This window comes from Pinus tabuliformis, chromosome X, assembly GCF_031772625.1.
Source record: "Pinus tabuliformis cultivar Carrire ecotype Pingquan chromosome X, CPIR1, whole genome shotgun sequence".
In the NCBI taxonomy this organism is placed as follows: Eukaryota; Viridiplantae; Streptophyta; class Pinopsida; order Pinales; family Pinaceae; genus Pinus; species Pinus tabuliformis.
The window spans coordinates 830,251,801-830,323,889 of record NC_142308.1 but is presented as its reverse complement, the minus strand read 5'-3'; positions in this window follow the sequence as shown (position 1 = coordinate 830,323,889).

The following is a 72,089-nucleotide window of genomic DNA, read 5'->3' as shown; positions in this document are numbered from 1 at the left end:
TTAGTTCCTCAAACAGTTTGGAACTAATTTAACTGAACATAACCCAGTAAACTAAGTGATCTAATTACAACTCACAATTTAAACTCATACTAGACCCCTAAAACTTAGGGAGAACATATACATGACTACAGAAAGAATTCCAACTCGAAATTCCCAAGCTAATTAGACTAATTAAACTTAATTAACTATTTACAAGTTGCTATGAGAATATAATTCAATTTTAATTCTCAGTTTAATTCAAGGACAAATTAAACTGGAATTTCTTGTTGCCATTTCTCAACACTCCCTCTCAAAAAGAAAGGGATTATTAGTTACCCCAATCCTATCTCTGTGAAACTCGAATTTACATCTTGACAATGGATTTTTGAAAATGTCATCATCTTGCTCCTCCATGGGAATGTACTCTAACAACATAATCCACCTCAGTACACAATCTCTGAGATGACGATATCAGATATCAATATGCTTGGACCGATCATGAAAAATTGGATTTTCAGAGAGTTTGATACAACTCTGATTATCGCAGTAAATCATAGCTGGATCCATATGTTGACCAAACAAACCAAACAAGATCTTCCTCATCTAGATGGCCTCACATACTACCTAACTCGCAGCCATGTACTCTGCCTCTGCCGAACTGAGTGCAACCGATCTTTGTTTCCTGATGTACCAAGAGATTGCCGCTGACCCAATACTGAAGATCCCCCCTAATGTGCTCTTCCCGTTGGATGGACTCCCTGACTAATCTGCATCAATGAAGCCTTGAAGCTTCACTCCATCTATCTGTTTGTACCATAATCCATACTAAGAAGTTCCCTTGAGGTATCTCAACACATGCTTTTCTGCCTTCCAATACAACTTGGTAGGCCTAACCATCGCTTGACTAAGTTGGTTAACTTCATAGGACATATCTAGTCATGTGTTCACCAAGTACATTAGTGAACCCACAAGCTACCTATAAACACTAGTTTCCACTACTTCCCCTAAAGTAGTATCCTCCTTCCTCCAATTACCTACTAGAGGCATCTCCATGGGTTTTCTTCTCTCCATGCGGAATCTCCTGAGTATCTCGTTGGCATAATTTCCCTGAGACACAAACAACTCCCCATATCTCTTCCATACCTCCATGCTAAGAAATTAATGCATGAGCCCCATGTCCTTCATCTCAAACTCTCTTGCAAGGTCCTCCTTGCAAGACTTGATCAGCTGATCTTCACCTGTCAATACGAGATCATCAACATAAAGTATAATGATCAACAATTTACCTTCCACAATTATGTGGTACAAGTTCACATCCACTTCACTCTTCGTGAAACCCAACTTGATGAAGTAGCTCTATATCCTAGTGTACCAAGCACGGGTGTTATAGACATTTTTGTGCCTTACAGCTCTAAGCATGAAATGTCCATAATCCAAGGGATCCTAAGTCCCTAAAAGTGTTGTTCCTAACCCTAGAGGAACAAGGTCAACCAATTACAGCTTCTCCCAGAAGTTCTCCACCAGAAACTGCTCAGAATCAGTCAAATCAGGATCATTTCAGCTGCTCCACTAGCTAGCTGCGTTGCATAGCACCCCAGTAAACTAGCTAGGTGCGTTGCAACGCACCTAAATGCACTACCAGGGTGCGCTGAGCTGGAAATGACAAATGGCAGTGTCATTCCGCGAGGTGGACAGACAATGGAAGCTTCCAGAATCTTCCCCAATGACACTTGCCTCACTGAGTTCGACCAAGGATGAGTAAGAGGCTCTCAGTCTCCAAGTGGAAGCAAGAACTGACAGAGAGAAGCCACAAGTCAAATCATAAGCTGACTCATCCTCTTTGCATACATCTATATATGGATCCCTCATCCCAGAGATCCAGAGGCTGGAATTTTGTACTTTGCCGAGAATTGCTGTTGGTTTTGAGATAGAGATCAGTGCATTGGGTGATTTATGCTTTGTTGGAGGTGAAGAGGGGATTCCTTTACTGGGGGGTTGATGCTGGATCAGGAATCATTGGTTGTAACTCCTCCTGGACCTTCTTGTGATATCAATAAAACTATTTGAGTTTCTCCTACATGCTTGTGTATCAATGATGTTTTTGTTATATTTGCATGTTTAGTTTAAATCTGATCCTAAGCTATTTATGAATGTAAATCCATGTCTTTGTGTAGTTTTCCTCTTTTGTGATCTTGCAGGAACTTGGTGAAGCTGGGCAAGTAAGGGAGCAGGTAGCTGGAAGCTGTCAAAGAGGAGAGAGATTGGATCAAAGGACTAGCGCAAGACACAGGTTGGTTCATCCTATTCCTCTTCGTTTATAGTTCATAAAGAAGAATACGAAAGTAGTTTTCCTTGTTTGTTGCTAAGGTACTGTCACACCTTAGTGGGATAGGGGCATTCTAAGTAGACACTTTTCCCGTCAACAACAGGGTGCTTGCTTTAGCCCATACAATGCTCTCTTGAGCCGACACACATGCGACTCACAGTCAAAGGTCTCAAAACCTTCAAGCTGCTCTATGTACACCTCTTCCTCATTCATGCCATTAAGGAAGGTTGTATTTACATCCATCTGATATATCTTCCAACCCATTTGTGCTGATAGTGCCAATATAGATCTAATCAACGATTACCTTGCAACACGAGCAAAGATCTCATCATAGTCAATCCCCTCCACCTAGGAAAATCCACAGGCAAAAAATCTAGCCTTATGGTTCTCCATACTACCATCTGTAGATTTCTTTACCTTGCAAATCCAACGGGAGCTCACCATTGACTTGTCCTCCAGTCTCGGGACTACATCCAAAACACTGTTATGAACTATGGAGTCATACTCCTCCACCATGGCATGAACCCAAACTGGGTGTTGCACTCCTTCCTTAAAGGAATATGGCTCTGTCACAACACATTCGACCATAAGAGACATGTATCTAGTGTACCTCTCAGGTGACCTTCTCTACCTGTGCTGAGAAGTGGGTGTTCCCACATTCTCTCATGTAACATCCAACAATCTGTTAGCCTCTATGGTGCACTTTCTTACCTCTTTGGAAGATTCTACCTGAGTGGAATTCTCCACTCTCGGATCCTCTACATGTGGCTGCTCCACATCAATCTGAGGCTACTCAACCTTAGAAGCTAAAATCTCCTCATCCACATGTAGCTCAAGCTCCCTCTCAAGGGAAACTCACACGGCCTTCTCCTCATCGAATTTGACATCCCTGCGAACCACTGTCATCCTGTTGGTTGTCAAGTACGTGTGATAGTTGTGAGTTGTATTAATGTACCCCACAAATATACCGAACTCTGCTCTCGGCTCAAGATTCTTCCATGCATCTTTGGTCACATGGAAATATGATGATGACCCAAAAAAGTGACCAACATCTAGCTTCTTGCCAGAATAAGCATCCTCTGGTGTCTTCATCTCAAGTATCCAATGTGGGCTACAGTTCTGAACATAAACCATTGTGTTGCATGCCTCAACCCGCAAGTGTAGTGGTAGGCCTTGATCATGCAATATCGCCCTCGTTGCCCCTACTATGCTTTTGTTCTTCCCCTCAGCCACCCCATTATGCTGAGGGCTATGGGGTGCTGTCATCTCCCATTTAATCCCTTCCACTGCAAAAATGTTCTTAAAATCGTTTGAGACATACTCACCACCGTTATCACTGTGTAGAGACTTAACCTCCTTGCTCGATTCTTTCTCCACCAATGCTTTAAACTCACAAAACTTTGTGAAGGTTTGATCCCTTTTCTGCATGAAAAAATCCAACATTTTCAAGAAAAGTCATAAGGAAATATAACATAATAACTATGTCTGGCTATGGACTCTGTCGAGAATGGTCCACACACATCTAAATGGACTCGCTCTATAATAGCTTCTGCTTGACTGTCTCTATCGTGAAAGGAATACTTGGTGTATTTTCCCAAAGTACACCCCTTGCATAGATCAACTTGCTGAAGCGTACCTTTGGGAAGATCGATAGAGATCTGCTGCAATATATTAAAAGCCCCATGATGCAAGTGGATCAATTGCTTGTGCCACACGTCTTGGCTCTGTAGCCTTTCTTCTTTTGTGCTCAAAACAGCACACTCCTCTGCCTCTATCTTATAGAGATTCTTCACCTAAATCCATATCTTCTTTACTTGACCCGTGGCTAAGTGTCGAAGGAATGCCTTTCCTTTCAAGAATATCACATCATAGCCTCTATCCTCAAGCATGGAAACAAATACCAAGTTCTTCTTTTGCCCAGACACATACATAGCATTCTTCAAGGTGAGTGGAGCCCCATGCTCCCTCTGAAAAGTAATCGTGCCCAATCTAGTAACACTATAATTCCCATCTTCACCCATCTCAAAATGCATATGGAGATCTTTCTCCTCGAGGTCACTGAATAACTCTTTGTTGCTAGTCATGTGGAATAAGGCTCCACTATATAAGCACCATACACTTCCCATCATTGATGACACCAGGCATGTTGTGAGGGAAAAGTCCAATTAGAATTGAGAGGCCAAAGCCTCACCCGCCGCTCCTCCTAAGGACTTCTTCTTAGACTTCTTGAGTGGAAAATTTGTAGCAAAATGGACCAACTCATGAAAATGAAAGCACTTAACTTTTGTCATGTCTTTCTTCTTACCTCCATGGCAAGAATCCAATTTGGAATGGGAAGCTTTCCCTTTCCCCTTCTTCACCTTAATCTCTAAGGCACAATTCTCTTCATCACTAGTCTTTGATGAAGAGCCATCCCTGGTGTTCCTCCTGATCTCCTCATGCATCAAATCCGACCACAATTGTTCCCAATCTGGTAGCTTCTCTCGACCATTAACATAGTCTTGATACATATGCCAAATATTTGAGAGTCCTAGAAGAGCAAGACTCACCTATCATCCTCGGAAACTGTGATTCCAACACTTCCATGTTCATCATGACATTGAGTGAACTTGGTCAAGTATTTTTGAATCGTCTCGCCTTTCTCCATTTTGATTTTTCGAAGTTTGTCCTTCAGTGCCAATTTTCATTGGTCACTACCTATGATACCATTCTATCAATGTTTTCCACATAGCATATGGAGTTTCCTTGCCATGGAGACTCAAGACAATGTGGTCTCAAACTCCCTCAAGGATTATCCACCTCGCCTTCGCCACACACTTCTTCCATTCGGCCAAATTTTGTGCATCCAATGTTGCTGGCTTAGGAATTTCTTGATCAATGAATTCCTTCAATCCATTATCCTCTAGCACAACCTCCATTCTATCCCTCCATTCTATAAAATTTGAGTTGCCTTCTAAGGCATACTCGAGCCACAAACCATAGAATTCCATTTGTCGATCTTGAGGTATGTATTGCAAATTCGAATTTCACCTCTAACCCAAAGCTCAAAAATTCGAAATCCCCTCTAGTAAATTGTTCTTAGCTCTGATACCATGTAGAAATCTTATAGATTCATAAGCTCATGCAATGTACTAAAGCACAAGACAAGAATATACTTCTACTTTCAACCAGCGGAAGCCAATAGATTAATGAAAAAAATATGAACAAGAAGAAGATAAATCAATGGCACATAACACAAGATGTATATGGGGAAAGACATTGCTCAAAACCCCGCTATCTGTATTTCATATATCAGAAATATGAGTGAAGATACAAAGCTTGTTCTTGCTAGAACAATTCCGCACAAGTCTACTCAACTCTCTCAGCTCACAAGTTAGCTCAAGCCAAATCCTTAGGCTATTCAGTAACTCTCCAAGCCCCTAATATCTTGCGTAATTCCTAGGATGAATAGCCTATATTTAAAGGGAAATCATGCTTCCAAAATTTCACAATCCAAACATAGGCCCTTCTTTGATTGCATGCATGATATTTACAACTTAGTAAATCATACAATTGATAGTACACTGTCCCTGCACTCTAGTATCAACTAGGTCTTTCTCAGAATCAACATGCATGAGTTTATGATGAGGGAATCTTCAGTTAACTAGAGTGAAACTTGTGGATGCACTAGTGCACCAAATGACTGTTAATTCTATATTAGTTCCTCAAACAGTTTGGAACTAATTTAACTTAACATAACTCAGTAAACTGAGTGATCTAATTACAACTCAGAATTTAAACTCATACTAGACCCCCAAAACTTAGGGAGAACATATACATGACTATAGAAAGACTTCCAACTCAAAATTCCTAAGCTAATTAAGTTAATTAAACTTAATAAACTATTTACCGGTTTCCATGAGAGTAGAATTCGATTTTAATTCTCAGTTTAATTCAAGGACAAAATAAATTGGAATTTCTTGTTGCCATTTCTCAACATTTTAAGATAAAATTACAGACAGTCAATATATTCTATTAATTCTTGAATGATTACACACATATTTATACAATCAGTAGTCTTAAGATAGGAATGCTATCTTAGACGTACAGTAGTGTGGTTGAGAGATTCTCTCAACCACACACTAAACTAGGAGAAACTAAATTCCTATTACATAGGAACAAACTCCTCAAATAGAAAAGTACAACCATAGACAAGTAGGAATTAATTATTTCCAACTCCCCCCCTTAATGACTACTTGTCATGATAGTCAAATCCACCACCATCAGGCGAATTGCATGTACAAAACCTCCAAAAACACAATCTGCCGCCCTCGGACAGATCCACAACTTTTCCGATCCCACGGATCCCCTTGAAGGTGAATTGGCGCGATCCTGAATGAAAAACCCGCACCCATTGGCGCGATTAATGGCCTAACAGTCGCGCCAGTTGGCCTTCCTGGCATTGCTGTTAGCGCGAAAAAAATGCCAATCCCCTTCTACTCAGAAAAAAGAAAAACATCTGAGTCCGAGCCAGGTGTTCTGCAGTCCACCTGCTCCTACGAGCACAAAGCTCCCGTGTACACACAGCCACAAAGGCACCTCAAGCCACATAGGCGATTCAGCCACAAAGGCACTTCAGTCACAAAGACTATATAGATGGTTTCTAGCTCACCACCAACCATTTAGCCACAAAGGCAAGCTGGCCACAAAGGCACTTCAGTCACAAAGACTATATAGATGGTTTCTGGCTCACCACTAACCCTCACATTCAGTGACAAAAGATGGTTTCAGGCTCACCAACAACCCTCACATTTAGTGACAAAAGATGGTTTCAGGCTCACCACCAACCCTCACATTCAGTGACAAAAGATGGTTTCAGGCTGACCATAAACCATTACAAAGTGGTTTTAAGATCACCACGAACTTTCGAATGCCCTTAAAAATCTTACATCTGATTCTACATTTTGGAGTTTCTGAGTACATACAATGAGTATTACAATAACATGCTAAGAAGTCTATTCCACAAACCACACTAAGTCAAACAAACATCTACTTTGTTGTCCACCATAAACATTGTTGCTGCTCCTTCATCTATGAGGGGTCCACTGATAAAGAAACCAGAACATAGGCACTCACAGCCACACGAAGAGAACGCAATTTTCCCTTCAAAAACAATAATCCAGGACTCCATGGTCCTATTCTCCGTCGCATTATCACACAAATGCGATCATTATGCAGCTCCAACCACTATTGTTTGATGCCATTTTCATTGTCATGTCATCATCGTATCTGGTAGTAGAACATTCCTGCAAATAAATTTGTCTATTGTTGGGATGGCAAATTCCAACATAGATTTATACTCGTGACAATAGTTTGCCAAGCTAACTGTCACAATAAGTAAATTAAGTTTTTCCAACCAGATTTACTTTACTCACATGACCATTCAGCAAACAAACCACGCAGCGGTATACTGTGGATTATGCCAGTAAGGCAATCCTTGTTTCCAAGACCCTCGGCTTCCATTCCCAGCGCCACTGTTCGCGCTTTCCAGAGATGAGCGGTCACAGCTTCAAATCTGAGGCACTGCTCCAGCTTCTCCTCCACCTTTCTCAATGAGCTTCGAAAGTCTCATTGCAGCTCCGCTCTTCACACCTCTTGGCGGACAAACTAAACACTACCAAATGATCAATTTCTCCTCCATCCTTCTTCGCTTGGTTAGGCGAAGAGATCGAGGGAAGGAAAAGGGCAATGGTTGGACAGGCACGGACATCCAGAGAACAAACAAAGGTACCGCCAATGATCTCACTTCACGCCCTGCTGCATCTTCAGCATCCTCTTCCTGTACCTCATCACAGCTGCTCTCTGCTCCTTCTGATGGAAAACCGCACACCCGGGCATCAAATCTGGACAACGTTCAAATGACTTTCTTGCACGGCTTCTTCTTGCAGAGCTTTACCGGGGCCCTTGCTCGGGAATGTCCTGAGAGATGAACATCGATCCGAAAAAGACCTGCAAGAAAGAATAGTGTGCATAAAACCGCCACCGCTGGCATGGGAACCTTGGTATGAAGGCCCCACTTCCCTCTTGCTTTAGTCCTCATTTCTAGAGGATTACTACTGCTGCAAATTACCTCCAAATGTCGACCAGGATCACCAGGATGCATGCAGAGAAAGAGTTTCGTTTGATTTAAAATTATTTGCAGCCAAAAACGTGCATTTTGCCGCATTCAAAATATGCTTCAAATGGAAGAAATGTTCAGATTGTCAGTCAATCCATGGAAAAGTGTTGTCACACCCTGGCGTGTGGAATGTGAAACAGGAATATATTATCTTCGAAATCTTCGGTGGGATGTTGAGCTTTTGCTTTTTACTTATTTGATCAAGTAATGCATCCAAACTAGAAGTCGATGCTGCTTGCATTTTTGTTCTTTCCTGTGCAATCTGAGCTTCAGTAGAATTGGGATCTACAAACTTTCTTAGCTTCACTTCTTCCCCAACAAAATTACGCATTTCATTGACCTCTATCTTTCCGCCTTTATTTAATGCAGTAGCATCTTTCACTGCCGCCAAAGCTGCAGCCGCAATTCTTTTGGCCTCTTCACTAGCTTCAATACTTTTTGTGCCAACTTCTCATTGCCTATTTGGTGCCAATGCCATTCCTAAAAGCTATAAGGCAACGGAGGACAAGCCAAAGCCCAAAAAATGTGTACCTGATTCGATGATAAGTCTTGGCATAGCACCGAAGAAACCTTCAATGGTGAATTGGCGTTGGGACTCTTAGAGGATCCATTAGAATTCAACTGCTCCCAGACAGCATTTATGCGAGCCTTTCGTGCATTTTCTTTAAGTTCTGACAATGGATCGACAGGTTCCTCCTTCTCACAAGCAGCTTCTGCAAATAAAACCTCGTTTTTTTCTCTTTTTTCATTTCCTTCTGAAAGATGCCCTAACCCAGGCCGAAGCATGTCTGGTTTCAATATGAAGTCTTTGAATCCTGAGCCATCAATGTCGTTGTACCCTTTCTTGAATGTATCAGCGGCACCCTTCGAAGCAACATGGTCAGGGGCAGTTCCCTCCTCTTCATAGTTAGGAAGCTCCGCTTGATAAGTGGCGTTCTCCCTCATTTCAACCATCTTCAGTCTTTAATTTCCTCATGAAGCATGAGAATAGCGGATCTGCGCAATGGTGAGAAGAAACCCTGGGCTGCGATTCAATCGACAGCCACTTCCCGCTCCGTCTCAGTCGACTTCTCTAAATTTGGTTTGCTTTGCTTTTGAGCCATAACAAACTGTTGATGCCTGTCGCTTGCATCTACATCTCTCCCCAGGTAACTTGACTTTACAGCCCTTCCAAACTCATCCAGCTGCCATTTGGCAGTGCCAAGGGCGGTCTGTAGCTCTCATCTCAGAATATCAACTGAATTGTCCAAATTCTCACCGTAACTTGGATCTGTGTCTATTGCATTCTGAGCAGACACCCAACTTCTGTATGCGGATTCCTACCTGTCAGCGGAGTCTTGCACATCCTCGTCAGCTGAGAAAAAAGGATCGGCTTCCCACCGACCAAAATTCGCCGTCATATTTAAACAATTCAGCCAATTAAACGTTTCAAAAATCCCAAATAGAGAAATTTGATGAATACCAATCCTCTGCCTATGATATCCACACAGATCTGTCTGTGAATACACGATTGCAGAATGGCAAATGCGTCACGCCTCATGCAGATCCACCACAGGCAGATCACCAGATCCACTACATCGTTCCACAGCTCCTCTTCAGGTATTCATTTCAGTCTCTGCAACTCCTCCACAGATCCGGCAACAGATCCCGCATTCAACTTGATCATCATAACGACTTCCGTCATAATCAATTTTTCAACCACTGAATCTGGAACGATCACCAACAGCTCATCCAACTTTTGCAAATGCTCGTTGCTGAAGCGAGGAACACCAATCTGCCCAACAGTAGTAGGCCCAAACTAATTTCCAACGTGAATGACATCCTCCACCGACCATCCACGCATTAGCTCGGCAGAGAATCTCGTCAGAAGGCTATCTCCGACGCCCGTATGGTTGACTTCCATCAAACGCGGAAACATTTCTCAATTCCACGTCCATCTCTGACTTAAACTTCTTGTTTGCAGGATAAAAATCGGACTGCCGCCGAGAAATGGCCCGACGTGTGACGCAGGACCAGCGATGTTTTCCACGCAGGGCCACCACTCCAAAAACATAGCAACAACGTTCACAGATCTTCTCAATTATTTCCCTCAACCCAGGAAGGGCCAAGCCCAAGAGGGCCAGGCCCTCACGGGCTCTGATACCAAGATAAAATTACAGACAGTCAATATATTCTATTAATTCTTGAATGATTACACACATATTTATACAATCAGTAGTCTTAAGATAGGAATGCTATCTTAGACGTACAGTAGTGTGGTTGAGAGATTCTCTCAACCACACACTAAACTAGGAGAAACTAAATTCCTATTACATAGGAACAAACTCCTCAAATAGAAAAGTACAACCATAGACAAGTAGGAATTAATTATTTCCAACTTTTTACCCAAAGAGAATTTTGTCCTTTGAGATAACCTAAGGTCAATTGGCTATGCCAAAGCATCTAAAATATTTTGTTTGATTTTAATGGTTGGATTTCCAATGAATTTCTTTTTAACAGGTGATTTAAACTTAGAAAGATCTTTAATAAAACAAAAGGTTGTTCTTTAAATACATATGGTTATTTGATTTTAAATGTGATGGATAAGAAGAATATATAGAAATATAAATGATTTAATATTCAAATAGAGTATTTCACCATTTACAAGCAAAAATTAAGAAAACTGTGTTTTCCTAATTAACAAGATATAATTAAATCATTTAAGAAATCTTGTGCAATTTAAATCCAAAGAGGAATTTACAAGAACAGAAAGTCCTATAAATTAATCTCTTAATTAAACTACAACTTCACAACGGATTCAAAATGAAACTGAAATTTAGTTAAATTTTCAATTGGATGACTGTAAATGAAATAAATTATATGAGGAATACATAATGAAAACCATAAGAAAATAACTCATAGAGAGACAAGCCATATGAAGTAAATCCAAAATCTTTTAGTACAAATTTGTCTAGTAACTAGCTTAAGGGTGCAACCCTGAATACTTCGATTGAATGAAGTATTTAAACAAAAATACAAAATATTACAATCAATGCTTGAGTTACGAGGCATGCTATTATTACTTAGAATTTAATAGAAAGAGAAGCAATTTAGTCCAAAAGAATGAACTGTTTTGATGGAAAACTATTGTTGAGTGGCCACTATTCTGGTGTTGTGCTGGCTAAGATGATCTGTCCTCTAATCTTGATATTCGCGCAAGTTTTCCCACCATTCTTAATTTGGAATGGATATTTTAGTTACTCTATGGTAGATCTGATCTACCTTAGTATACTTGGAAAAAGTTGGTTTTACAGTAAAAATATGTTTGATCTCATTCTGAATAAAACATATGTTATTGATGGCATCGTAGAATGCCCTACCTGTCATGGAACCTTTGATGTTGGAGGACTTGGTCATGTCCTTGGAAATGTCATGTAGCTTCTTCAAGTAATCCTCCTTGGTCATTAGCTTATCATTGATGACAAACAACGAAGGTAGACCCTTCTTGTTTAAGGCATCAATTCTTGTGAAAAAATTGTTAACTGCAATTTCTAGAGTGTGACACTTCTCAGATAACTGTACTACCAAGTTATTTTTAGTTAGTACTTTATTTACCTCTAGAATGGTTTCAGTCTTGTCATCCACTCTTAGATCATCCAACTCATACTTGTTCTTAGAATTGAGAAACCTTATTATGCTGTTGGTTGTAGAAGACATCTCTTGCAGTTGAGCGTTTATATTGGAAATTTTCTGGTCTGCCTTTTCCATTAACTCCTTTTGCTAAAAAGTGATTTGGATACATAGCCAGATTTCATCAATCTCCTCTATGATGTTGTTCCAGATAATCTCTTTGACACTACCAAGAGTGTAGCCAACGGAAGACTCAGTGGCTGGCTTCTTCCATGCCTCAACTTGATTCTAAGCTCTATGAAGCTTTGCTGCATGAAAAATGTCACACCTTTTGATGATCCTATAGTAGTTTTACTTAATCGTGTAGTTTCCTAATCTCTTCAGTTTGTAGGGACATATTTTGAACCACACTAGCTAACTGGTCTATAGCCTCTCCTGTACTGGTGGTAGCTGATATTGCAGTTGGAATGACTGTGATAGGAAGTGTTTCTAAAGGAGTAGTCTGTTTAGCTACCTTATCCTTTTCCTTGATTAATTTCTCCATCTCCGTCTCGATTTGTTTCAATTGAGCAGTCTGTTCTATGAAGAGTTTCATCATGTCTGCCTTTTCACTTTCTGTTTCTACAATATCTTTGGCTAGAGGATCTTCAGTAGTTGGGAGTTAAAACTATTTCCTTAGCGCTACTATATCCAAATTCTTCTTTTTGATCACCTCTTTTGCAACATTGATGTTTGAAGGATCATAACCAAGTTTAATTAACAAATTTTCCAAGGTTTTAATCTTGGTATATTTGGTAAGAGCTCAAACTTTGTCCATCTTTAGTTGTGACTGGACATTTTCTAGTGTTACCTGCAACTTGGACAAGGTCATAGCTATGCTAGTTACAATAGAGAAAATCATTTCTCTAGTCTGTTTATGCATCTCCATTTGGTCAATGGGATGTATGTCCCTGATATCAAACTCAAAATATGTTTTCTTATAATCTGATGATCTTTTGGGCTAAGAAACTTGTGCCTCAAGGAATGCCATCTGAATTTTCCCATTCTCCGAGTCAAAGGTTGAAAGTAGCTTTCTTTGGGCACCAAAGGTTTGTTTAAAAAATTTGTTGTATGTGTTTATATTCAAGGCTTCATTTCTGACCTTTATTTCCTTGAAGACATCCATGATGCTATTCTCTGGCTCGCTTGAAGTAGATATATGTGTGTTCATAATCTGTTGTTGCTCTTGTGAGGTCGTGGAAGTGATAGGAGACTGTGTAGATTGATCACTTACTAATGAAGATACAAGAGGCTCATCAATGGTGATGAGAGTTTGCTGCTCTAACTCTTTGCTAAGACTTAGTCTAGAGCTAAGCTTATCATTCTTTATGTACATGATTTTAATTCCCTCACTAAAGATATCAGTCCCTAAAGGAGACTCTTCCTCTCTAATCCTCTTGGATGTATTTTCTTGCATTGTAGGAGTTTGCACTGTTGATGAGGAGACCTGCTATTCTTCTACCTCCTGTGATGTGTTTTCAACCCACTATGGCTGATTCTTATATTTTTCTATCTCTGGCATAGGTGTGTGAAAATAAGGAGTAGACTTGGTTTCTACCCTCAATTTGGAAATTATCCCTAATGGATCATAGGACTAGGTAAAACTAAGATTAAACTGCATTTCCTTGAGTATTTTGTTAGCCTCTTGACCTGCTGCCCTGTTGTTGCAAATGAATGGACCAACCTGCGTTTTTATCTTGAATTGAGACTTTTTCTTGGCAGCAACAAAATGGACTTCATCCATGTTGATCATCTACCTAATGTATTCCAAGGCATAAATCCTCATTGGGAGGAATTTTGGCAGCTTATATGGTGGCATCTCACATCCAAAAATCCTTATCTCTGTGTAATTCCCATATAAGTACCAGTCTCATGTTTGTACCCATTTTGACAGCTGCAATATCTTGATTTCTTCACTAATCCTTGGTTTGGTTGTGCCACTTAGGAGGCTTATGGCTAGATGGATAAACATCTCTGTAAACTATTTTTAAGTATATTCTTTCTGCTCTTTCATAACCAGAGTGGTCCAGAAATGACCAACTGCTCATTTCCTTTCTCATCCAGCTTCTGCAATGACAAGTTCATGTTGTCCCCCTGAAAGTATAGGAACATGTAGACTAAGACAGAGGCATATTTGAATACCTCCTCTGTAGGAAAGTTGGCTAGCTACTGATGGATAGAATCTGCAAGGAAATGGCTGAAATTGAATGAAATTGAGGGCTTAGCATCATTAGAAAAGATGGATAAAAATCCTATAACGGCCTAATCTACCATTTGGTCAAAATAGTAGCCAAGGAGGTAGGAAATGACAGTGATTATCTATTTGGCTCTCTCAGGGAATATGGATGAGGGATAAGGAGGATTTTTCTTGGTAATGCAACCAGGGAAAATTTTAAGAACCATCCTACATTTATATGTATAGTAAATGGGCTAATTCCCATGATACATAGGAAAAATGGGAGGCGATTTTATCAATAATATAATATGTATATATAATTTTTTGGTGAATCTCTCACCAAATTATATTATCTTATACAGTGATGGAGAATCTTTCACTGAATTATAAAAGCTTGTAAGATCTTGGCAAATCTTTTACTGAATAATAAAACATTGTGAAGTCTTGGCGATTTTTTTTTAAAGAATGAAACCACATATGATAATAAGAAAACATATTCATTAAACTGTAATATAGTAACATACATGTTTGGAAAAAAGAAACATAATTTTCTCTTCCTACAAACAATGTTCCAAGTTTCAGTGGCTGTGTTTGTCAAGGTTCTTACAATACACTCTTTCATATCTTTCTATTAGTTTTGATAATATTCCACAACAAAGTTCTTGTAGGTGTTGATATTAACCATGAGTTCTATTAAGGTAGGAGATATTAATATTTTCTCTACAACTTTTGTCAAGCTACCACTTTTTTCAAGTTATCAAATTTCTTTCTTATTCCATAGACTCCAACTATGAGATAAAAAAAACACATCAAGTTTGTTTACCCCAACACACCAACAAGTAGCAAGCCCCAACTATATTATATAAGAAAGTATTAGGTATCCCAAAGGCTTGAAGAGGATCTAATTGAAAGAAGTGACCATTGTGAGAACCCTTCCAATCAATATATGAATATATAAATGTAGATTTATTATTATTTTAATTGGAAATCATAAATTAAATAATAAAATTTAATTACGCCTCTCCCAATCTAAATTGCTTATTAGCATAATTCACTACCCTCATACGTATTGCATTTTTTAACAGCGTTGTAACATGTAGATTAATTTCCTTTCTGGTGAACAATCTCCACCTTTTAGGAAAATATGGTACAGTGGCTCCAACACCTATAGATCATTAGGACAAACTAAGAATAGCACAGAAGATGAAAGGTTGTACAAATCATCTTGCTTTTCAAACAACTAATCCAACGTCAGTACCTAAACATTTTCATGAAGATACCATATTGAGAATGTTTGAAAAATGGTGGGAAATATTCTAGGAGGGTGATGTGGAAAGAGTGATAAGGTTTCACTGTTTTGAATTTTTTTTTGTTAAATCAGAAAAACCAATGTTAATGGAGATATTGATATTTTTACTAAATTTTGTGAAGTGACTAAATGTAGCTTTAACCATTCACCTTAAGATGTTTTTACAATATAATTTCCTAAGTCTATTTAATATCTTCATTATCATAAAAACCAACCTATATCCATCTTAAACTCCACATCTACCACTCTTAGAGGGATGAAATCTAGGATGAAATCTATTTATCCCTCTGAGCACTTGGTAGACCCAGAATTAAGATGGATCTAAGATGATAGAATTTCCCCTTTAAATAGTCTATGCTCACATGAATACCATGGTATTACCATGGGTCAATACCATGGGTTATCATAAACCTGAAGCTTAGAAATTACTATTAGCAATTTATAAAAATTAATAAAATTAATAATTGATTTTTGTTTTATTTTTTATTTTAACCAAGTCAAAATGTTTAACATACATTAAATTACAACATCCATTTTTACTCTTGATCCACCAAACCCCGAGAGGGATCAAATATTTTTTCACTCTATGCTAGTTTTCATATCACGATATTTGATCCCTCTCGGGGCTCAGTAGATCCAGAGTAAAGATGGATTTACGCTGGTTTAATTTTCCCCTTTAAGTAGGCTACATTCCACGTGAATATCATGGGTCAATACCATGTGCCATTTTTATTTTTATTAATATTAATATTAGGGTTAATGATGTTTTTTTGCATGGTATTAATAATAATCTAGCCCATGGTATTTGGCCCATAGTATTTTGCCCATAGGTTTCACCTAAATATAATGCATTTTTTTAGTGTTCGTAAATATAAGGTGACTTATGGAGTAAATATAAAAAAATGTTTTATTTATTTACCATACCTCTCATTTATTTATATTTTTATTAATTTACCATACCTGTGTTACAAATATGGTATTTGGCCCATATGATTCACTTAAATAAAACCTCCTTTTTTAGCCTTCATAAATAGAAAGAGGGTTATGGACTAAATATAAAAAGAGGTTTTATTTATTTACCATACCTCTAGTCTATTTATATTTTTATTTATTTACCATACCTTTTGAGTAAGTATTAAAAGAGGTTTTATTTATTTGCCATACCTCCACTTTATTTATATTTTTATTTGTTTACACCCTTGCATATATATAAGGTGACTTATGGAGTAAATATAAAAAATGTTTTATTTATTTACCGTACCTCTCATTTATTTATATTTTTATTAATTTACCATACCTCTTTTATAAATATGGTATTTGGCCCATAGGATTCACTTAAATAAAACCTATTCTTGAAAATTAGGGCGAAGTGAAGGTTGTAACTCCTAATTTCAAGGGCTAAATTTAGCTTTTTTACCCTCTCCCTTAAAATAAGGTGGGCTAACCTCCATACCTAATTTTTTTATAAAATAAATTTGAGGCGATTTGCAAAAATGTACTATGATACAAAATATTCACCCACTAAAAATTTAAAACCCCTTAATTTTGCCAAAGGGCGAAAATTCACCCCTAAAATTTTCCATGAATGCAACATCTTGTGATAAGAATAATTCAAGAGTTTGGGCTCTCTTAGAAAAGTCTAATTTCTGGTATATGTCAACCAGAACTTCATAGGAAAATGAGGTAGCTTTTTTTACTGTGGGGGCTTGCATCATTTGATCAATAGCCTGAGGGGTATGGTGAATAGAATGTGTCCATTAGGATTGTTTATGGCCCTTTGACTTGGTAGATATGAGGCAAGGAATTTTCTAATGAAATCAGGAGTTTTGTGGGTACGAGGGAGATGTAATGAGGTAGGTTTGACTCCCACAGTTGGATATCATCTGATTTATCAATGTATTTATTTTTGAGCCAACAACACATCTCGAAGAGGTTGAGCTCACAGAGTGTTTTGTGGATCTTGTAGTCTCTATTAGCCATAGGGATATGATGAAGATCTACAGGAGGATAGATCAAAGGATTAAAAAATTCCTCCATTCCTTTGTCCTTGGGAGGCATGATGGCTAAGGTTGATAGTGAAAACTCGATTGGGAAAGAGACAATTCATGGATAGATAGAAAATTCTGGGGCCAGGAATAGAAGGAATAATTTGACAATGATTAGGCTCATAGTGTTGCTGGCAGTTGATAGTGTTGGGGTCTGGCGAGAAACCTGCAATCAAAGCAATGGTAGTGATAAAACAAGAATTCTGTAACCTGTAAAAAGACAAGAAGAAGGTTTACATAGGAGCTCTGGTTTTTCGTTGATGGCAAGGGTCCATTGAGTTAACGAATAAGAAAACTAAATGCTTAACAAATTGATTATGGAGGGAATGGATATGATTTGATGGGGTTAACGGACAGATGATGTGGTAGAAGAGGAGTGGTGGATGTGCAACGATCGGGTAAGGTTGTATCGGGAATGAGGTATTCAACTTTTCGGAGGGGGGTTGAGCGGTTTGCAGTTTTTCTCATGGGGGGTCTGAAATGCTGTGGAGCTACCATGTAGGGGCAGGCGCGATTTGTTATACTGCCCATTTAGGACCCCCCCCCCCCTCTAGCAGTAAAGCTCGGATGGCGAAGGGTTCCCGAAATGGCATGAGGGCCATTAAATGAGAAGTGATAGGTGGAGATCCATTTGGGCTGGAGATCCATTTGGGCACATCAAATCCCAACATTCAGATCAATGTTTTAGGGCTCATCAAACCCTAAATTTAGTTGTTTCATGCCCTAAAAAAGTCAACCCTTTGAATGCCTCCTTCCTAGATAGTTTCATGACTTGAAGACATCCAGGAATTGCCTCTAGAGGGACCAACGTAGGTAAGCCCTTATGAAGGTGTGCTGCAAAGCAGTTGAGTCCACTGCTAGGGTGCTCTGCAGAGCACTTAGGCTTCCTTTCACCTATGCTGGGTGAATTTAAGCGAAATTCAATTGGGGTTTTGGGAATATTATTATCTCTTGGAGTCATCTAGAAGCTTCCCTCAGTTATCTACTCCTATGAGCTCGAAAATGTATGGAGAATGAGTTAAGGTGCATCCTATCCTCTCATCCCTTCCTCCATGGAACTAATTCTAAGTATGGAAGGCCATTCAATGCCACCATTTATGACAAAATCTCCTTCATCCTCCTATATATTGACCACTCATCTAAGTGATCAGGGGCTAGCTGGATTATGTTGAATTGTAAGGAGATAATGCTGCCATGAGACTTGACTTTGGAGCAAATGATGTGATGCCACAAGCTTGTCTTGCTTTTGATGTGATGTGGATGGGATCCAAGCTGGAGGAATGACTTTGAATCAGACACTGATGGTTGTAATTCCTTCTTCTATCTAATAAAGTGTTTGAACCTTTTTCCCATATCTTTGTATTGTTTCATAATGCTTATGTGTGTGAATTGTATCTAATTCCTTTCACTTATATTCAATAGATCATATGCTTTGATTTGTTTTTGTCTTATGCTGTGTTTATACGGTACTCAAGGGTGGATTAAGTACGGGAAGGAGTGACGAAAGCGATACAAGGGAGACGAGAGGAAAGCGTAACTACAGGTAGGCCTTCTATCCTCTCTTCTTATCTATTGCTTATAGGAAAAGTTTAAAACACTTTAAATTGTTGTTCTAGGCACAACTACTTGCCTAGTGAATTAGCATTTATCCATAGATGCTAAATTCTCCAAAACAAATCTTCTTTCAATTTCTTCTGCACATGAAAACCCAATGGATGTTTGATTATGGCACATTTAGACTAGTAGCCTGTGCATTTTCAAAAACATAAAATGAAGCTTTCCTTTTCTTTTGCTTCCCTAACATTTTATTTTCCTTTGCCTTCTTTATTTAGAGTAGCTAAATCCTAACATTTTATTGATATGGATGCCTATAAACATAAAATTTTCCCAACATTTTAAGTTTTTATTATTTTGCATCCATATCCTATCTTAACATTTTTAAAAATTATTTGACTAATATGCTAACTTATCAAAACTAGATAATGTTACAACATCAGCTCCAGCTAGGGACTGCTTCCCCCTATGGGATGTAGAGAATGAGCAGATCCATGTGCCTTCTCCTCGGGCTATGGAGTCTTTGCTGAAACATATACTCACTTGCAATTTTCAAAAATAAATAAACTCTCTGAATATTTATAGATGATGAATGGAATGAATGAAGAATCAATACTGAATGTAGTGTTTCAGGTATCTCCCATTGACTGGCAATGAGGAATACTCTCCTTCTAGATTTTGTAGAATAAATGTATTGTTCCCTTTGACTTCTGCAATGTTGAATGGACCAAACTAGAGGTTGTCAAATTTGGCATGCTTGCCTTTGTCTTCTCTCCTTGTATCCCACCTGAGCACTAGGTCACCTTTCTTGAAATTTCTCTCTCTAGCCTTTTTGTCAAAAAGCTCTTTCATCTTGTTCTGGTATTTCCTTAGTTTGTACTGAATTTTATCCTTGTCTTCATTCAACTCAATTATTTGATTAATCCTTCTTGAGAAATCATCTTTTTCTTCATAAGATTGTTGGAGTAACCCTATTACAGGCAAAGCTAAATGAGTAGGAAAAACTGATTCCTTGCCATAAACTACTTGGAAAGGATACTTGCCTCTTGACCTTTTAGGAGAAACCCTGTTTGCCCAAATGGCATGAATAATATGGTTGTACCAACTCTTTTTACGGTCTTCAAGAGTCTTCTTAATGACCTTAACTAAGCTCTTATTGGAAGACTCTGTTAGCCCATTACCGTGTGGATAGTATGGTGTAGAATGATGTAAAAGGATTGAATACTTTTGACAGAATTCAATCATCTTGACACTGCTAAAAGCTATTGCATTATCTGTAACAATCTGTTGAGGACATCCAAATCTTGACAATATGCTTTCTTCAAGAAATTTAATTACAACAGTATTATTTTCATTCTTTACAGGTATGGCTTCTACCCACTTGGTAAAATAGTCTATGGCAGTTAAAATCCATCTATGTTGATTGCTTGATTATGGATGAATTTCCCCTATAAAGTCTAATCCCCATTGAAGAAAAGGAGCATCAATTGATACTAGACCAAGGAAGTGCTGATAGTTTCAATTTTCCTACAAAAAAATTGCATTCTTTGCAACTTCTTACTCTTGCCCCAACTTCTTTGAAAAGTGTGGGCCAATAGAAACCTGCCTTTAAAATTTTGTAGGCTATTTATCTCCATGCATAGTGTCCACCACAAAACCCAACATGGAACTGGTCTATAATACCTTCTATCTCATTTTCAGTTAAGCACAGAAGAAGGATATTAAGAGGGTATTTCTAGTATAAATTAGCATTAATAATGTAGTATTTCACTGCTTTAAGCTTGAAGGCTTTGCACTATTTCAAATATAGCTCAGCTGGACATTGAAAATTTCTTAGAAACTGCACAATATTAGAATACCAATTAGAAAGTAGATATTTGTGATCTATATGAACAAGAATGGCTTGATCTGAAGGAATAGGTTCTTGTGGATTCTCCTATGTTGTTAAGGAAGGTTCTTGTGGATTCTCCCTTGATGACATTGAGGAAGGTTCTCATGGATTCTACCCTTCTCTAAGAGGAGGAGGTTCTTGTGGATTCTCCCCTAATGAAATTAAGGAAGGTTGTTGTGGATTCTCCCTTGATGAAATTTTAGAAAGCAGATTTATCCCCAACACTTTGCAGTTGGATTCAACTAACAATTTGGCCAGGCCTTGGCCTTTTATTAGCTTTGTGGTTTTTATTTCAAGGTCAAATTCAAGGATTTTAGCAATCCATCTCCCTCTTCTCCCATCAGTATCAGGTTGAGTCAAGACAGTTTTAACAGCATGATTAGGGACATAAGCTGTGATGTGTGAATGCAAGACATAGGTTGTAAAGGCTTTGAGGGATTGAATTAAGGCATAAGCTTGTTTTTCAATAATATCATACTTGAGTTCAGCATCTCTCATTACTTTTGAAAAGAAGGCTATGGGCTAGTCATCACCATTTGTATTCTTTTATAAAAGTACAACAACTGAGGTTGTTTCGGATGCAAAAGAAAATATGCTGAAGGGTGAAGAATAGTCAGGGCTAGCTAATGTAGGGGCTTTAGATATAGCTTTTTTGATCTGGTCAAAAGCATACCTAGCAGGGACTGTCCATTTCACTTCGTTATTTTTCTTAAGCATGTCTATTATATATTTAACTATCTCAACATAATTTAGGATAAACCTTCTAAGAAAATTGATCTTTCTAAGGAAGGTTTGAATCTCATTTTTATTCCTTCGCAGAGATAGGGTCTGAATAGCTGAAACTCTTTCTGGGTCAATTATAACTCCCTCCTTGGAGATAATATGCCCTATTAATTTGCCTTCCTTCACAGCAAACAAGGATTTCTTCAGATTGATTGATATGCAAAATTTCCAAAATCTCCAGCACCTATCAAAAACCTTGCTCAAGTGTTTTAAATGAATTTTGTTAGAATCAGAGAAAACAGTTAATTTTTTTAAATAAATGATAGCGAATTCATATTTTTTACCTACAAATGCAAGGTCCATGGCTCTTTGGAAAGTGGCTCCTGCATTGGTTAATCTGAATGGCATTCTGGCATACATAAATGTACCCCATGGTGTGGTGAAAGTAGTTTTATCTTGATCAACTTCACTAACCATGATATGATTATAACCAGAAAATCCATCTAACATAGAGATCCTATTGGAACTTGAAACTTTTTGAAGTAGATGGTCCATTTTAGGTAGTGGATAGTTATCTTTTAAGGATGATTTGTTCAGGTTTCAGAAATCTACACATAGCCTAATTTCACCATTCTTCTTCCTAACAGGAACTAAGTTGGCTACCTAATTAGAATACCTTAAAGGCACTATGATGTGAGCATCAAGTAGCTTTTTAAGTTCCTTTTCAATGGTTGGCAATAGTATGGGATTAATTCTTCTTAACTTTTGCTGAAAGGGTTTTGCTTCTGGTTTTAAAGGAATCTTATGCTCAATCAAAGATGTGTCATAAGTTTTCAATTCATTATAAGACCAGGCAAAAACATCTTTATAGTTCTTAAGAAGATTTAGGTATTTGAATTTAACATCCGAAGGTAAAGTTGAAGACAGTTTAACATTTCTCACATCATCCAAAGTCCCAATATTACATTCTTCGATTTCCTCTTCTGGTGAGTGAAACAAAGGATTTTTAGAAACATCATTGTTATCAAATAGTTTTTCCAATGGGACTAATCCTTTAGGGATAAAATTATTAGATAACTGTATGATATCATGATCAAGAATTTTAGGATTGAATGATGTTTCTGGACTCTATTGATCTAATTCTTGGATAACTTTTTGATCTTCTTCAATTTGCATATTCGAAAATTCATCAATGACTTGAAGAAAAGATTTTAATTGTTCATCATCTTCAAAAGTATGCCAATGTTTAAGGTTATCAAGAATTGATGGCTGATACTTAACTTGGATTTGATATTCTAACAATACTGGCTTAGGGATTTTAAAGGAACTTGCTGAGACATCTAGCAAATCAGCATGCATGTTTTCATCTTTGGGAATAACAATTATGTTATAACCTTGAAAGAAATTGTCAATTCTATCCCAAGCTTCATTGCTGTAGGATCTAAGCCTTGGGTGTTTAGTTTGACATAAATTTGTAACTTGGTTTAATATAAGCTCAGAGTCAGAAAAGACATTCAAGTTTTTGACATTTAGACTCCTAGCTAACTCAAGACCAAAAAGAAAAACCTCATACTCAGCCACATTATTAGTGACTTCAAATTCAAGTTTATATGACTTAGTTATGTTTCTTTATTTGGTGATATAAGAACAATTCCTTCTCCTGCTCCCTCCTTTGAGCAAGAGCCATCAAAATAAAGTTTCCAGATCTCTGATTCTACAATTTTAGGCTGGAAAATGATATTTTCAATGGCAATTTGAGTGTTTGAAGCATTTTTTGAAGATGATGTAGGAGCATCTAGCTCAACAATTTCATTGTATTCTAGTTAACTTAAGGGGTCTTGTGTTTTCAAGGAAGTTGGATTCCTATATGTCGAATTAATGTAACTATTAACGTTTTGAGTGATTTGGAATAGGAATTAATTTAATATTGGGAAGATTTTGTAAATGTTCTCAAATTTTGGAGAACATGAGAGAATTAGGACAGTTGAGAGTTCATAGGGATTGATAAAGCTTATATTAGGAATTAGTTGATGATTTTTTGGATTAGAGAGGATCCTTAGGGATCAAGAAGAGATTTTAGGATTCTGTTGAGAAGGTCATGGATCTAAACTAGGAAATGGGTTACAGAAACTTTGGTATAAATGTAAGCCTAAAAGGCATAAACGAGAGTTAGTTAGTTAGTTAGTTAGAGCATTGAAGTTCAGAGATTAGATAGGGTTGACTGTAAGCCTACGGGCAGGAAAGGAAAAAGGCCACTGATTAGAAAATCAGGCCATAGAGAGAGAGAGAGAGAGAGAGAGAGAGAGAGAGAGACTCATTATGTAATTACTTGTTTATATATACAAAAAGATTTTAATTCTAAATTGTGAAAGTGTGGATTGAGTAATTGAATTATAAAGTGTGTGTGGGTTAGAATATATCTGCGTAACATAGGTTTGCAGGTCTGTAGAACCAGAGACAAAACACAAAGAGGAGCGTTATGGGCTTGCACACAGATAGTATTGGAGAAAACCTTTAACGTTATAGTGCCAGTATAACTGCAAGGTTTCCAAAAAAACCTAAGGATTTACGAAGGAAGCGTAAAGGTGCGAAGGAGTGAAGTAACGGAGCTAAAGATCGGGACTAGAAAAATTGAAGACCATAAGGTGAGAATAAATACACAGACATAGAAGCAAGAAGACTATTACATGGTGAGATGTAGAAGAATGTAGTAGCAAAGCACAGTCATTAGATCAATCAGATCAACATACAAGAGCAAGGGAGATAGATAGCTAGGATTAAGTCACGCAAAATGAAATCAAGAATGAATGGATCAAATTAAAACCACGTGTTAGCAGAAGGATGGAGCGGTCTTCGCAAGGGGTAAGAAGTATCTCACACACCCTAAAGACTGTAAATGGTATTATATGATTTCATGTGATTAACTGGAGGGGTTGGCACATAGCATGAGAAAACCAATTTTCTCGCGCATTCTAGATCTGATATCGGTCATGCAAAATTTCACGTGAGATTCTGTGGTCGCCGTTGGATTGAGGCAGGAGAAATAAATGGTGGAGATTGACCAGGCTAGTTGGTGCGAGTTATTGCGCGATCGTTGTTGGATCGAATGAGACAAACCAACGGTGGAGATTTGGGGTGCACAAAAGTCCAACATTGAAATAAATACGTCATCTATGTGACACATGGTTGACAGTGATTGGTCAGGTTTGTTGAGAATCGGACGATAAGAAAAATCCACGAGTATAATCTGATTAAAATGTAATTTATTAGATTCTGCTTAAGCAGTTAATTAAAGAGAGTTAAACCTTGGGTTATGGAAGGTTTTACTAAATAGGAATATTAAAATTCCTAGGACATGTATATGACATGCATTTTATATGCATATTGTGGGTATGTGTGGCTTAGGCTGCATCATTTGGTATCAGAGCATAGCGTTCTTTGAAAATTGAGTAACAAACACATAAATTATTTTCCTCATTTAGACAGAGATTGATAGTTCCAACAGTGAATTAAGTGAGTTGCAGAAAGGATAATCATAGTAAAGTAGGTTTTATCTAGTAAAAGGAAGAACAAGCATGATGAAGATTGATGACAGGTGGTAGGCTATGATAACAAAGGAATATTTCTTTCTACTTGGAAGGGAACTTTTGAGGAATTCTGAAGTGATTTTTCCACTATATTTACGTAGATTACATGAGGAAGAGATTACTTGTTATGTTTGCAGGGTATTGTATTGTATTGATTCAAATCATTAATGCATAATTATCAACTGTGTTCTGATTGGATATTGTTGTTGAAATAGATGCTCAGAAAGAAAATAAACTTCTGTGTAAATTCTAGTGTGTTGAGGTTCAGATTCAGAGCATTATTCAAAGACAAGGATGCATTTTGATCATTCTAGGAATGAGATCCAAATTGATGTGGATTGAAGTCTTGTTTGAGATATGGAGAAGCTCTGTTTGGGATTGATGGTTGTGGCAGCAACTGTATGTTGAAAGAATGCACAGTGGAAGCTTGGAGATGAGAGACAGAACCTGAGAATCAGATTCAAACAATGTAATCTTTGAAACGGGAACTGATACTGTTACCCGTTTCATAGAGATAGCAAAAAAGTGACCTGATTTTGAAAAGGGGTGATGCAGAACGAACATGGTTTTTTTAGAGCATAGTTTTTGGAAGGAATGTCATGGGAAGGATAGTTTTATGTACATTATGTTTTAGAATGGTAGTGATTTTCATGCTGATTTTGAAAAGTGAGTATTCTACATCACCCCCTTTTTTTAAAAGACCTGTTTTTCGACTTTAAATTTTCTAATGTATAAAATGTAAATAATTATTTTGTAAATTTTATCATTTTTGAAGTGGTCGTTTTCTTCACATTTTCTTGCTTTTTATTTTAATTTTAACTTTTTTTTTTAGTGAGGTTTTTATTGTTTTGCATTTTTAAATTAGAAGATCGATATTTAGAATTTTCGATATGCTACATATTTATACATCCTTAATTAATTTTTCAATCCACATGAAATAATTGTTTCTAAAAAACAATATTTTTTAACAATGGACATAAAAATAACCATTTTTAACATAAATATAACTAAAAAACTACACGTTTTGATAATTTTTTGCTAGAATTGACATGTCAAAATCACAATTTTTATACGATAATTTTAACTAAAAATGGTTAAATAATAGCTTTTTTTAATGAATTTCATGTCAAAAAAATAATAATAATCACTTTTTTTTTTCAAAAAATAATGATTAACTTAAAAATCAATGTGAAAATCACATATTACAAATATTGAACGGATAACAACCCTAATTGAGTCTTTATTCTTCTCATAAAATGTCAAAGTCAAAACATTGCAAAGCTTGATTTACAAGCATAACTCAAATTTAATCAACAATGTCACGTAATCCAAACTCTTCGTCCTCTAGAGTTTCATCATTGTCTTCTTCCACAATATTTTCTGCTTCCTTTTGCTCATTTTCCTCTTCTAATGGATCTTTGATGTCTTCAAATCTACCAATGTATGTCGTTCCAAACATTCCATGTAATGGTGGTTGGGGTTCCTTTGCCTTTTTTGCCACACGTGATTCACTAAAGTCCCCTTTCTTCAACTCAATTTCTTGCATTGCATCTGGAAGAAATTGAAGAGCATTAATTCTTTGCTGAATGAAATTGCACTGTAGTGGATCTTTTTCAATTGCAATGCAATTTCCTCCTTTTTGAAGGCAACATGCTAGTGTTGTACCTAATTATCAAGCACAAAAGAAATAATGAATTAAATTTGTACAATGACATATTAATTAAAAAATAACATATTGAAATTCAATTCCATATAAGAAAACTTACATGAGCCAGAAAATAAATCCAGAATCTAATCTCCTTCATTTGAACAAATGTCTATAAGATAGTTAGTCAGTAATTGTGGTTTTTGATAAATGTTAACTATCTCTCATTTTGCTTATTTGTCTTCATATGTTAGTTTTCTCACAACAACATCATAAGTTAGTATTTGGCTATGACTCTTTCTGTCTACCTGATTAAAAATCATAGACATATGGCTATCATCTTTTGTCCAACTATCAATATGAATGAACACACAATCATTTATAAATTGTTGATCTTCATTGTTAAGAAGATTTTACTTTTGCCTGTAACATGAAATAGTAAAAGTTCAATTAACTTGTACATAAATGAATTTTTCAACATTAATCAAATACACATTTTAAACGTCTTACCATGTAAGCTGCATCCTTGAATTTGTTTTCCCCTTGAAGCTTGAAAATATCATTGCCAATTGTGTGTCTGAATGAAATGTCACAAATCTCCATAGTGGTGATGACATGACTTCTACAAATCCCACAACCACTTTACTAAGAGCTTGATAAGTATAAGGGTCACTATCATAGTCAATGTTTGGAATATTGAAACCATGGGGAATATCTGCAATGACCACCTGTCATCGCCCACGCCCGCTCATTCGCCCCCTCACCGACCCTCGCCCGCCCCACCCCCTCACTCTCACTCGCCCCTCCCCTCACCCCCTCACTCGCCCCCCCCTCACCCCCTCACTCGCCCCCTCACCTGCCCTCTCGCAGACCCCCTCACACACCCACCCACCCCCTCACCCACCCTCGCTGTCGCCCTCGCCCACCCCTTCACCTGCTCACCCTCCCTTGCCCTTGCCCACGCCCGCCCCACTGCCTTAGCCGCCCTCGCCCGCACCCTCAGCCGCCCTCGCCCAAGTCCTCGCCCAAGCCATCCCCTCACCTGCCCTCGCCCACATCCTCAACCACACCACCCCCTCACCCGCCCTCGCCCACCCCACCCCCTCACTCGCCCTTGCCCACGCCCATGCCCACCCTACCCCCTCACCCGCCCACGCCCATGGTAGGGGCACGCCACCTTGGCAGCCCACCAACCCACCCGGTTGGTGTCTGGGTGATTCCCGGAATCACCCAGCCACGAGGCGGCTGCCCAGCTGGTGGCTGGGTGATTCCCGGAATCACCCAGCAACCAGGCGTCCGGCTGGTGGCTGGGTGATTCCGGGGACTAGGCAGGCGGCCGCTGGAGGCAGGGTGATTCCCGGAATCACCAAGCCACCAGCCGAGTGATCGCCTGGTCACTGGGTGATTCCTGGAATCATTTAGCCACCAGCCGGGCTCGTGGCTAGGTGATTCCCGGAATCACCCAGCCACCACCCGACTGGTGGCTGGGTGATTCCTGGAATCAAAAAGCCATCAGCCGGGCGGCTGCCTGGTGATTCTAGGAATCACCTAGCCACCAACTGGGTGGCTCCTTGGTTGCTGGGTGATTTCGAGAATCACCCAGCCACCAGGCGGTTGGGCCACCAGCTGGGCTACCACCTGGTGGCTGGGTGATTCCGAGAATCACCCAGCCACCAGCTAGGAGGGCGGGCAGGATCACCCAACCACCCGCCCGACTAGTGGCTGGGTGATTTCGGGAATCCACCCGGCTGGTGGCTGGGTAATTCCGTGAATCACCCAGCCACCAGGCGACCGCCCGACTGGTGGCTGGGTGATTCCCGGAATCACCCAGCCACCAGGCAGTCGCCCGGCTAGTGGCTGGGTGATTCCCGAAATCACCCAGCCACCAGGCAGTCGCCCGGCTGGTGGCTGGGTGATTCCTGGAATCACCCAACCACCAGCGAGGTGGGCGGCTGGGTGATTCCTGGAATCACCCAACCACCGGCCGGGCGGGTGGCTGGTGGCTGGGTGATTCCGAGAATCACCCAGCCACCAGCCAAATCACCCAACCACCAGCCGCCCACCTGGTTGGTGGCTGGGTGATTTCGGGAATCACCCAGCCACCAACCGAGTGGCTTCCTGGTGGCTGGGTGATTCCAGCCGCCCGCCCAGCTGGTGGCTGGGTGATTGGCTGCCCGGCTGGTGGCTGGGTGATTCCTGGAATCACCCAGCCACCAGGTGGCCGCCTGGCTGGTGGCTGGTGGTTGGGTGATTCTCGGAATCAGCCAGCCACCAGGCAGCCGCCCAGTTGGTGGATGGGTGATTCCGGGAATCAACTAGCCACCAGCCACCCGCCCAGCTGATGGCTGGGTGATTCCGGGAATCCCCCCGGCTGGTGGCTGGGTGATTCCGGGAATCACCCGACCACCAGCCGTCCGGGTGATTCCAGGAATCACCCAGCCACTAGCCAGGCAGGCGGTTGGTGGCTGGGTGATTCCGGGAATCACCCATCCTGCAGCCGCCTTGTGGCTGGGTGATTCACAAAATCACCCAGCCACCGCCCTGTTGGTGGTTGGGTGATTCCAGGAGTCACCCAGCCACCAGCCGAGCGGCCACTTGGTGGCTGGGTAATTCTCGGAATCACCTAGCCACCAGCCAGGCGGTGGCTAGGTGATTTCGAGAATCACCCAGCCACCAGCCGGCCAGGCTGCGCCACCCCGGCGGCCTGCTCGCCCGGCTGGTGGGAATCACCCAGCCTACGGCCGCCTGGTGGCTGGTGGCTGGGTGATTCCCGGAATCACCTGGCCACTTCCCGCCTAGTGGCCGGGTGATTCCCGCCGGGCAGGCGGCTGGTGGCTAGGTGATGCCAGGAATAACCCAGCAACTAGCCAGGAGGGTAGGCGGGCTGCTGGGGTGGCACAACTTGGGCTGGCACCACCTCGGTGGCCCGCCCCCCCTCCCGGCTGGTGGATGGGCGATTCAAGGCCTCGCCACCCCGGCGGCCCACTCGCCCGCCCGGCTAGTCGCTGGGTGATTCTCGGAATCACCCAGCCACCAGCCGCCCGCCCGGCTGGTGGCTAGGTGATTTTGAAAATCACCCAGCCACTAGCCGCCTGCCTGGCTAGTGGTTGGGTGATTCTGGGAATCACCCAGCAACCAGGCGGGTGCCCGGCTGGTGGCTGGGTGATTCCCAGAATCACCCAACCACTAGCCAGGCAGGCGGCTAGTGGCTAGGTGATTTTGGGAATCACCTAGCCACCAGCTGGGTGTGTGGCTAGTGGCTGGGTGATTCCCGTAATCACTCAGCCACTAGCCGGGTGCCCAGCTGGTGGCTGGGTGATTCCCACCAGCCGGGCGCCCGGCTGGTGGCTAGGTTATTCCGAGAATCACCTAGCCACCAGGCGGCCGCCCGGTTGGTGGCTGGGTGATTCCGAGAATCACCCAGCCACCAGCCAGACGGGCAAGCCCGGGCGGCTGGTGGCTGGATGATTCCTGAAATCACCCAACCACCAACTGGGCGGGCAGGCAGGCCGCCGGTGTGGCGCGAATCACCCAGCCACCAGTCGAGTAAGCGGGCGGGCCACTCGGGTGGCACGAGCTGGGCTGGCGCCACCCTAGTGGCCCGTCCGCCCGCCCGACTGGTGGCTGGGCAATTCCAGGAATCGCCTAGCCACTAGCCACCTGCCTGGCTGGTGGCTGGGCAATTCCGGGAATCACCCAACCGCCTCCCGGGCAGGCGGGCGGGCCACCGAGGTGGCACGACCTAGGGTGGCGCGGCCTGGGGTGGCGCCACCCTGGCGGCTCGCTTGCTCGCCTGACTGGTGGCTGGGTGATTCTGAGTTGGCCACCGGCCAGGCCGCGCCACCACGGCGGCCCACTTGCCTGCCCGCCCAGTTGGTGGTTGGCCGATTCTGAGAATCGCCTAGCCATCAGTCGCCCGCCTGGCTGGTGGCTGGGCGATTCAGGGAATTTCTCAGCCACCAGCTACCTGCCTAGCTGATGGCTGGGCAATTCCGGGAATCACCCAGCCACCAGCCGAGCAGGCGGGTGGGCCACCGGGGTGGCGCGGCCTGGGCTTGGTGGCTGGTTGATTTCAGGAATCGCCCAGCCACCAGCCGCGCCACCCTGGCGGCCTGTCCGCCTGTCCGGCTAGTGGCTAGGTGATTCCCGGAATTGCCCAGCCACCAGCCGGGTGGGCGGGCTAACCGCCGGGGTGGCACGGCCTGGGCTGGCGCCACCCCGGCCGCCCGCCTGACTGGTGGCTGGGCGATTCCCGGAATCATTTTTCTTTTGTATCTTGCATGTTATGGTTGAAAACATGTTGAATTTATACTTTGGAGAGAAAAATGATATCCTACCAAAAACATTAATGTGTTTTTTTCCTCATAAACAACTTTGTTTGGCACATAAAAATTCGGTTTTACTAGCATTTTTTAAAAAGTTTGAAAATTGACCCTAAAAAAAAAATCATTGTTCCAGTATCATCACTTTCATTTTGAAGCTATATTTTGCACAAAAATTTTGTAGTAAATTTCATAATCACTGCCATTTTTAAAACATGTTCAAAATTGACCCCTAAAAAATAAAATCATCGTTCCAGTTTACACATTTTTTATTTTTAGCACTGTTTTTGATGTTTTTTCGGGGTTTTTTGGCCAGAGTTCCCATTTTGAGTTTATAGTTCCCGTTTCAAAGTTTACATTGTTTTCACAGGAATGGTAAAGACCATCAGATAAGGAAATCCTAAAGACAGGGGATGTTAGGAAGAGGGAATCCATAAGTTTTTATTAATTAATGACATTTTACAGATTGAAACAAATCAAGGGGATGCAAAAGTTGCATGTTTGCAAGAGACAACCAACAGAGACATAAATTGATTACAAAGGTATGAAAGTTGGCAGCAGTTAAATGAATGTCAAAGTTTGGCACAAGACTACAATAGTAAAACTATAGGAATAACTTTTGGAAGTTCTTAGAGATTGTAGCAAAACCTTATTCTAGCTGAGGCTTGGAAGAGATAGGGCCAGAGGAGTCCTTAAGAGAAGTGAGTGTAGCAACTAGAGAGAAAGCAAGAGTGCTCAGTGCAAGTTCTAAGGAAAAGAGGACTTGGAAAACATACAGAGGAGAATCTTGATGAGAAGATCAACTCATAAGGAAGTTGATTGGTTGCAGGTGTAGAAGCTAAAGCAGAAGAAAAGGTGACTATGAAAATTCATATGGAAGGTTCAAAAGAAGGCTACAAGATGAAGAAAAAGGGTGCTAAAGCAATCCATAGGAAACAAATGAGTCAAGAGGAGCTTGACAAGGATATGGTTCCAGAGGTAGAGAAATATAGATCAAGTTAAGGGGAAAAGATTGATGAGTGGTAGGTATAGAGACTTGCTAAAAATGGAAGTTTAGGTGTAGTTCACAAGTGAACAAATAAAAGTTCACAGAACAAGAAAGGATGACTACTGAAGGTCATTACAGAAGAGAGAAAGATGAGATAAATTTCCATCTTGAGTTATTGATGGAGATGTTACAGATGAATAAGGAAGACTAGAGGCATGGATGGATTATGAAAAGGAGAGTCAAATGGCATAGATTGCAAGTAAAATGGGAGAAAAGAGTGAATGCTCAATTAGAGGAAGAGTTACTCAGATTAAATGAGTATGTATGTGAACCCGAATATGGTCCATTACTTTCTAAAAGTAATGAAGAGACAGAGGAGGAATCTACAGAGGAGCTGAATCATATGAAGGATTCAGAGCAGCAAGGAGATATGATGACTGAAGCATCAAGTGAGACCACAAGGTCTTATGTTTTTAAAACTGATAATTTGTGTATGATTGCAGGTATTACAGGAGAAAAGCAACCTTTTGAAGATGTCTTCAGGATGGATGAAGATCTTGAAGTAAAATGTGACAAAGAAAATTTCTCAGAAGAAAAAGACTTTCACTGGTTATAACAGAAAGAGTCTTTGGATGAGTTACTTAATGAGAGAAGACAGTCATTTGAAGTTGTCATAGATATGGAGGATTAGGATCTTATTCTGATGAAGAATGAATGAATATTGTCTCAGATAGGTAATCTAATTAATTTTATTAATGTTATTGATGAAGAACAAATGCAGGAGAATACTAATGCAGATGATGGGGCAAGGATAGCTCTTGAAGAAGGTTTACAAAGAGACAACAAGGAAAAGTGTATTGAAGAAGAAGGGGAGGCAGATTTGTCTCAAGACAAAGAGAAGACAATCACAGAATTGAAGAAAGAAGAAGTTTGTGCAAAATATTTAGCAAAACGAGAAAGGACATATGATGATTGGTCAATAACAAGTGAAGGTATGGAAAATTGTGTAAAATTTCCAAATTCTATTCCAATTGAAATTATTGAGTTATATAGAAAATTAGACTTTCAAAGAAGAAAGTTGGAAAAGCAGAGGATATATACTCAGGATAAATTGCTGAAAAAGGAAGACAAAGAAATTGTCATGAATGAAAATCATAAGGAAAAGAGAATGGTAATAAAAGTTCAGCAAATTGACATTACAAAAGGAGGAGTTCATTATTGTGAACTAGAACAGAAAGATATCATTGAAATAGATGATATGGAGGAGAGTTTAAATCAACATACTGATGTGTTGACAAAGGAATTGGAGGAAAACTCAGAGCAGCATACTGAGATGTTGCCAGAGAAGGAAAAGGTAATGAGGCCTTATATTTTTAATTCTGATAATTATTTTATGATTACATGATTTGATGAAGATGAGACAAACATGTTTCAAATTGAAGAGTCAGTTTTAGAATTAAAGAAGACTGGAAGTTTCCAGGACAAACATACTGATGAGGAAGATGAAAAGCATGAAGATATCATGCTTGGCGAAGTTAAATTGACTATCAAAATCAGTCAAGGAAGTGAAGGGAAATTACTGAGGGTTGTCAAGGAAGAGAAAGGAAAATATGCTGGAATTGATGAACAACATAGTGATGTATTTGAGAGGAATCAAGTACAAACGGAATTGGAGGAAAATTTATTTTTTGAAAGTAAATTTATAGATATTGAATAGAGGTTGTTTGGGAAGTCACAAGAGGGTAAGGATGAAAGGGTGGTAGTAAGAATCCAACAACTTCAAAGAGAAGACAGTAAACAATAGTTTGAAGATGAGTGGACAGAGTACAACAACAAATGGCAAAGTAATTATCAGTCAAAAGATAAATTGGACACAAAGATTGAAAGAATAATAAGATTGATGATGAAGGTGCCTTAGAAGAAAGCAACAGTAAGAAGGCCAAGCAACAACAAGAGAAAGACAACAATAGACTGTGAAAGCATAGCTAGTGGGGCAAAGCAACATAAAGTGTGGAGACCTGGAGAAGAACAACAAACAACAACATGTAGGTTTTAACCCCATACAGAAATTACCTTCATACGAATTCTAAAACACAGAAAATAAATAATGCGAGAGCAGAACACATAAAACACATATACAGAAAGATTTTCCCCTGGATCCCAAAACCAGGACTACCAGCTTGATTTTGTTAGGATATTCCAACACATAGGAAATAGTTAAGTATAACTTGGTCTAGTATAGATTTAGGTAAAGTGTGTTTCTTTACTATGTACATTTTGTAACTTACAATCCGACGGTCACGATATGTAGTGATCCGACGGTTCATTCTCTCCTCGGTATTACCGACACTTGATCCATGGCTTAACACTCGATTGGTCCATGATCTCTATTTAAAGAGCATGGAGGGTCATTTGTAGGTTAACCCATCCATGAGAGAAGCTTATGTAAATTTTCATTCTTTTGTTAATAAATTGCCTGAAGTGGCTGCGTTGGCTCAGGCTGTGGACTGTTTCCCTCTTTGAGGGTTTTAACCACGTCAAAAATACTGGTGTATTGATCTGTGATCTGTGTGTGAGCGGTGTCCTTTGGTGTTCTGTCTGAGGAACTTACCCTGTAAATTCCTACATGGTATCAGAGCTATTTGAGGGCTGCGTCCGTTGGTGATCCAAATCTGAAGCCGGTAGAACTGCATCCGACTGTCATTTCCTAGATCTGATGTTTCTCACTACTTTCGGGCCGAGAGGACTACTCTGTTGTGTTGGGAGCATCTGTTCCAGTGAGGAACCCCTTTCGTTTTACGCGAAAAGGTTTCCGGTAGCCCTAGCTACGTCATTTTTAAGATATGGAGGTATACAATGTTTATTTGCAGTTTACAATTATTTTCTCTCCGTTTATTTTGGTTTTGGTTTATTTAGCCTTTTTTATTACTGGATCTATACCTTTCATTTCTGCGTATTCTCTTTGCCCCGCGACCCTGTGCGATCTGAGAAAATCAGAAACAGAAAGGAAGGATTTTTCTCATGCGTATGCTCTTTTCCGTTGTGCCTTAGTGTGATCTTGGAAAATTAGAAACATTGAGGAAAATATTTAGTTTCCGGCTAAATCTAACTTCGAGCCGCAAGGTTCATTTTTTTTGTATGTCCGTGTTGGGTTTTGTGTTTTTTTTTTTGTAGGGAAAAAGAGCTTTCTCAAAGCAAGCACGCAACCCAAAGCTTCAACCTATCTCTCTCTCTCTCTCTCAAACTTTTTGTATGGCTCACTTGGTCCAAAGCTAATACATGAGAGTAGAGGTCTTGAGTTCAAGTCTGCTTTTTGTGGGGGCGGATTTTTCATTTCCACACATTCCAGCACTCCGTCAGCATCTTCATCAAATTTTCTTCAAAAAGCCATAACGTCTTCATTCGAAAGCCGTTTTCAGAACCGTTTTCTTTGAAACAGCCTAATTTTTCGAGATCTTTCCATTGGAACACTTAGTTTCAGCATCTATAGCTTTAGTTTCTATTAAAATGGAAAGTCCATGCCAATTTATTCTTGACAGCACCAACTCTCTCTCTCTCTCTCTCTCACAAACTTTTTGTATAGCTCACTTGGTCCAAAGCTAATTTATGAGAGTAGAGGTCTTGCTCTCTCTCTCTCTCTCTCTCACAAAATTTTGTATAGCTCACTTGGTCCAAAGCTAATTTATGAGAGTAGAGTTCTTGAATTCAAGTCTCCTTTTTGTGGGGGCGGATTTTTCATTTCCGCACATTCCCGCACTCCGTCGGCATCTTCATCAAATTTTCTTCAAAAAGCCATAACTTCTTCATCCGGAAGCCGTTTTCAGAACCGTTTTTTTGAAACAGCCTAATTTTTCGAGATCTTTCCATTGGAACACTTAGTTTCAACATCTATAGCTTCAGTTTCTATTAAAATGGAAATTCCATGCCAAGTTATTCTTGACAGCACCAACTACTTCTAATGGTGGTCCTACATTATGGATTTACTTAGAAGTAAAGGTCTCTACAGAATAGCCTCAGGCTAAGAAACCAAACCGAAAGATGAAGATAAGGCAGCTAAATGGGAAAATAGGCAAGATCAAGCACGTGGGTTGATAGGGATGTCTATTTCTCCAGATCTTAGATTCCATATTGCAGAACTTGAAACTTCTGATGAAGAATTGAAACAGATTACTAAAGTTTTTGGAATAAAAAATGAACTTAGAGCCCATCAACTTGAAAATGAGTTTCTTACATTGGACCCCAATAATTTTTCTTGCATTGAAGATTTTTTGTCCAAGTTCAAGACCCTTAGACTTCTCTTGGAAGGTGTTAAGGTTAAGAAAGAAGATAGTAACCTTATCTATTCCATTCTTACTAAGTTGGGACCAGCCTACTCTGTGTTTGTTTCCACCTTCCATTCTACAAGAGAAGCCTTCATTTCTCAAGGACAAGACTACAAGTCCCCTTCCTTTGATTCCTTTTGTGATTCTTTAATAAGAGAACAAGAAAAACTCTTACACCTTGGTCTTCTTAATCTTGGAAACTCTTCCAAGAAAGCGTTAGCCATCCAGCAGCAACCAAATCCAAAGAATCCTAAGAAGTTGTATCCTAAAAGGAATGGTCCTAAACCAAACAAGGGTCCTAAGCAATCTCAGCCTCAAAATGAAAAATCATTTCAACAAAATGATAAGACAAATAAAAACAAAGGGAAGAAGACTGATATAAATTGCAACTTTTGTAATTGAGATGGCCACTTAGAATCCAAATGCTTTAAGAAGATGTAAGCCTTGGAAGCAGCAATGAAGAAGCATAACATCCATTTGGAGCACTCTTCAACTTCAATTTCATCTTCAGGAATGGCACTTTCTGCATGTGGTTGTCAAGCATCTCAGTTTGGCTATGCACTAAATGTATCTTCTTCTTCTCATTCTCATGAGTGGCTCATTGATTCTGGAGCTTCTTATCACATGGCTAAAAACAAAGCCATGTTTTCTTCTTTAAATGATTGTAACACCAAAAATATATATGTTGGTGATGATAGATATCTTAGTGTTGTAGGGACTGGAACTGTTCATATAGACAATGGTCAGTTTAATGATGTATTATGTGTTCCAACCTTATCCTGCAACCTTCTATCTGTATATCAGATAACTCATTCAGATGAAGGTAAAATCGTTGAATTTTCACCTCACGATGTTGTAATTAAGGACCTAAGAGATCCTAGACAGATTTTAGCTACTGGCATTGCTGATGATTCTACAAGGTTGTATAAGTTTCACAACTTTGGGTCATCAAATCTTCCCTCGGTATTTTTTGCTCATAATGATGAAGTGAGCAAACTTTGGCATGAGCGATTTGGTCACTTAAACTATCGCTCTCTTCAGAATTTATGTAAAGAAAATATGGTGACAAGTCTTCCAATAGTATCTTGTAGAGATGGTGTTTGTTCTGGATGTGTACTTGGAAAACATCATCGAGACAGTTTTGAAAAACTTGCCTCTTGGCACGCCTCACCTCCTTTACAACTTGTGCATAGTGATTTATGTGGTCCACTTCCAGTTGTTTCATTCTCTGGCTACAAGTATTTCTTAACTTTCATTGATGATTTCTCCAGACGCACTTGGGTATACTTCTTAAAACTCAAGAGTGAAGTATTTAACATGTTCTTGGCCTTTAAGGCCTTTGTTGAAAAACAATCTGGACATCAAATCCTTAAGCTAAGATCTGATAATGGCGGAGAATATGTTAACAACAAATTCATCAAATTTTGCACTGAGAATGGAATTCAAATGCAACATACTGTTCCATATACTCCACAACAAAATGGTGTAGCTGAAAGGAAGAATCGCACCTTAAAGGAAATGGCTAATTGTATGCTTCAATCTAAAGGACTTAGTCTTAATTATTGGGCAGAAGCAATTAACTGTGCAAATTACATAACAAATCGCACTCCTACTAAGGTTTTAAAGAATATCACTCTAGAAGAAGCATGGAGCTCAATTAAACCAAATGTAAGTCACTTTCGTGTTTTTGGAAGTGAAGCATGGACCCATATTCCAGATGAGAAACATAAAGCTTTAGAACCTAAGAGTGAAAAATGCATTTTTGTTGGATATTATGAAGATGTCAAAGGATATAGACTTATTCCACTTAAGTCCAAAAATGTTATCATTAGAAGAGATGTAACGTTTGCTGAAAATATATCGGCCTACGAGCCTAGTTCGGTGGATGTGCCACCTCTCCCTATCTCTTCTACTTTTGAAAATATTTCTTCTTCAGATGATGAAAGCGAGGATGAAAATCCTCCCTCACCTTCTTAGGATCCTCCTTCAGCTCCTCAGCTTCCAAAATGGGTCTGTGCTACTCAGGATGCAGCAGGTGATCTTGCCGGTGATCCTACAGATCAGCGACGTACACATTCGTAGTTTGATAGAGCCTCTTCTGTACTGGCTCAAGCTTCAGTAAATTATGATCCTAACACCTTTGCAGAAGCTTCAGGCCATCCAAATTGGGAAGCAGCTTTGAATGAAGAATATCATTCATTATTGGCAAATGATACATGGGATCTTGTTCCTCTACCAAAGGGACGAAAACTTGTTAGATGCAAATGGGTTTACAGAACCAAGTATGGACCAGATGGGAAAGTTGATAAACATAAAGCTCATCTTGTTGCTAAGGGTTTTTCATAAGTTGAAGGCACTGACTACACTAAAACCTTCTCCCCTGTTGTCAAAATGAACTCTATCCACCTTGTTCTTTCCCTTGCTGTCTCTTTCAAATGGGAAGTCCATCATATGGATGTTAAATCTGCCTTCTTGCATGGGGACTTGCACGAAGAAATCTATATGGAACAACCTATTGGCTTTATACAAACAGACTCCAGCCTTGTATGACGGCTTAAGAAATCCCTTTATGGTCTCAAGCAAGCTCCTTGAGCTTGGTATGCCAAAATGGATAAATTTCTTGTAGAAAATGGCTTTTCTAGGTGTCATTCTGACAATACTGTCTACACCAAGAATGTGGGCAAGTCTCTTATCATTCTTGTTCTTTATGTTGATGATCTTATCTTGACTGGTAGTGATCCCAACCTTATAACCATGTGAAGTCTAGCCTTAAAAGGAAGTTTAAAATGACAAACTTAGGACACTTACATTATTTTCTTGGTCTTCAAGTCTTGAAATCCAAGGAAGGTATTTCCCTTTCCCAGTCCAAGTATGCCTGTGATATTCTACGCCATTTTCACATGGAAGACTGTAAGCCAGCCCCTTCTCCCTTTCAGTCTGGAGTCAAACTTTTAGTCACTTGTAATTCTCCTGAAGTTGATGCTACCTTATACCGTCAACTTGTAGGAAAACGTTTGTATCTAACCCATACTCATCCTGACCTTTCCTTTGCTGTTGGCCTTGTTGCTCGGTTTATGCAAAACCCACATGAAAGTCATTGGAAAGCAGCTAAAAGAATACTTCTTTATGTTCGAGGTACAATTCAGTTTGGGATTCATTATAGTGCCGAAGCAGCTCCTCTATTGGTTCGTTTCACTCATTCTGGTTGGGCTGGTGACCCTGATGATCGGAAGTCTACTGCAGGTTATGTGTTCACTCTTGGTTCAGGACCTATTACATGGGCTTGCAAGAAACAAGGTGCCATTTCTCTTTCTTCAGCAGAAGAAGAGTATCGTGGTGCCGTAGAAGCTAGTAAGGAAGCCTTGTGGCTTTGTCAGATCCTATCAGAGTTTGGCTTTCAACAGCAAAATGCGACTACACTTTGGTGTGATAATCAGAGTGCCATTCAACTATGCAAAGATCCCGTCCAACATCAGCGCAACAAACACATTGAACTACACATGCACTTCATTGGAAAGCTCATCCACGACCATGTTCTTGAAGTGCAATATTGTTTAACAGATTATCAAGTTGCAGACATCTTTACAAAGGCTCTCACAGAGGCGAAGTTCACTAAAATTCGATTTATGGTTGGAGTTCAGGAAGTTATCACTAAGGGGGGATAGGCTCTAGTGCCTCCTTCCTTCTCCTATTGTGTCATATTTGTAAATCCTTCAATCCTATCCCAAGTTGTTCTTAAGGGGGGATGTTAGGAAATAGTTAAGTATAACTTGGTCTAGTATAGAGTTAGGTAAAGTTTGTTTCTTTACTATGTACATTTTGTAACTTACAATCCGACGGTCACGATATGTAGTGATCCGACGGTTCATTCTCTCCTCGGTATTATCGACACTTGATCCGTGGCTTAACACCCGATTGGTCCATGATCTCTATTTAAAGAGCATGGAGGGTCATTTGTAGGTTAACCCATCCATGAGAGAAGCTTATGTAAATTTTCATTATTTTATTAATAAATTGCCTGAAGTGGCCGCGTTGGCTTAGGCCATGGATTGTTTCCCTCTTTGAGGGTTTTAACCACGTCAAAAACACTGGTGTATTGATCTGTGATCTGTGTGTGAGCGGTGTCCTTTGGTGTTCTGTCTAAGGAAATTACCCTGTAAATTCCTACAGATTTTTCATCATGTTCCTTTCAATATTATAATACATATTTATACATGCCGAAGCATCTAATACCATGGACCGAAAACCATCACGTCCAATACCATGGACTGACAACCATTGCGTCCAAAACAGATGTGCGAAAATCATGCACAAAACCATAGGTGGGTCCGCCCAACCTAACATAGGGTCCAAAACCAAAATTTTTCGGGGCGCTGCCTCGGACCTCATAAAGTGGGGTAATGGGTGCCCCTCAAACCCCCTATTAACTACGTGGGAAGAATATAACACAACCCAACATTCTCCCACTTTTTGTTTTCTTTCCACAGGGGGCCACAAGAGAGCTTAGTCATTTTTCTAGCCCTGAAATTCCCATTGTCTCTCTACACCAAGAGAACTTCTCAGAGCTCATAGATTTTGTCAATGCATCTGCAGTATTCTTCAAAGTGTCCACCTTTACCAGCAACACCTTTTCGCCTTCTATCATATCCCTCACAAAGTGATACTAAACATCAATATGCTTTGTCTTTGAATGATATGCAGGGTTCTTTGCCAAGAAAATTTCACTTTGGTTGTCACAGTCTATCCTTATAGCTTCCTGTACTAACCCCATACTTGAACATAATCTCTGCAACCAAATTGCTTCCTTTCTTGCATGAGTGGTTGCCATGTATTCTACCTCTGTAGTTGACAATGCCACTATAGATTGTTTCTTACTCATCCAACTGACTGCACGTCCAAATAGGTTAAACACATACCCACTTGTAGATCTTCTCTGATCCAGATATCTAGCCCAGTATGCATCAACAAATCCATGAATATCCAACACTCTGTTCAATCCTGGTCTTCCTTGGTAGCATAAACCATAATCACTAGTGCCATACAAATACTTGAAAACCCGCTTCACTGCTGTCCAGTGCTCCTTCCCTGGTTTTGACATAAACATACTCAATACTCCCACTGCATGTGCAATGTTTGGTCTAGTATAGACCATTGCATACATCATGCTACCGGCTGCACTTGTATATGGAACACGGGACATGTCCTCTTCCTCTTCTTGTGTCTTGGGACACTGTTCAACAGATAACCTCACACCTACAGGAATAAGAACCTTCACCGGTTTACTATCCTGCATATTAAACCTCTGCAATATTGTCTCGACATACTTCCTCTCGTTTAACCAGAGCTTCCTCTTTGCTCGATCTCTTTTAATTTCCATGCCCAAAATATAGTTTGCAGCACCAAGATATTTTATGTCGAATTGGAGGACAATTGGGTCTTCAAATCCTGGATAACTTCTTTGTCATTTCCAACCAACAACATATCATCCACATATAGGACCAGATAAATAACAAGGTCACCAATTAATTTAAAATACACACAGTGATCTGCTTTGCTTCTGGTGAAGCCAAGTCCCTATATAAATGTATCAAATTTCTGATACCACATCCTTGGTGACTGTTTTAACCCATATAGAGACTTCTTTAACTTACATACCAGTTCTTTATTAACCTTCACCGTAAAGCCTTCAGGTTGCTTCATGTAGATCTCCTCTTCCAGATCCCTATGAAGAAATGTTGTCTTCACAACCATCTATTCTACCTCAAAATCAAAAGTAGCAGTAATAGATAAAAGTAATCTAATAGAAGTTACCTTGGAAACAGGAGAAAAAAATATCACCAAAATCAATTCCCGGCACCTGGGAATATCCTTTTGCTACCAACCGAGATTTGTATTTCTCCACTTTTCCTTTTGCATTTGTCTTCTTTTTGAACACCCATTCACTGCCAATGGGTTTCCTTCCAGTTGGAAACTCCACTAGATCTCAAGCCTCATTTTTGTGAAAAGATGCCATTTCATCAACCATGGCCTCTTTCTAGAGTTTTCCATCCTCTCAATCCACTGCTTCCTTCATAGTTCTAGGATCATCATCAGTAACAGAGAAAGAAAAATTTGAACAGAAAGCAGATGGACTATACCTTTCTAGCTGCCTTCTTTCTCAAACTGATCTTCTCACAGTCGGAGTTGGTGGCTCTTCATCTTCTGATTCCTCCTTTGCTGTAGAGTCTGATTCTTCCTCCTTTACCTCAAAATCTATCTTCTTAGGTTCCTTTGGTTGGACTTCATGTTTAATAACATCTTTCACCTCTCTGAACACCACATCTCGGCTATACATAACCTTCCTTGTTACTGGGTTCCAAAGCTTATAACCCTTTAAACCATCCTTATACCAAATAAAGATGCACTTTTCAGATTTACTATCCAACTTTGTTCTTTTCTCCTTTGGAACATGTACATATGCATCACATCCAAATACCCTCAGATGTGAAAGAGAGGGTTTCTTACCGGTCCATACCTCTTGTGGAGTCTTATCCTCCAACATTGATGAAGGTGACTTGTTGACCAGGTAACATGCAGTATCCATTGCCTCTGCCCAGAATTCCCGTCCTAACCCAACACCACTGAGCATGCTTCCTTCCATTTCCATCAACGTCCTGTTCATTCTTTCTGCAAATCCATTTTTCTGAGGTGTATATGGAGTAGTCTTCTGTCGTGCTATACCACACTTCTTGCAGAATTCTTCAAATTCCTTACTGCAAAACTCTCCACCATTATTTGTCCTCAGCACATTTATCTTCTTCTCTGTCTGGTTTTCCACTAGAGCCTTAAATTCTTTAAACCTATCAAAGACTTCAGATTTCTTCTTAAGGAAATATATCCATGTATTCCTTGAGAAGTCATCTATAAATGATACATAGTACACAGACTTACCCAGTGATGGAACCTTCACAGGTCTAAACACATCGCTGTGCACAAGCTCTAATATATGTTTCACCCTCTTATCACCATAGGGGAAACTCACTTGATTCTGCTTCTCGTATACACAGTTTTCACAGAAATCAAAATCCAGAGAGCTATTGCTCATACCTTCTACCATACCTTTACCATGAATTATTCCAAGCCTTTGATGCCACAGCATGGTCTTTTCTCCAGAGACCACTAGATTTTTTGCTCCACTTTCAGGAACAACGGAACTGTTGCACCCATCAACAACAGTGCTACCTTGTAGCTTATACAGAGTTCCAATCCAAACTCCCCTCATCAATACCAGTGCTCCTCGAACCATCTTGCAGGTATCCTTCTCGAACACTGTTTTTACACCTACATCATCCAGCTTACTAACAGAAATCAGATTTCTGGCTAATGCAGGAATATGCAGAACATCTAGAAGTGTTCTAACCCTTCCACCTTGCAGCCTCAACTTTAATTTTCCACGACCAATGATTCTAGCCTTCCTGTCATCCCCCAAGAAGACATCACCACCATCATATTTCTCATACTCACAAAACCGCTCTCTATGGGGAGTGAAGTGAAAGGATGCACCCGAGTCAATCAACCATGCCTCATGATCTACATGTGTACTTGAAGAAGCCAAGCACACATCCCCACCTTCATCTGAGGTGGTTTTCGCCTCTGCAGAAGGAGCCTCATCAGATCCCTTTCCTTTGTCAGGAGCTTTAGATCTACAGTCCCTTTTGAAGTGGCCTTCCTTTCCGCATTTCCAGCACACCACCTTTACAGGTTTTCCTGGAGATTTAGATCTCCCTCTAGATTTAGATCTCCTACTCGAAGACTTATTTTTGTTTTTGTTCTAGGACTGTCCTCGTACAGATAAGGCATCACCATTTTGGCTCTCCATATTTTTTCGTCTCATCTCCTCCATCAACAAGGCTGAGACTATTTCATCAAACTGCAAGGAAGTTGCATTGCTACCTATTATAATAACCAGAGTATCCCATGGATCTGGTAGAGAACACAACAAATTGATGCACTTATCTTCATCTGAAATTTTAATATCAACAGATGCTAACTGACTTACCATGGTATTAAATGCATTCAAATGCTCTGTCACCAAGTCTCCATATTTCATCCTCAGATTATACAGTTTTTTCCACAGGAACAGTTTATTCACTAGAGACTTAGATTGGTACAAAGTCCCTAACTTGTCCCACAAAGCCTTTGCTGTAGCTTCCCCTGATACATTCAACAATACTAAATCTGAGACACACAATCATATTGTGCTCTTTGATTTTTGATCCAACTTCTTCCATTCTTCATTGGACACTCCTGTTGGTTTAGTACCCAGATCTACCGTGATCCACTGATCTTTATCCACCAACAAATCATCCATCTTGAGTTTCCACAACTCAAAACTTTGATCATTAAATTTCTCGATATTTATCTTTCCACTACTTGCCATCTTCTTTTACCACCAGAATCTATCTCGCAGATCTCCCATTGAATAGGGTCTACCACAGGCCCGAGCGAAACCCCTCAGCAACAAAGGCGTCCCTTTGAAGCCAAATCTGCTCTGATACCAAATGTAGGTTTTAACCCCGTACAGAAAATACCTACATATGAATTCTAAAACACCGAAAATAAATAATGTGAGAGAAGAACACATAAAACACATATACACAGAGATTTTCCCCTGGATCCCAAAACCGGGACTACCAGCTTGATTTTTCATTATGTTCCTTTCAATGTTATAATACATATTTATACATGCCGAAGCATCCAATACCATGGACTGAAAACCATCGCGTCCAAAAAACATGTGCAAAAATCATGCACAAAACCATAGGTGGGTTTGTCCAACCTAACATAGGGTCCAAAACCAAAATTTTCCTGGGTACTGCCCCAGACCCCATAAAGTGGGGTTACGGGTGCCCCTCAAATCCCCTATTAACTACATGGAAGGAATATAACACAACCCAACATTAGCAAGATGGTTGTGCTCGCCGTTAATGGCGGTGTAGAAGGATGATCCAACGCTCCCCGTGTGTTTCATGATCTAGCGATGTGTCTGTTTACTAACACCTGTGGGTTTTGGTGCAATGGCAATCGTGACTCCAACAAGTGGTATCAGAGCCAAAGGTCTTGAGTTTGAAACACACCTGGCTCATGTTGGGGGGGGGGAGATTGTTGTGCTTCCTATTGATGGCGATGTAGAAGGATGATCCAACTCTCCTCGTGTGTTTCGCGATCTAGTGATGTGTTTGTTTACTAACACTTGCGGGTTTTGGTGTAATGGAAATCATGACTCCAACACAGCAACCAAAGACAAATTACAAAACAAAATATGGGATCCCGGAGGACAAAGGTCAGAAGCACATGATCTGGATATCATGATTATTTTAACCTTGGGAGTCTGATGTAGGAGCATCCAACTCAGCAATTTCATTATATTCTAGTTAACTTAAGGGGTCTTGTGTTTCCAAGGAACTTGGATTCCTATGTATCGAATTAATGTAATTATTAATGTTTTGAGTGATTTGGAATAGGAATTACTTAAATATTGGGAGGATTTTGTAAATGTTCTCGAATGTTGGAGAACATGAGAGAATTAGGAAATTTGAGAGTTCATAGGGATTATAAAGCTTAGATTAGGAAGTAGCCAATGATTTTATGGATAAGAGAGGATCCTTAGGGATCAAGAAGAGATTTTAAGGTTTTGTTGAGAAGGTCATGGATCTAAACCAGGAAATGGGTTACAGAACCTTTGGTATAAATGTAAGCCTAAAAGGCATAGAAGAGAGTTAGTTACTTAATTAGTTAGAGATTTGGATTTTAGAGATTAGATAGGCTTGACTGTAAGCCTATGGGTAGGAAATGAAAAATGCCACTGATTAGAAAATCAGGCCAAAAAGAGAGAGAGAGAGAGTCATTATGTAATTATTTGTTGATATATACATAAATATTTTAATTCTAAATTGTGCAAGTGTGGATTGAGTAATTAAATTATAAAGTGTGTGCGGATTAGAATAAATATGCTTAACATAGGTTTGCAGGTGTGCAGAACCAGAGATGAAATACAAAGAGGAGAGTTATGGGCTTGCACACAGACAATATTGGAGAAAACCTTTAATGTTATAGCGAAGGTATAACTGTAAGGTTTCCAAAAAAACCTAAGGATTTACGAAGGAAGCGTAAAGGTGTGAAGGAGTGATGTAATGGAGCTAAACATTGGGACCAGAAAAATTAAAGACCGTAAGGCAAGAATAAATAAACAGATAGAGAAGCGAGAAGACTATTACACGGTGATATGTAGAAGAATATAGTAGCGAAGCACAGTCATTGGATTAATCAGATCAATGTATGAGAGTGAGGGAGATAGAAGGCTACGATTAAGTCACGCAAATTGAAATCAAGAGTGAATGGATCATATTAAAACCACGTGTTAGAAGAAGGATGGAGTCGGTCTTTGCAATGGGTAAGTGGTATCTCGCGCGCCCTAAAGGATGTAAATGGTATTCTATGACTTCACGCGATTAACCTGAGGGGTTGAAACGTAGCATGGGAAAACCACTTTTCTCACGTGCTCTTGATCTGATATTGGTCGTGCAAAATTTCACACAAGACTACGCGGTCATCGTTGGATTGAGGCGGGAGAAATAAATGGGGAGATTGGCCGGGCTAGTTGGTGTGAGTTATTGCGTGATAGCCGTTGGATTGGATGAGACAGATTGAGGGCGGAGATTTGGGGTGCACAAAAGTCCAACATTGAAATAAATACGTCAGCTATGCAACATATGATTGACAGTGATTGGTCAGGTTTGTTGAGAATTATACAGTATGAAAAATCCGTGGGTACAATCTGATTAAAATGTGATTTATTAGATTCCGCTTAAGCATTTAATTAAAGAGAGTTAAACCTTGGGTTATGGAAGGTTTTACTAAATAGGAATATTAAAATTCTTGGGACATGTATATGAAATGCATTTTATATGCATACTGTGGGTATGTGTGGCTTAGGCTACATCAGAAGAGAAGTGAAAACAACTAAAATATTGATCTACTGCATAGATAGGGTGGTTCTTTGCTTGATCAGACCTACAACCAGTATGAAGGAAACAACTTCCCTATATGACCTTAAGTGCTCACCTCCATAGACTAGGATAGTAGCAAAAGACATGTCTAGCTGTAGTGACCCTCCTAGGTTAGCATAACATGATCTAGATAGAAGCATGCCAAACTTGGCAGGAATACTAGTGACAAGTATGTCTAGAACTATACCTTTGACAGGTATTTGAGCTAAGGTCACAACTACGACTTTGATCAATCCTAGGCATGGTACTTTATTTGAGTCAAAGGTGTAAAGGTCATGATAGTTACAGATGACTTGTAACTGAAGCTAGTCCATTATTACCTTTGGCATAAGGTTATGAGATGATACAGAATCTAGCATACAATTATACAAAAGAAAATCATGAGCTTTTAATGTTACGTAAAATGGCGGAACAATTTCATCGATCATATCGGAGCTAGGGCCAAATACAACCGAGGGTTTTTCATCCTACATACTAATAACGTCTCCTTTAGTGTCTACACTAGAAGACTGTATCCATTTTGACACTTGATTTTTGTAACCAGGATTTTTAGAAATATCAACTAAAGGTATAGGAATATTGACCCTTTCCAATTCCTTTTCAATATTAAAAGTAGTCAAAACAATCTTATCGAATGGAAGAGTTTTAGTGGATGACTCTGTAGTCTTAGGGGTTGGAGTTTGTGTTTGAATGGTTTTCACTGCAGGTTCGATTATGGTGGTGGATTTTGGAGGTCTACTAGGACCTGATCTAGGTCTTAGATCATACCCCTTATTCAATTATACAATTAAAATTTCAAAGAATTCTTGGTATCTCAAAATTTGAGTGTCTCCTACTTCTAGTTCAAAAGACTGAGATGAAGATGAAGGAACTATGGCCATTTGCATTGCTGAAGAATCAATATTATTGATACCTTTAGTAATTAAAGGGCCTGTATCTTGTGACTGTTGATCATCAGTAAGAAAGGGTGGCTGAATGTTTTGGTCATAACCTAGTCTCTAAAGAATTTGCATTTGAGGAGCTCTTCTGAATTGAGTTTGAGCTTGAGGTCTAACAATTTTTTGTTGAGCAGCTCTAAGTTGAGTTTCAATTTTTGAAATTCCGTTAGAAAGATTCCTAAGCGAAGATGTAATTTCATCAATTTTCTGATCTTCTAATTTATATTTGGAGGAGGATGACTCATCTATCTTAGCTTTTAGTTTTCTTTCTGCTTTTTCTGCTTTAGCCTTAAGTTTTCCAGAAGTTGACCTATTGGCCTCTACTTCTATAGAATTTGACTGCATATCTTCTAAGGTATTAGAAACTATTTCTCTCAGCATGACTTCAAAGTCATCATCAAATGCTTTAGAGAATCTGACCTTTGCAGCTGCTACTGGTGGTTTACAATCAACAATCATTTTATGATAGAGCTTGTTGAATATTTTAATGAATTCAACAACGGTTCTCCTGGGTTTCTCCTTAATTCCTCAAATTCAGCAAGGAAGTAAACATGATCTTTCTTTACCCCCTATTTATTTTTGAAGATGGTTATGAGTTCATTCCAAGTTTTGATAGAGTCAGCTCCGAGCTACCAAAACCAGATTCTAACATTTCCTTCTAGGTACTATACAAATAATCTCATGCAAACATTTTCCTCCTTAATGTTCATATTGTCAGCAAAATCTAGGAAGGCTGACACATGATCTTATGCTAAGGGTCCTGTTTCTTCATTAAATCTTGGAAAATGCTTTAAGTATCCATCAGGAAAATTTCCCAAGTTTGTAGGGAGAACTAGGGCAACATATCTAGCTTGAACAATGGGTCGAAAAACCATGACAACAGGGGGAGTATCGAGTGTATGAGTGGATGTTGATGATGAAAAGGAAGATGATGAAGATGAGTTGGTAGGTGTATTAATGTGTGGAGGAGAGGGAGGAGACCTCTTTAAGGGTTTGAAAGGGGTTTTAATAACCAATTTCTGAACTCCTGGTGGGAAGTCTTCCCTATTTTCAAATTAAGGATTCGAGCAGACAAAAAATGTCTCTTCAAAATTAGTTGAGGATGATGGAAAAGATTGAGGAGTTGGATTAATGAAATCTTGAGGTGGAATAGAAAAAGGAGTTGGAATAATGAAATCTTGAGGTTTAAATTCAGGTAAATGTAAATTTAGTTCATCCTCAGATGAAGGTGATTTGATAGGAATGGATGGGACTTGATATGTTTCAAATGATTATATCAAAAATGTTGATGGGAGGTCTACTCCTCTAGAGATAAGATTAGAGACCCTAGGAGGTAGTTCAGTCCAATCAGGGTTAGCTGGTATATATGGGAATGGATCTACAGAGGGAATGTCTTCAGGGTGTAAAGGTGAAGAAGAAGAAGGTTTTCTACGTCTTCCCCTTGAAGAGGCTCCCCTAATGAGTCTTTATGGGTCTGGAAGAGGGTTAACAATCTCAGAATCAGAATGTGATCTTGTATGCTTATAGGGAGCTAGCTTGGGCTAATGGAATCACCAGGTGAAAGGTTTTGACCTATGACCTTATCCTTTATTCACCTTAAAGGAAAGGGAAAATTGTTGTCCCAGGGAAAATTTCACTTTCAGTACTTTTCTCCCCAGCGACGGCGCCAATCTGATGTTGTCCTTTGAGATAACCTAACGTCAATTGGCTATGCCAAAGAATATAAAATATTTTGTTTGATTTTAATGGATGGATGACCAGTGAACTGCTTTTTAACAGGTGCTTTAAACTTAGAAATATCTTTAATAAATCAAAAGGTTGTTCTTTAAATACATATGGTTATTTGATTTTAAATGTGATGGATAAGAAGAATATAGAGAAATATAAATGATTTAATATTTAGATACAATATTTCACCATTTACAAGCAGAAATTGAGAAAACTGTGTTTTCCTAATTAAAAGATATAATTAAGTCATTTCAGAAATCTTGTGCAATTTAAATCCAAAGAGAAATTTAAAAGAACAGACAATCCTATAAATTAATCTCTTAATTAAACTACAACTTCACAATAGATTCAAAATGAAACTAAAATTCAGTTAAATTTTCAATCAGATGACTGTAAATGACATAAATTATATGAGTAATACATAATGAAATATGTAAGAAAATAACTCACAGAGAGACAAGCCATATGAAGTAAATCCAGAATCTTTTATTCAATAAAAAATGCTCCATCTTAGTAAAAATCTGTCTGATAACTAGCTCAAAGGTGCAACCCTGAATACTTCGACATAATGAAGTATTTAAACAAAAATACAAAATATTACAATCAATGCTTTAGTGACGAGGCATGCTATTATTACTTATAATTTGACATAAAGAGAAGCAATTCGGTCCAAAATAATGAATCTGAACATCTGGCCCTATTTTGATGGAAAACTGTTGCTGAGTGGCCAATATTTTATTGCTGCGTTGGCCAAGTTGATATGTCCTCTAATCCTGATATTCACACAAATTTTCCCACCATTCTTCATTTGGAATGGATATTTTAGTTACTCTACGATATATCTCATCTACCTTAGTATACTTGGAAAAATTTGGTTTTACAGTAAAAATATGTTTTATCTCATTCTGAATAAAACATATGTTACTGATGGCCTCATAGAATTCCTTGCTTGTCATGGAACCTTTGATGTTGGAGGACTTGGCTATGTCCTTGGCAATGTCCTGTAGCTTCTTCAAGTAATCCTCCCTGGTCATTAGCTTATCATTGATGACAAACAGTTAAGTCAGACGCTTCTTGTTTAAGGCATCAATTCTTGTGAAAAATCTGTTAATTGCAATTTCCAGAGTGTGACACTTTTCAGCTAACTGTACTACCAATTTCTTTTTAGTTAGGAATTTCTTTACCTCTAGAATGGTTTTAGTCCTGTCATCCACTCCTATATCATCTAGTTCATACCTATTCTTAGAATTAAGAAACCTTATTATGTTGTTGGCTGTAGAAGGCATATCTCCCAATTGAGAATTTATATTGGCAATTGTCTGGTTTGCCTTTTCCATTAACTCATTTTGCTAAAAAATGATCTGGATACATGGCCAGATTTCATCAATATCCTCTATGATGTTTTTCCAGATAATCTCTTTAACACTACCAAGAGTGTAGCCAATGGAAGACTCAGTGGTTGACTTCTTCCATACCTCAACTTCATTATGAGCTCTTTGAAGCTCTACTGTATGAAAACTGTCACACTTCTTTTGATGATCCTCTAGTGGTTTTGCTTGATATTGCAGTTTCTTAATCTCTTCAGTTTGCAGGGACATATTTTGAACTACACTAGCTAACTGATCTGCAGCCTCTCCTGTACTGGTGGTAGCTGATATTGCAGTTGGAATGACTGTGATAGGAAGTGCTTCTAAAGGAGAAGTTTGTTTAGTAGCCTTCTCCTTTTCCTTGATTAATTTCTCCATCTCTGTCTCCATTTGTTTCACCTTAGTAGTATGTTCTATGACGAGTTTCATCATGTTTTCGTTTTCAGTTTCTGTTTCTACAATATCTTTGGCTAGAGGATCTTCAGTAGCTAGGAGTTTCAACTGTTTCCTTAGCACTTCTATATCCATATTCTTCTTTTTGATCAACTCTTTTGCAACATTGATTTTTGCAGGATCATAACCAAGTTTAATTACCAAATCTTCCAAGGCTTTAATCTTTGTATCTTTGGCAAGAGCTGAAACTTTCTCCATCTTTAGTTGTGACTAGACATTTGCTAGTGTTACCTACAGCTTGGACAAGGTCATAGCTGTGCTAGTTACAGTAGAGAAAATCATTTCTCCAGTCTGTTTATGCATCTCCATTTGGTCAATGGGATGTATGTCCTTGATATCAAACTCAAAATATGTCTTCTTATAATCTGATGCTCCTTTGGGCTGAGGAACTTGTGCCTGAAGGAATGCCATCTGCATTTTCCCCTTCTCTGAGTCAAAGGCTGAAAGTAGCCTGCTTTGGGAACCAGAGGTTTGTTTCCAAAATTGGTTGTATGTGTTCATCTTCAAGGCTTATTTTTTGACCTTTATTTCCTTGAAGACATCCATGATGCTATTATTTGGCTCACTTGAGGTAGATGTACCTATGTGCATAATCTACTGCTTCTCTTGTGAGGTCATGGAAGTGGTAGGAGACTCTGTAGACTGATTACCTACTAATGAAGATACAAGAGGTTCATCAGTGGTGATGAGATTTTGTTGCTCTGACTCTTTGCTAAGACTTAGTCTAGAGCTAAGCTTAGCCTTCTTTCTATACATAATTTTAAATCCCTCACTAAAGATATTATTCCCTAAAGGAGACTCTTCCTCTCTACTCCTCTTGGCTATCTTTTCTTGCATTGTAGGAGTCTGCCCTGTTGATGAGGAGACCTGTTGTTCTTCTGCCTCATGTAATGTTTTCTCAACCCACTCTAGCTGATTCTTATATTTTTCTATCTCTAGCTTAGGTGTGTGAAAATAAGGAGTAGACTTGGTTTCTACCCTCAATCTGGAAATTATCCCTAATGGATCATAGGACCAGGTAAAACTAAGATTAAACTAAATTTCCATGAGTAGTTTGTTAGCCTCTTGACTTGCTGCCCTGCCGTTGTAAATGAATAGACCAACCTACATTTTTATCTTGAATTGAGACTTTTTATTGGCAGTAGCAAATTGGACTTCAGACATGTTGATCATCTGCCTGATGTATTCCAAGGAAAAAAGCCTCATTGGGAGGAATTTTGGCAACTTATATGGTGGCACCTCACATCCAAAAATCCTTATCTCTATGTAATTCTCATATAAGTACGAGTCTCCTATTTGTACCTGTTCTGACAGTTGCAAGACCTTATTGATTTCTTCACTAATCGTTGGTTTGGTTGTGCTACTTAGGAGGCTTATGGCTAGATGGACAAACATCTCTGTAAACTGTTTGTTAGTATATTCTTTATTCTATTTAAAAACTAGAGTGGTCTAGAAAATGACGGACTGTTGGTTTCCTTTCTCATCCAGCTTCTGCAATGACAAGTTCATGTTGTCCCACTAACAGTATATGAACATTTAGACTAAGACAGAGGCATATTTGAATACCTCCTCTCTAGGAAACTTGACTAGTTGCTGATGGATATAATCTGCAAGGAAATAGGTGAAATTGAACACAATTGAGGGCTTAACATCATTAGAAAAGATGGATAAAAATCCTATAATTTCCTCATCTACCATTTGGTCAAAATAGTAGCGAACGAGGTAGGAAATGACAATGATTATTTGCTTGGATTTCTCAGGGAATATGGATGAGGGATAAGGAGTATTTTTCTTTGGTAATGCAACATCTTGTGATAAGAATAATTCAAGAGTTTGGGCTCTCTTAAAAAAGTTTAATTTCTGGTATATTTCAACCAGAGCTTCATAGGAAAATGGTGTAGCATTGTTGACTATGGGGGCTTGCATCATTTGATCAATAGACTGAGGGGTTATGGTGAATAGAATGTGTCCATTGGAATTGACTATGGCCCTTTGACTTGGAAGATATGAGGCATGGGATTTTCTAATGAAATCAGGAGTGCTATGGGTACAAGGGAAGATGTAATGAGGTGGGTTTCACTCCCACAACTAGATATCATCTAATTTAGCAATGTATTTATCTTCGATCCAATAGTACATCTTGAAGAGGTCGAGCTCACAAAGTGTTTCATGGATCTTGTAGTCTCTATCAGCCATCAGGATATGGTGAAGATCTATAGGAGGATAGATCATAGGATTAACAATTTCCTCTGGTCGTTTGTCCTTCGGAGGAATGATGGCTAAGGCTGATAGTGAAAATTTGATTAGGAAAGGAGACAATTCATGGAAAGATAGAAATTTTTGAGGCCAGGAACAGAAGGAATAATTTGACAATGATCAGGCAGGTAGTGTCGCTGGCAGTTGATAGTGTTGGGGTCTGGTGAGAAACCTGCAATCAAAGCAATGGTAGTGATAAAACAAGATTTCTGTAACGTGTAAATAGATAAGAAGAATATTTATATAGGAGCTTTGGTTTTTTGCTGATGGCACAGGTCTGTTGAGTTAATGAATAAGAAAATTAAATGCTTGATAGATTGATTATGGAGGGAATGGATATAATTTGATGGGGTTAATGGACACATGAGGTGGTAGCAGAGGAGTGGTGGACGCGCAACGGTCAGGTAAGCGATATCGAGAATGAGGTATTCAAATTTTCGGGTGGGGGGGGGGGGGGTGAGCGGTTTACTTATTTTCTCACGGGGGGTCCGAAATGTTGTAGAGCTACCATGTAGGGGCAGGCGCAGTTTGGTATACCACCTATTTCGAACCCCCCCTAGCGGTAAATCTCAGATGGCGAAGGGCGGCCGAAATGACATAAGGGCCATCGGATGAGAAGCGATAGGCAGAGATGAAAAGTGAAATGGTAGAGGATTAACATGATGTGATAGGATGGATTGGTTGGGTCAGGAATCGACATTAATGTCATGTCAGGAAATGTGAAAAATAAGGGCGTTATGAACTTTAGGAAAATGATATGAAGGGAATGAATTAGTGAAGGGGGGATATGGGATTAATACTTAGGATATGGGTTTTTTTAAAATCGTAGGATAGTGTTAATATCTAAAGTAAGCATATAAAAATTAGAGTAACCTTCACTCTTCTTTCATTTTCTTATGCACATGAAAACACAATGGATGTTTGATTATGGCACATTTAGACTAGCAACCTGTGCATTTTCAAAAACATAAAATGAAGCTTTACTTTTATTTTTCTCCCCAAACATTTTATTTTCCTTTGGATTCTTTATTTAGAGTGGCTAAATCCTAACATTTTATTGATATGGATGCCTATAAACATCAAATTTTCCTAACATTTTAACTTTTTATTCTTTTGCATCCATATCCTATCTTAACATTTTTTAAAATTTTTGACTAATATGCTAACTTATCAAAAATAGACAATTTTACAACAGAGAACACTGATAGAAATTTTGAAATGACTTCATCAACCCATTGATCACTGGGATATTCTAACAAACAAGACACTAAGGAGATAACCTGCCTAGACATCTCAGGAAACATTTTACGGGGATAAGGTGGGTTCGTTCTGGTAAATTTTAAGTTTCGTGGTAAGAATGACTAAAATATATGAGCTGTCGATGAGAAAGAAAGTTTTTGATATATTTCCATTAGAGAATTAGAATAAAATTGGTGTAGAGAGTCTTGAGGGTTCAGCTGGAGGGCTTGGAAAATTGGCTCAGTTGTTATATGGAAAAGAGTTTCATTGTTCTGAGAAATTACAACTCTTTGGCTAGGAATATATTGGGCTCCACACGAGGCAATGAACAAGGTCGGCAGAGAGAACATCCAATCCAATGAATCCAGCCCCCCCCCCAACTTGAATTTAGTTTAATGGTGCGGGGGTTGATCCCAATGGCTAGCCCCCCGGACCGACCTACAGCATCATTTGCAAAAATGTTCCAACCAGGGACCAAGGTAAGCAAGACTTGAGAACACTGATCAGCAGAGCAGAGAGTTTCTTGTAGCATGATAATATCAATAGGCTCAGATTCGATGAGTCTCTTCAAGGCTAGTTTCTTAGAGGAACTAGCCAGTCCTCTATAATTAAATGAAAGACACTTCATGGGGGAACACCTCTCGGGGCATGTCCCGCTCTAAGGACCCCGTCAATGGTCGATTGTCTGCCAGAGACCACCTCTGCCCCAGCAAGTTTTATGGCTTTAGAGAGATGGGATTTTCTCCCTCTGGTATTCGATACACCCCCTTCAGGAAATACAATGCCCAGACCGGAATGTCTGATTGGGGTCTCTCTGGCAGGATTCCGAGATCTAAGAAAATATGGGTGTGGTGGGGAAGACGTCCGCGGGGAGGGGCAATTCTTATGGGGAGAAGTGGATATGATTGGGTACTCATAGATGGTAGGAGATGAAGAAATAGGACAATGAATCATAGGGGAAAGAGATGAGGGACCAATGACATCAATCGATGAAGTAACATGAGAGGTAAGAGAACCAGAGATCATACCCGCTTCAGCCGCCGAGCGTGCTCTAGTGATAGGAGGCGAAGGACGCCGGAGTCCAGAAGCGTCCACTGGTGCTGAAGCCGAAGGGGTCGGACCTGCAGAGGGAGGCCGAGAAGAGTTTGGAGATGCCATCCTGGAAGAAGTCGGGGTATTTCTCGGAGTGTCTTCAGCTTTTTTGTTGAGAGGACAATCCTTAGCAAGGTGTCCGACTTTATGGCACCGTCTGCAACGGAAGGGGACTCCTTCATAATCCAATAGCTGAACCCTGATGCATCTGCCCCATTGAAGCGTGATTTGCTCCTCAAGCCCTTCCCGGGTGTCCAGATGAACCAAAATCCGTGCAAGTGTTCGACTTCCTGATTCCACAAATGTGCGATCGAAGTCCAAGTAGGTCCCGAGGGCATTGCCAACCTGAATAAACACTTCTTCAGCCCAGAATGGTAATGGAAGACCAGGGAGGCGAACCCAGATCGGTCCTGCACCAAGCTGTTCCCGCTCTGGTTCAAAAAGGGGACTCCAGCGCTTGAGGAGTACTGGGGCCATTTCGATATGCCAGTAACGCCCCAGTACCAGATCTGTCTGGCTTTCCTTGGAGAATTTTAGTGAGAACCAGCCTCTTGGGAGGACATGAACCTCTGGTAGATCGAATAACACTCCGCCCCATATCTCCTTAACCCATAGAATGAGTCTCTGTCTCGAGTATGTTCTGCCCCTGACGTGCCCTACTAACACGGTGTTTGCAATATCCATATATTCTCCGAGCGGCTTCGATTCGTCGAATTTTATGGAAATGTCCCTCGACGTAGATCTCACACAGTGAACCTTCTTTTTGCCGGATCGAGGGGCCGACGGGTGATCTACCAGAGGATTGGTAATACCATCCCTGGAAGGGGGATGAGCGGGGCGGGTAGTGACCGCAAGGGTTTCAAAACAACCAGATGGGCGCAATCCTGAGGCGGAGGGATGTGATGCAGGGTTTGCGATCGGCGGAGGGAGAGGCACCGATAGGAGGGGCGGAGCCTGTGGATCGAACGAGGGCGAGGGAGGAGTATGTGAGGCCAGGAACTGCAGAGACCCTGGCGAGAGCGGAGGGACTTCGAAGGGCAGCGATTCAGAGGGGAAAGCTCCAGCAGATGAAGGGATGGTGCGATAAACAATGGGCTCAACGGATGAGGGGTAAGATGGGTACCCAGGAACCGATGACGAAGAGGAAGGCGCGAACTGTGAATGAGGTCCAAAGCAGGGCTTCCCGAATATAACTTTGTCCGGCGATGGATTTGTTGGAAATAATACTGAGAGGGGGGGTGAATCAGTATTATCTAGCAATTTAATAAATCTTCCTTATTTGATCTTTGAATTATTTTAGCATGTCAGTACCATAAAATAATGAGCATGAAAAACAGATAGTCACACCAAAGAACACAAGATGTAAGGTGGAAACCCAATGTGGGTGAAAACCACCTGCTGCAATATGTCTCTATCTTCTTTCAATTTAGAAACTTCTTTTACAATGATTTTGTACTGGTGCAGTCCTTTACCAGTACGCAGGCTGCAACCTGCAGAGAGCTACAACTCTCTCTCTCTCTCGTTTTCCAGTCTACTCCTGGAAGGGAGCTACAACCTCCTACTTCTTTTCATAAAGCATCAGATGATCAACAAGTACATAACAGATATAGATCACTACAGATATCAGATCAGCAACAACAGAACTAACCCAGAACACCTTATCAATAGAGAAATTCAATCAACAGAACATCTTAAAACAGAGACGCAGTTTTTCTTTCTGTGGCCTGCGACCAGACGCCGTTAACCTTCTGCTACTCTGCGTCCACACGCAGATATCCTTATGCTCCGCTGCGTGCCCACGCACTGTTCCTTTGACTGCTCTGCGTTCTGTTGCTTCAGGGACGCACCCAAAGATACTATCGCGCCACGTCTTTCGCTACAGAGACGCACCTGAAAACACTATCGCGCCGCGTCCTTCTGCTTCAGAGACGCACCTGAACCTTGATCGCCCTGCGTCCCCACACAGGTCTCTCTCTACTGTGCTGCGTCTCGGTGCACTTTCCCTTTATAGTACCTGCGTCCCGGCGCACTTTCCCTTCACTGAACCTGCGACCCTTTAGATATAAATGATATGAAGGCTTCAGGACAAACCCAAACAGTCAGATCTACAGATCTGATCATGCGCCATAGAGATCACAATCCATTAGAAGATTCGCCCTCTTAGATCTGGACTAGATCTCACCAAATAAGATATTCAACCCAAGACAATTGCACAATCCAAATGAACTCCTTTGCTTTATATAGGCAAGCTCCTCCTCAAAACATGGAACAATACCACGAGCCGACACCATAGAAACATAAAACCGTCAGCTAGATACCACACAAGAAACCCCCACGTGCTTTTCTCTGCCTTGAAATGTGTGCACTGGGTAGACGCACCCCCTGAACGGCTGGCCGGCGTCCCTGGACGCGGGTTCTGCATGGTATACCTGCGGGGACGCACTTTCTGAACCGATTGCCTGCGTCCTTCTTAATTTTTCAAGAAACTGAGAGCCTTACCACTGGAGTTGCCATCAAGTACAACATCTGTAACATACAGTCATACCAGATAACATAATGCCAACAATCTCCCCCTTTAGACTTGATGGCAACCTCAACCTTACAAGCTTCAGCTTCATTCTCCCCCTTTGACATCAAGGGCAAAGGGTATGCTCCCCCTTAGCTCATGCTCCTCCAGATCTGCAACAAATAACCAGAAATCCACCATGAAAGAGATAGAGACATATTGCAGCTATTTCCAAGATCTCCTTCTCCATAATGCCAACAATGCATTATGTGCTCCCCCTGAGCCTTGTACCACCAATAAGAAGATGTTCAACAATAAGATGATGCATCAACAACCCCCAGCTTTTGCCTGAGGTATTCAAATGTGTCCCTGGGCAATGGTTTGGTGAGAATATCAGCAACTTGTTCCTTGGAAGGAACATACTCCAACTTGACTTTATGTTCAAGCACTTGTTCCCAGAGAAAATGGTACTTGATTGGTATGTGCTTGGTTTTTGAATGCATAACAGGGTTCTTTGAGATGCTGATTGCACTTGTATTATCACATAAGATGGGGATCGGTGGAGTACAAGTGATTTGAAAATCCTGCAAAGTCTGCATCATCCAAAGGAGTTGGGTGCAACAAGATGCAGCAGCAACATATTCTGCTTCAGCTGTAGATAAGGCAATGGAACTCTGTTTCTTGCTGAACCAAGATACCAGTCTGGAACCCATAAAGAACGCACCACCACTTGTGCTTTTCCTGTCATCCACGCTTCCGGCCCAATCTGCATCTGTATAAGCATGAAGAGTAAGATCTGTATCTCTAGGATACCATAAGCCATAATTTTGAGTCCCTTGAAGATATTTGAAAATTCTCTTTACTGCCTGAAGATGAGTCTCCTTCGGATTTGCCTAAAATCTTCCAACTATTCCAACTGCATGCATGATGTCCAGTCGGGTACCTGTCAAATATAGTAAACTTCCAATCATAGATCTGTAGGTTGGTTGATGTACTGCTGCAGATTCATCATTTGCACTGAGACTACATCCTGTGACCATGGGTGTACATACTGGTTTTGCATCTTCCATGCCATATTTCTTCAAAATCTGCTTGAGATACTTGGTTTGAGATAAAAAGATTCCTCCTTCCTTTTGTTGGATTTGCAAACCAAGGAAATATGTCAGTTCTCCTAGCAAGGACATTTCAAATTCTTCTTGCATGACCGAGGCAAAGCTTTGACTCATAGCTTCTTCATTGCTGCCAAAAATAATGTCATCTACATACACAACAAGTATTAGTAATTTGTCATTTTCAACTTTTATATACAGATTGCTATCTGCTGAACCTTTTGAGAAACCTTGTTGATGAAGATATTTGTCCAACCGGTAGTACCAAGCCCTTGGAGCTTGTTTGAGACCATAGAGAGCCTTTTTTAATCGGCATACAAGATTTGGATCATTTCCAAGAATGAACCCATCTGGCTGTTCAATGTACACTTCTTCTTCCAAGTCTCCATTCAGAAAGGCTGATTTCACGTCCATTTGAAATACTTTGAAGTTTTGAAAACTTGAGAGAGCAAGGAACATTCAGATGGCCTCAAGTCTTGCAACAGGAGCAAAGGTTTCTTCAAAGTCTATTCCTTCTTGCTGCGCATACCCTTTACAAACAAGTCTGGCTTTGTTTCTAATTACTTCTCCATTTTCATTCAATTTATTTTTGAAGACCCATTTTGTTCCGATAACATTCTTATCCTTTGGTCTAGGAACCAGCTCCCAAGTGTTGTTCTTTTTGATTTGCTCAAGTTCTTCATCCATTGCTTTCACCCAACATTCATCTTTGCATGCTTCTTTCACATTTTGTGGTTCAGTAGAGGAGAGTAATGCCAAATAGCTTGAGGCTTCTGCAACTGTTCTTCTTGTTTGTACACCTGCTTCTTTCTGCCCCACAATCTGAGATTCTGGATGATTCTTCTGAACATATCTGGATGGAGTTTTCTCTTCTATTCTTGTCTGCTCCTCTGGTTCTTCTTGAGGTTCTTCTTGAGGTTCTCCTTGGGGTTCTTCTTCTTCATTATTCTGTCTTTGAGGGTAGCCTTCATCTTCTTCTATATCTTCATGATGTACTTGCCTAGGAATATATCCCTTCTCATCAACCACTACATCAATGCTGTCAACAATTCTGCCAAGTCTTTTATTGTAGCATTTGTATGCTTTGCTATGTGGAGAATAGCCAAGAAGAATGCCTTCATCTGCTCTAGGTTCAAGTTTGCCAAGCTGCTCATCAGTATTCTTGATATAGCATTTGCTCCCAAAGATTTTGAAGTGCTTTACCGAAGGAGTCCTGCCACTCCAAAGCTCATGAGGAGTTTGAGTGCTGTTCACCCGGACATTTGTTTTGTTGAGAATAACAACCGCAGCATGTGCAGCTTCACCCCAGAAAGTTGCGGGAGTTCCTGATTCATCAAGCATAGCACGAGCCATTTGTTGGATTGTTCTGTTCATTCTTTCAACAACTCCATTTTGCTGAGGAGTTCTAGCTGTAGAGAATTCTCTCCTTATCCCATGTTCATCACAGAAATCCAAAAATTCATTTGAAGTAAATTCCCCACCTCTGTCGGATCTGAGGCACTTAATTTTGTGACCTGATTCATTTTCAACCAAGGCTTTGAAGGATTTGAATTTTTCGAATGCTTCATCTTTGTGCTTCATAAGTCCTAACCAGACAAACCTGGAGAAATCGTCAATAAATAATATCAAGTATTCCTCTCCTCTAGGTGTTCTTTTCCTGAATGGACCACATGTATCTGTATGTACTAGCTCAAGAGGCATGCTAGTTGATCCTTCTTTCTCTGGAAAGTTAGTCCTGGTTTGTTTTCCAAACTGACATGATCTGCATATGGTGTTGTCAGGAATTTTGATATCTGGAAGATCGCGAACTGCCTGATATTTGCATGCTTTCCTTATTTGTGAGAAGCTTAGATGTCCCAACCTTCGATGCCATAACCAGTGCTCTTCATCCTTGCTTAGATAGCATTGTTGTTGTCCTTCTTCAAATATGTACAGATTATTTGGAGTTCTTTTGCCTTTGAGTACTGTTTTACCTGTATCAAGATCACGAACAAGACATCCATTCGATCTGAAAATAACCTCGGTTCTTTGATCACACATCTGGCTGACACTTAGAAGATTATGCTTCAATCCATCAACATACAAAACATTTCCAGCTTTGACCTTTCCTTTTAACTGAGCAATGCCTTTTCCTTTTATAGTTGCAGGAGTATCGTTTCCAAAAGAGACTTTCTTTCCCTTTTCTAAAACAGAATAAGATTCAAGTTTTTCTTTATCACCTGTCATATGCTTCGAACATCCACTGTCAATGTACCATAGATTTTCCTGTCCCTCTGCATAAAATGCTATTCCACATCTTTCTGTTTGAGGTTCCTTTATTCTCCATGTTTTGGTGCTTGAGGCTTGCTCCTTTTTCTGCTGAAACCTGCTCCTGCATTCAGATTCTTCATGACCAAAGTTATTGCAAATAGAACATTCGACTTCATTTTCAAGAACCGAAAAGTTGTTATAGGTCCTTTTTGTCATCCCTGTCATACTTCTTTGTTTTTGAGCTTCCCTAGTCATGATTGTTTTATATGCAACACATTGAGCTGCTTTGTGACCAAAATTATGGCAAGAAAAGCATTGTCCATTGAAGAAGCTTCTGCGGTTATTGAATCTACCTGCCAACTGATTGTAATTTCTATTTTCATCTATTCTTGAACCAAACTGAGAAGATTTTACCTGTGGCTGGTTGTAGCTTTTGTTCACCCTTAAGATGGATTGCCCCTGATAGTTTCTGTTTGTATTTTGTCCCTGCTTTACCTGATTATCTTCATTGTTCTTCTGCTCATTTCTTCTTGCCGCATCAAGATAACTTTTTGAGGTGGATGCTTGAGAGGTTTCTCCATTGTAACCCAAACCTGTCTTGTTTAGAGGAGACCGCTGCACATTGATAATCTCATCCAAAGTTTCAGATCCTTTGACAAACTTAATATTAATAGCTTTTGTTTTCTCAATTTCTTTTCTGAGACCAACAATTTCACCTTCTAGTTTTTCAAGATGTTTTTCTTTTTCATCAATTTGAAATTGTAGAGTATCAATGATCACATTCTTTTCTTCTATACATCTCTTGAGTCTAGTAATTTCATAATAGAGGTTATTCACATCTACAGCATCCTCATAATCATCATCTTCAAATGCCATTAACAACTTATATTTATTACCTTGTTCATCTTCATCACTGTTTGATAAACCATCACTATCTTCATGGGTGTAGTAGCTTTTCTTATTTGCACTTTGTTTCTTGTTCCATCTAGCAGGTTCCTTTCCTTTATCCTTATAAGGACATTTTGCAGCATAATGACCTACTCTTCCACAAGCAAAGCATTTGAAAGGTAGCTTACCTCTGAACCTTCCAGAACCCCTTTGAAGATTTCTGACAAAATTTGATTCTTCTTCCTCTTCTTCTGGAACATGGCTTGTTTCATAGTAATCTTCTTTGCCTGATGCCTTAAAAGCAGCTTCCCTTCTGTCTGATGGACCTCCCTTTCTCATTTCATAAGCAGTTAGAATTCCATGTAGCTGAGACATAGTGAGAACACAGAGATTTTCCTTTTCTTCTATTGCAGATACTTTAGATTCAAACTTGGGGGATAATGATCTTAGAATCTTTTGAACTACTATAGTCTCTTTTATTTCTTCACCCAAATTTTTCATGCAATTAACAATCTCATCTACCCGAAGAAAATAATTAGGCACACTTTCATCATTATACATCTTGAGAGTCTCATATTGAATCCTGAGAGTTTGAAGTTTAGCTTGTTTTACCTGTTCATCTCCTTCATAGCTCGTGACCATTTTGTCCCATATCTCTTTTGCTGATTTGAAGTGCATTACCTTCATGAATTCTGTTTGGGATATACTTCCTAATAGAGTACTGACTGATTTTGCATTTGTTTCATACTTCTTTTTCTCAGCTGGATCTGTAGGAGTAGCTGAAGGAAAAGCATAGCCTGTTTCTACAATGTCCCAAACTTCTGTACCAAGAGATTGAAGATATGCAGTAACTCTTACCTTCCAATAATTGAAGTTTGTCCCATCAAAAATCGGTGGCCTGATTGATGCTTCTCTCTCGTAGTTGCTCATGATGAACGATCTACCTTCAAGCGATCAAGCTTCTCTGAAGGACCTGCTCTGATACCAATTGTTGGAAATAATACTGAGAGGGGGGGTGAATCAGTATTATCTAGCAATTTAATAAATCTTCCTTATTTGATCTTTGAATTATTTTAGCATGTCAGTACCATAAAATAATGAGCATGAAAAACAGATAGTCACACCAAAGAACACAAGATGTAAGGTGGAAACCCAATGTGGGTGAAAACCACCTGCTGCAATATGTCTCTATCTTCTTTCAATTTAGAAACTTCTTTTACAATGATTTTGTACTGGTGCAGTCCTTTACCAGTACGCAGGCTGCAACCTGCAGAGAGCTACAACTCTCTCTCTCCTGTTTTCCAGTCTACTCCTGGAAGGGAGCTACAACCCCCTACTTCTTTTCATAAAGCATCAGATGATCAACAAGTACATAATAGATATAGATCACTACAGATATCAGATCAGCAACAACAGAACTAACCCAGAACACCTTATCAATAGAGAAATTCAATCAACAGAACATCTTAAAACAGAGACGCAGTTTTTCTTTCTGTGGCCTGCGACCAGACACCGTTAACCTTCTGCTACTCTGCGTCCACACGCAGATATCCTTCTGCTCCGCTGCGTGCCCACGCACTGTTCCTTTGACTGCTCTGCGTTCTGTTGCTTCAGGGACGCACCCAAATATACTATCGCGCCGCGTCTTTCGCTACAGAGACGCACCTGAAAACACTATCGCGCCGCGTCCTTCTGCTTCAGAGACGCACCTGAACCTTGATCGCCCTACGTCCCCACGCAGGTCTCTCTCTACTGTGCTGCGTCTCGGTGCACTTTCCCTTTATAGTACCTGCGTCCCGGCGCACTTTCCCTTCACTGAACCTGCGACCCTTTAGATATAAATGATATGAAGGCTTCAGGACAAACCCAAACAGTCAGATCTACAGATCTGATCATGCGCCATAGAGATCACAGTCCATTAGAAGATTCGCCCTCTTAGATCTGGACTAGATCTCACCAAATAAGATATTCAACCCAAGACAATTGCACAATCCAAATGAACTCCTTTGCTTTATATAGGCAAGCTCCTCCTCAAAACATGGAACAATACCACGAGCCGACACCATAGAAACATAAAACCGTCGGCTAGATACCACACAAGAAACCCCCACGTGCTTTTCTCTGCCTTGAAATGTGTGCACTGGGTAGACGCACCCCCTGAACGGCTGGCCGGCGTCCCTGGACGCGGGTTCTGCATGGTATACCTGCGGGGACGCACTTTCTGAACCGATTGCCTGCATCCTTCTTAATTTTTCAACAAACTGAGAGCCTTACCACTGGAGTTGCCATCAAGTACAACATCTGTAACATACAGTCATACCAGATAACATAATGCCAACAGGATTCGCCGAATAGTCCACCGATTCAAGCTCCGGAGCATCCATATCTGACACTTTGTCGGCACCGAAAAAGACTGTTGAGGATAACAATGGGATTGCTGCAGCTGGAGGTTCCAGGATCGTGACCGCAGCGGTAGAAAACTAGGCATAGAAATGTTATCGAGCCCTAGTCTCTATGAGCCGCAGTAGATGCGCGAAAGGTTACCCTAGCCCAGACCTTTGCGCGTGTGATCCATCCCATCAGACTAGCCTTCCGGCGTTCAAATAACATAAACGTCATGTAGGAGTATAAAGAATAGAAGCTAAGTATAGATTCTTAGTAATAATATCCTATCATATCGACATGTATGGTGATTGTTCGTTAATCATGCGCCTTCACGTTGTAATAATGTATGACCATCCCCCTTTAATGAAAAAAGGGCGACCACGACCCATGAAGCATGTGGATGGGAAATAGAGCATGCATCATCATTATTACAAAAAAAAGTGGTCAAAATAGTTAGGCAGTTATAATTGAATGCAATAAATGCACAAATGTTCGATTGGTGAGAGAGGATCATGAGAAATAAAGCGTACAAAATTTACATCATGGAAAGAGATTTACTTTTTGGAGTATGTTCAATGAGATCCGACGAGGCACTGCTTTAAATATATGACTATTGACATCGAATGATTGGATAATGCTAACATGGTTCATGTAATATACATATACTTCCCATACTAGTTATTAAAGATGTAATCAAAAATCAAATGTGTTTTCACCATTTTTATTTAGTAAAGAAGAACTAAGGAAATAATAAAAGTTTGGAAACTTCAAAGTATACTTCAATACCATAGGCAGAGCCACTGCTGCTAGTGGGCGTTTATAGCCTCGATAGGGTTTCCTTTTAACCCACAAATGAGCCAGTATCCCGAACTTAAAAAAATGATTTCCCTTTTAAAAAGGACATTGTTTTGGCATGATGACCAGATAGTAACAATGCCACTCACCGGATCATACCAAAGTGAACAAGCTGGCTCATGATGAGACCTCATGTCCTTGGACATTTTAATGTCACAAGGCCATTACCCTGGTGTGGTAGCCATAATAGGAATGTCACTTATGATACTTTCCTATGATCATGGTAGGCTGGCTCATGATGAGATCCCCTATCCCTTTTTTTGTCTTAATTTTTTATTGTTGTGTTTATTCTCTTTTTTGTTTAGAAGTTAGGGGAGGCCCATCAACTCCTTAAGAGTTTGGGATGGTGTAAGAAGTAAAAAAAATGCCAAAGATAAATACGCCTTAGATCCTCCATCATATTTACTGAGGAAATCACCATTTGAATGTGTAATAAAAGAAAAATAGTATGGTGGGGATATATCATGAACAATTTATAATGTATCCGAAAAGTAGACATAAGTAAGAATATTCATAGATGGAGCATGTCCGACTAAAAAAAAAATTATACACCAAAAAAGTATAAGAATCATGATGATTTAGAGATTACCACTTTTAAAGATTTAGATCGAACTCATAACCAAAATGAATAATTGGCATGGAATGATAGTAATGAGAACAACAATCATTCATCGCAATGGATTAACAATTTGTTCTTTTTCATTCAAGGGGACACCAAATATGTCATTCACAAAGGGGACAACAGTTGCTCTTTGGAAAAGGGAACAACAATTGTTTCTTCGAGAAGGGAACATCAACTGTTTCTTCGGGAAGGAAACGACAATTGTTTCTTCAATAAGGGAACAACAACTGTTTCTTCAAGAAGGGAACAAAAATTGTTTCTTTGGAAAGGGAACATCAACTGTTCCTTGGAGAAGGGAACAACACATATTTCTTCGAGAAGGGAACAACAACTATTTCTTTGAGAAAGGAACAACAAATATTTCTTTGGAAAGGGAACAACAACTATTCCTTTGAGAAGGGAACAACAATTGTTTCTTCGGGAAGGGAACAATAATTGTTTCATTGGAAAGGGAACAACAACAGTTTCTTTGAGAAGGGAGCAACAACTGTGACGAAGGAACACCGACTGCGCTTTTAAGGAAAAAAATCGATTATAAACAATTTTTGTATCAAAATTCCAGCGTACTAAATAAGAAAAAAGAATAAAATTTCTCAACCATTTTTAGAAGAAAATATGTACATTATTTACAATATGAGAAGAAAACAATTTTTTCATTCAAATGAAGCTGCTAGGTTACCATCACCTGCAACTATAATTTGGAGAGTAGGATCATTACTTACCTGCTGATAGAAATATTCCTTTATGAGTGGTTGGTGATAAAGTCACAACCGATAGTCATTCACTAGAAAGGGAGCACTAGACCCATCAATGGTGATTAAAGTTATGGTGCCATTGTTATGCACTTCTTGAATGTCATAAGTCCAGAGCCACTTTGTCTGTCGTTTCTGTGGGAATTCCTAAAATCTGAAGTCATAGAGGAGTGCACAATAACCTTTCTAAAATGATTTCTTTTTCATAATCCCATCATGCCACTTGGCCCTCTGCTGTTGAATAATTGTTGTATGCTGTAGGGCAAGTAAGCATGCTTCATCTAGCTTATTTTAATTGTTGAAGTCGTTGTGTTTGGGTTTTTTTAAGATCCATTCCAACTTCCTGGCCTATCCTAAGAGTCTTTACCTCAAACTCTATTGGGAAGATCGGTTCTTTGCCAAAAACAAGTTGGTAGGCGGAGTATCCAGTAGTATTGCACCATGTCATGCGATAGCCCCACAAGGCTTCTGGAAGTTTAACGACCCAGTTCCATCGATATGATGATACCGTTTTAGTCATGATTGCTTCTATGACTTTGTTGGTGCTATCTACCTATCCATTTGCCTATGGGTGATATGAAGAGGTAACACGATCTTTGATTTGATGATTTCGCAGGGTGGCTGAAATTTTATGTCCTATAAATTGCAATCCTCCATCAGTTATCACCTCCCTTGGTAAGTCGTATCATACGAACAGTTCAAAATGGAAATTAATCAATGTTTCTTCTGTGGCCCATGGCAATGCTACTGTTTGTACCCATTTAGTTACATAGTCCATGGCAACCAGTATATACACCTTTTGATTTTATGGTGGATTAAAGGGCCCAACAAAATCAAGTGCTCATCATTCAAATGGTTCCACCACCAACTGCGGCTACAATGGCATTTCATCGGCCTGGCTAGGAAAACCCATCCTTTGGCAATTGTCACAGGCTTGAACATATTTCTTGGCATCTTTGAATATGGTGGGTTAGTAATAGCCCATTCGAAGGATCTTATGTCCGGTTTTGTGTTTTACGAAATGTCTGCCATAAGGCTTGTCGTTATAGGCTTTCAGGATGTCATAGACCTCAGCTTCTTGAATGCACCTTCGAATCTATAAATTGGATCTAGTGTGGAAAATATACCCACCAATCCATGAAAATTAGGCACTACATTGGACAAGCAGCTTCTTTTCTTTGGGCGAGATATGGGCTAGTAACTTCTTGACTACTAGATAATTTACTACATTAACATACCAAGGTGCTTTAATCATTACAGCGAACGGGTGCTCGTCTAGAAATTGATCATCTAACGATAACAAATCATTCATCTTAGGTACTTGAGACAGGAAGTCTACAACATGATTTTATTTTCCTGGCTTGTCCTTTATGGTGATATCGAACTCCTGCAGTAACAAAAACCATCGAGTTACTCGCCCATTAGTGATTGGTTTGTTGGCCAGGTACCTGATGGAAGGGTGGTCAATATATAGAAAGATTAGATAGTCTGTTATATAATTTCAAAACTCATTGATAGCATGTATAACAACCAAAAATTATTTTTTCTGTTACTGTGTAATTTAACTCAGTAGGGGTAAGGTTTTTGCTAATATAATAGATAGCATAGGGCTTCCTGTCCTCTTCTTGTCCAAGTACACCTCCTATAGTTGTGTCTAATGCGTCTGTAGAGATATGGAAAGGTAACTCCTAGTTTGGTCCTCGTAATACTGGTGCAGTTGAAATCAAATTCTTTAGATCTAGAAAGGAAACATCACATTTTTCAGATCAATTAAATTCAACACTACCAGTTAAGACATACAAATGTGCAACAATTTTTGAAAATTTCTCAATAAATCTACGGTAGTACCCTACATATCCAATGAAACTATGCACCTCGGTCTGGGTGCTGGGTGTGGGTAGTGCAAGAATTACCTCTATTTTCGCTGGATCTACCTGTATTCTTGTTGCAAAGATGCAGTGTCCCAAAACCACACCTTCGGTCATCATCATGTGACACTTTACATTGCTTAAGCATAACTTGATGGAAATGCATCATTCAAGTACCTTTCCCAGATTTCGCAAGCCTTGCTTAAAATCACTTCCATAGGGGGGAAATTGTCCATATATATTTCACATCCTTCATTGATCTGATCAGAAAAAATGCTCAATATTTCTCTCTGAAATGTGGCTGGGGAATTGCATAAACCAAAAGGCAAAACTCTGTATGCAAACGTACCCTAAGGGCAGGTAATCGTGGTTTTGTCATGGTCTTTAGGGGCGATCTAGATCTGATTATAGCCACTAAAGCCATCGATCAAGGAAAGGAATTGTTTCCCTGCTAAGGTGTCGAGAACTTGATCAATGAATGAGAGAGGGAAATGGTCCTTCTGGGTGGCTTTATTCAGATCTCTGTAGTCCACCCAGATCCGCCATTTCCCATTTTTTTTAGGAATGACTACTAATGGGGAGACCCACTGACTATTTGAGATAGGATAAATAAATTTACATCCAACAACTTTTGTAGTTCCTCTTTCACAATATCTTTGAGGTGAGGATTCAACCTTCCCTAGGGCTTCTGAATGGTGCAGCATCATTCTCAATGTAGATATGATGGGTACACAACTGGGGATCTATACCTTTCATGTCTGAGTATTCCCAGGATTTTTTTTTATTTTTTATTTTTTTATATACTTACGAAATACTTGAATAAGCCTTTGCTGTTGATTATTGTCCAAGTTACCATTAATGTTAATCATTTTACCTAGTTCAATCTCAATTGGCCTGCTATTATAAACAAAAGTCATGGGTATATGCTGATCATCTGCGTCCCTCGAGGGATCTCCCTGTGTTTCATTATCAAGGATGTATTTTAATACTTGGCATGTCGGATTATTCATGGAAATTGGTCTATTATTGAAGTTGTTAATCACATCATCCTTCGTCTAATTCTTAAATTCAAGAGTATCTTCAAGTGTGAAAGGAGAGCGTATGTTTTCTTCCAGGTATCTAGGTAGGTGTAACTAAGTATTTACAATAGGTAGACTTGGTTTAGCTGGGGGATACAAAACAAGATTCTTCAAAACATTTCCTTGTGTAATAGTCATGTTGCCTGCACGACATCCTATATAAGCATGTTTTGTTGCTAACCAAGGTCAACGCAATATCATAGGATGTCCATTTAGCCTACTTCTTGGGTTGATGACTAGAAAGCCCACAAGATATTCCTAGGAATCGACAGAAACAGTCACATGCTGTAAGTTTCCTTCAGGTCTAGCTATTGATCTATCGGCAATTTATAATAAGGTTGAGGTGGGTTCCAAAGTTGTAATGCCAAGAACCCTACAGTTTTTTAGTAGTTAGAATATTAATGATTGCTCCAAGATCTACTAGTATGTTTGGAAAGGCACAACCTTGCATCTGAATGGTTACTACAGGATTCCCTAGGTCTTCATATTTAATCAGTGCTTGTTTACCCAGAAGCAGGTCAAATAAAGTTCCCACCACATTCACTGTTGGTGGATTTTTCAATTTTGTCCCAGGCTTCTTCCCACATAATTCCTTAATTGTTTTTGCATAAATCGAGTTGTCTTGTATGGCCTAGAGGAGCGGAATATTTATACACAAAATCTTCAATTCCCTTAAGATATAAAAATCAGGATAGACAAAAAGTTTAGCTATTGCTAGTCTCTCGGTGAATGGGGGAAAAGAAATTATAATTTTATCAGAATTCCGCTGCTCGACTGTGTCTTCTCCTTGCTTTATTTCTGTAGAAATCACAGTCGAAGGATTTATTGTGGATTATTTTTCATTTGCAGTTTCTTTTTTTTCTTCTATGGAATTAATGCACCTTGAACTTAGCTGAAGCTCATTACATTCTACTAGTTTTGTGTCATTATCTGAATTCTCAAGGATTTATACATATTGGACCAGTCTATTATTAGGATTCAG